A 60,948-nucleotide genomic window follows, 5' to 3' on the forward strand; every position below is an offset into this window, starting at 1 on the left:
TAGAGTCCTGGCTACTCTACTTCTGATGTAGCTCTCTGCTAATTCACCTAGAAAAAAAAAGCATGGAAGATGGTCCAAGTGCTCGGAACTCTACACTCACATGGGAGAACCAGAAGAAACTCCTGGCTTCTGACTTTGGATTGGTCCACCTCCATGTGTTTGGGCCATTTGAGAAGTAAACCGGCAGACGGAGGATCTCTCTCACTCCTTTTCTCTCTGTGCACCTATGCCTTTCAAATAAAAATTAAATAACCTTAAAAAAAAAAGGCAGAGTAGGAAGAAGAAGAGCAGAAAAACCAGGACAGGAGAGGGGAGGACAGTAGGCATGGAGATGAGGCTGAGAATCCGTTTCTGAACAAAACAAACACTGATAATAGGGAGGATCTCGAATCAGGCAGGACAAGCACTTGGACGTGTGATGGAGGTGGGACAGAGAAGGGAAAGGAGGAGATTTTGTTTGGGGGAGCCTACTATCTGATTTCATCTTGTGTTCCAAAATTTTGGAAGAAAGCTCTGGAATGATTGAATCAGTCAATTCAGATGCACAGCACACTTACATGCGCGGTGGTTGTACATGTGGGAAACTACAGAGCTTCTGTCTGGTGTCTCTGGGTACTGTGCTCTTGGGGCTGTCAGCTTGGTTCCAGCTTCTGCTAGTAAATCTCATAACCCTACCCACAATCCCCCATGGCTTATCTTCCTGATAACAGACTCTAACAATTCCATAGGTGGAAGGAAGAGGAGACACCTTCCACAAACAATATTCTGGAGCTCCACAAAGGGGCTAGCGTGTAGAACAGCGTGTAATTCAATGTCATTCATTCATCTCTTCATTCCACTATGCAGTTCTCAGATGGCAAATATTTGCCTACAGCCAAGCCTTGCTAGCTTTGTCCCAGCAGGACACTAGGAATCCAGCAATGAAAAGACTTCGGAGGAGAATCCTCTAGGTGTGGGAACTGGACATTGCCCACCAGTCTGCCCTCTGTCTTCTGGCTGCAGAGTCAGTTCTTTAGTTTCAGCAGTTGCACACATCTCTGTCTGAGGATCCTCTGGATAGAGGAGACACTAGAAGCCTGTCCTGCCTTTTACTAAGACAAGTGCTGACCACCGTCTGCTTAGATATAATATGAACCTCATGATGCCCCTGCCAGCTCACTTCCACTTTGTTATCTGGCCACAGTTGTCTCTGCCCTCCATCTTCAGTTCTTTCTCTTCCTCATTTGTAACTCATGGAGCTCTTATTTTGGTGGTTCTCACTCCTCTGGCTGATGTCACAGGGGACTTCACAATTGCCAGATCCACTGCATTCCTCTAATCCCTGGCCAGTGTCATCTGGGAAGGCATTTAACATTGTAGAGGCCTCCTGCCTTCTAACTCAACTCTCCTTTTGTTTCCACACCACCCTTCCTAGCGCTGCCTCTCCTTCTCACTGCTCCTTTTAGATCTTTCCTCCTTTGCCCATCTTTTCACTGCTGGTGTCCCCTTGGGCTAGAGCTTCAACAATGTGCTCAGGTTATATGTCCCCCCAACCTGGCCATTACATTTTAAAATCTTTTTATAATGGAAAATAAAAGTATATTTAATATGTATTATGGAATTTAAAATTTGCACCAATTAGAAAACTTTAAAAGATATATCTGTTTATTATTATTGGAAAGGCAGATATACAGCAAGAAGGAGAGACAGAGAAAAAGATCTGTCTGCTGTGGGATGCAAGAGAGATCATACCAGACAAATCCAAATGTATTAAAGAGTCTTTATTAACCAATTAGCTTGGTGATAACTGGTCCCATTAGAAATGAACAAATGACAAGTCCGTGTGGCAATCCAGTTTGAATTGAAACCTTGAGAGGAACAAATAGTCATTACCATGAAGTCCTTCTGTTGCACTGAAGATCTATGTTCCAGTTTCTCCAGCAATACATTATCCTACGAGACATGCAATGAACAACCTGGACACACAAAGCTGTAAACATTCACCTTTTCCTGGCATTTCTGTCTACATTCCACTAATGCTAGGTTACACCTCTCCTGGAACTCTTGAAAGTACACAAATTAGAAATGCAAAGCAGGCCTGGCAAGTCCTTGCCTTGAATGCACCAGGATTCCATGTGGGTGCCAGTTCTAATTCCAGTGGCCCTGCTTTCCATCCAGCTCTCTGCCTGTGGCCTGTGAAAACAGTGGAGGATGGACCAAAACCTTGGGACCCTGCACCCACGTGGGAGACCCCGAAGTTCCTGGCTTCTGGCTTCAGATTGGCTCAGTTCCGGCTGTTGTGGCCACAACAGATGGAAGATCTTCCTCTCTGTGCTGGGGTCCATGTGATGGGTGTGGAAGACAGGAAGGTGAAAAGAGTATTGTTCCATTGCAGGCAGGGCTGCAAGGAATTTCCCGCTGTATGGCAGGGCCCTGCGGATGACTCTACAACCACCTGAATGCAGCTCCACCTCCCTTTGCATGGACACCGGACAACCCTGCTGAGATTTCTATAATTTATTTAGGCATTGTCTGCCTCTGTGGAGTTAATGTTTACTACCAATGTGAGCTTGGAAGTTGATGTTGCTGATACTGTTTTAGCCAAAGGGCCTTTTATTATTGCTGTCTCTGCCCCCATTGACCATGTGCTAATCAACTGTGTAAGTCCCCAGGTGTAGTGGGAATCTATTCTTTCCCTCTTTCTTTGATCTTCAGGTCCTTCCTTCTGTGATGCATTTCCTCCCTCAACTGATTCAAGATTAAGTTGTAAAATGAGGATTGTGGTAGGAATGTGTTACTGATTGATATGGACCATCTACTGAGAATTCCAACCATGGCGCCAGAGTGGATAACATCCTGCTTTAAGGTGAAACAAATGACAGAATTATCCTTGGAAACACCCACTTGACCATGACGTAAAAAGTCTGAGCCAGAGTTTGACTGGTTCTGTATAAATAAAGCAGACAGCTTTATTTATAAACATCATTGTCCACGATGATCATGGAATCCTAGTGGTGTGTCTCTCTCTTTGTGCCTCATCCACGCACCCTTCTCGAGTTCCGAACTCAGCTGGAACTGGACTCCAGCATCTCTGTCTCTCCTCCTCTCTGTTTATGCCTTTCCAATAAAAATAAATAAATCTAAAAAAAAAAAATTTTAGCATTCACATCTTCACTGACTCATCCAAGCATTGAACAGAAGGTGAGGAATACAGACATACAGGGGCCATGTTCAGGGGCTACCTGTCCTTGGAGTCTGTCTGCCGGATGCCAGAGAGCATGCAGGTACTGAAGAAGCCAAGTCAGAGTGATAGCAACAGAAGCACATGACCAACAGACCAAGCCCCTCCCTTTTATGGGCCTTTATGGGAGCTAGGGAGGGGAATAGTTACACAGCAAACAACGTAGTACCGCCCCCTAAGGTTCCAAGTGATGATAAGTGAGGATCACAGGTTGGCAGTAAGGATTACGTGGGTGGGGAAGGCATGGCGTACAAGCTTATGACACTAAACTAGCTGCCTAAGACCATAACATGTAACATGTGTGTTGGTTCACTCCTCAGGTGGCTGCAACAGCTGGAGCTGAGCTGACCTAAAGCCAAGAGTAAAGAACTCCTTCTGACTCTCCTACATGAGTTCAGGGTCCCAAGGCTATGGGCCATGATTTACTGCTTTCCCAGGCCACAAGCAGGGAGCTTGATGGGAAGTGGAACATGAATTGGTGCCCATATGGGACATGAACCAATGTGTGCAAAGGTGAGGATTTAGCTGCTGAGCCATCATGCCAGGCCCAAACTAAAAGACTTTAAAGTGAACTTACATACATGATTTGGCCAAAACATCAACAGAGTTTCGTGTGATTTTTGCCAAAGCAAGAACCAGTACTTTATACTCAGAGCATCTTATTGTCCTGCTCAGTTTGGGACAGCAGAATGTAGTTTTTTAAAAATCTAGAAATTAAAAGAATAGTGTTTCTCTGTTCCAATCTTAATGGAGGTACATTTTTGGCAGCTACATTCCTAAGTTAAGGATCCTCCATCTAAGCACAGACATATCCCATATCCTATTGAACAGCTCCAATTGAATGCACTCTGTTTATTTTCTCTCTTACTAACATATCAGCTTTCAACCAGGTCCAGAGGTCTCTTTTCTATTGTAACTCATATAGAATGAACTCATAGAAAGAATCTAAAGAACAACTGAAACATGAATGAAAAAGCATCTGTCTATAGATTGATTATGCCTTACCCTACCCTCATACTGAACCTGATCTGGATTTCCCACCCCGTCTGCTGTCAGACTCTAGTGCCAATCATTTCGGGGAAAAAGTGGAAATGAAGAGGAAGAAGAGAAGGGTCAGCCCTGTGTTGGTGACACCAACCTTAGGTTCTTCTTGAGACTATGGAGACCTGAGAGCCTTGATCCTGTGGCAGCCACAGCTGGCATCCCTGACACACTCACTGAGAACAGGTGTGTCTGAAATGGATTGTTCTCCCATCTAGAGAATTGCTCTTGTTCTCCACATGAGATGTCTATTTTAAGTCGCATCCTTAAGGAATAGGCTTTCCTCTAAATTTTTTTAACAAGTGGCATTGAAAGTGCAGAGTAGGAGTCGTGGTTCTATTCCTTCTTGGAGATTTACTTTTTACATTTCTAATAGTGAAAACACAGATGCCTGAACTATGACATTGAATTAAATGTACATTACTTAATACCAGCCTTTTTTTTTCTTTTTAGAATGAAAACTTGCTTTTGAACATTACACCAGTGACACAGACCATTGTAAAAAATCAAATACATGGTTTAAAAGGATCCTATAAGAAGGAGGACAGAAATCAGCCAGATGCTGTCACCTTAGGACAACCAGTGTCCAGCTTTTGGGCTTTTAGCACACCTGGGCTGGAAACGCATCTCCATCACTTACTACCTATCCAACTTGGCAAATTACTTAACTTCTCTGATATCCATTTTATTCATCTATAAAGCCAAGATTACTAATTTATACCAAAAGACATCTACAAGACAGGGAAAACAGAACATGAGTATTAATATTTACTTAGTTGGTAGATGGTTTTCAGATTAAATGAGAATATTCACCTAAAATTCCTAGCATGGCACTTGCACATTCAATGAATAATAAGTAGTAGTGAATGCTATCTCAGGTACCCTGGTTTTTTTTACCCAGTGTTTTCTCCCTTAAATTTCACTGCCTTTAAATCTCTATGAACTTAAGACATTTATTGTGACCCTATTAGATGCTAGCGGTGGTATTGGTGAGGCTGATCCTGAAGTCATACATAGTTATTTGTTTAAAAAATCTTGTAAAACCTATGTGAAATTGTTTTTTATTTGTTCTTCCCATTAACAACATAAAATTGATTTCGATTTTGGGCCACTTTTTGGTGAAGGAATTAGACTCTTAACGGGCTTGTTTGAGCATTAAATAAGTCACTGTATAAAGGTACCCACTGCACAATCGGTACTTAATGATAATTATTATTATGTAAGCAACATACCCAAGCAGTTCTTCATCTGTGATTTGTAAGAGTGAAAGTGCCAAGGGATATTCATTTATGGCTTGCTTTAGATCATCTAAAGTAAATGCCTGATCTTCTAGGCATTATCTGAATAAAACACTTAGTTCCTGTACATAGTCATAAACTCTTTACTGGAACTTGCTAGCTGTGGTTTCCTTCTAGCCCTAATCAAAAATCCAACAAGCACCTCTCCAAACTTCCTTTAACCCCAATGCCCGTCCTGAAAACTTCCATGATTAATTTCTGTTTGTCTAGACTCTATATTTCCGCATTGTGTAGATAGCCATTGTATCCCATTTGTTATTTGGCTTCTGTTGAAAGTATTTCTCACGTAAGTGATACAGATCAGGGTTGCAGTTTTGTGCTACAAGGTATTGGAGTTCGCAGTCCTTGAACTTGTCCAGCTGTAGTTGTAAACTGTCTCAATAATGAGATAGCAGAATATAGTATTTTAAAAGGTGGCTGCTGCAGCAAAATTGCCAAGGTTGTCATGCTGGCTATGTCACTTGATGACTTTGGGTAAAGTTATTTAACCTCTCTGCCAAATTTTACTGAAGTGCAGAAAGGGGATAACAACATGCCTCACTTCAAGGCTTGCTATGGAGATTAGACGGGTTAATGTTTGCAAAACACTTGGAAGACAGCCTGGCACACAGATGGTGGCATATAAGTATTTGTTATATAACAACAGTTCCCATTTCTGGAGCACTTGGCTACCTATCTGGCACAAAACATTTTTCTTGCAACCTCTTCTTAATCATGCAAGGCAGATAAAGTTATTTACAGTAGTGTGCGAGAACTGGCTTATTCTATGAGAACCAAATGTTAAATTTTGAGAAGGTTGTCAGTGGTTACTAAAGTCAGAGCCATTAACAACAACAACAATAACAACAAAAAGCTATAGGGGCTAGGATTGCATTACAACCAGTTAAGTCCCTGCCTTCAGTGCCAGTATCCTATATGGATGCTGGTGAGTCCTGGCTGCTCCACTTCCAATATAGTTCCCTGCTAATGTGCCTGGGAAAGCAGTGGAAGAGGACGCAAATATTTGGGCCCTCTCACCCAGTAGTAAACCCAGCTGAAGCTCCTGGCTCCTGGCTTGGGCCTGGCTCAGCCCTGGCTGAAGTGACGATTTGGGGGTATGAACCTGCAGATGGATAACCTCTGTCTTTCCCACTCCCCTCTGCCTTTCAAATTAAAAAAAAAAAAATCTTAACTTTTCATTTATGTAAAATTATGGTCAAAGCATAATAAAATCAAGTTAATAAATATTCAAATCTCATCATTTCCTAAGTGTTTACTACACTTTACTATGACCTATGCTTTTGAAGTTAGTTGCTTTGTTGTACCTGTATGGTAGAAAAAGTGGTATGATATTGCGCCCCTGTAACTTTGCTTCTGGTGATACCAGTAACTGCAGCTTTGATACCTGTATGTGGAACATTGCTATGTGTACACACAGAATCCGCAGCGTGCCCTCTTGTGTACACAGCTGTACAAGTTCCTCTTTAGTCTGATGATTCTAACCCAGACTAGGAATGCCTTTGGTCTCTTCCCTTAACTTGATAAATCCCATTGCCGTTTGGCCGGTGGTCCATTTTTGCCCATTATGCCTTCTTCCCAGAACCTTCTTTCTTCTGTTCAAGGATAAGATTAAATCCATTCTTTCCAATTTCTGGCCTAGTTTCTAATTTCTGGGTTTGTAGAGGGTTGGCATTATATTTAAGGTCCTCTATATAATCAGTTTCCTTAAATTTTTGATTAATGTACAAATGCATGCAAGAAAACTACACACACCAGAAGTATACAGCTTAATCTTTTTTAAAAAAAGATTTATTTCTTTTTATTAGAAAGGCAGATATACAGAGAGGAGAGACAGAGAGGAAGATCTTCTGTGCACTGATTCACTCCCCAAGTGGCCGCAATGGCTGGAATTGAGCCAATCTGAAGTCAGGAACTAGGGAGCCAGGAACTTCTTCTGGGTCTCCCCATGTAGGTACAGGATCCCAAAGCTTTGGGCCATCCTCGACTGCTTTCCCAGGCCACAGGCAGGGAGCTGGATGGGAAGCTGGGCTGCCGGGATTAGAACTGGTGCCCATATGGGATCCTGGCGCATTCAAGGCAAGGACTTTAGCCACTAGGCTATTGTGCTGGGCCCTGCTTAATCATTTTTCAGAAGCTCAACAAAACTCATGCAACTTGCATAACATCAAGAACCAGAGCATAATTTTCATCTCTGAAACCGCACCATCCTTACACTTTCTATTTTCCTAAGAGTATATACTCACTAGTATTTAAAAGTCCGTCAGTTTTTCTTTCAATTTTCATTTATTTGAGGAAGAGGGGGCGAGAGCGACACCTGCTGTTAGGTACTTTGATGTGGCAAGATACAGGTATAACCTAGTATTAACCAAAGGCCAAATGCCACTCTGAATATTGGCATATCTAGGACTGTTTTGGACAGAACACTTCTACATAGGATTATTATCTCTTTCTTCCTTTTGGCATGAGAGTAGTATTAAGACGCAGGGCCTGTGGTTCCAGGAAAAGAACCCTCTCAAGGCAAGTTCAAACATCAAGAGATTATCCACAGGGGAGATACATGACCTCATGAGTCTTTTTTTTTTTTTTTAATGTTCACTCCTCATGTATTGTTTTACTAAAACCCACCACATTTCACATTGAACTCTCTAATCTAGGTATTAAGAATGATTGGGACTCTGCTCAGAAAGTTCTTCAAATGTTTCAGCAGTTATGAGACACCTTTGCAATCTGGCTAGAAATAGGCTCCAACATTATATGTCTGCACATTCAGAAATTCACACAATTGTAGGTTTCAGTTTGTTGACCTTTTTCGTTTTGGTGGGCTGAGCTTTCTTACTGCTCTGGTTGTAACTCTATTTCCAAATTTCTTCTAAAACAGCACGTTTAACCATCACACGAATTAACATTAGAATTAACTTCTGTGTTTGTCTGTATTCTCCAGCTCATAGGACACCTTCAGGAGCAGCACCACAGGGATGCAGAGGAGCGATGATGGGCATGGGGTGGAGCAGGCAGGCACTAGTATCTGTTGCACCATTGGAGCTGCACCCCGGGCACTGCTGGGGAACTTCCCTTCAATAACTTTTTAAAAAACAATTATTATATATAAATATTTGGTTTTTTTCCAAGAACTGCTTTTTTAATATCACAATATGTTTTCAGTTTCACAATATTTGTTTATTTATTTGAAAGGCAGAGAGCGATCCTCCATCTGGTGATTCACTCCTCAAATGGGCATAACAGCTGAAGCTGGGTCAGAAGCCAAGAGTAAGTGCAGGGGCCCAAGCACTTGAGCCAACCTCTGCTGCTTTCCCAGGTGCATTAGCAGGGAACTGGATCAGAAGTGGAGCAGCCAGAACTTGAACTGGTGCCCATAGGGGATTCTAGCAGTGTGATTATTGGCTTTATCCTGTACACCACAGTGCCAGCCCCACTTCATGAACCTTGTGTTCATGGACCTTATATTTCTGGTTGTTCCACTCTCTCTATTTAGTGAGTTTGTTTTTCTTATAGATTTACTATTTATTCAAAAGGCAGAGTTACAGAAAGAGAGAGGAAGAAAGGTACTTACCAAATGGCTGCAGTGGGTCAGGCTGGGCCAAGTTAAAGCCAGGAGCCAAGTTTCAGTTCAGGTCTTCTACATGGGTACAGGACTCCAAGCACTAGGGCCACCTTCTGGTGCTTTGCCAGGCACATTATCAGGGAGTGGGACAGGTGGGACTCCAACCAATACTCTCAAGGCATGCTGGCTGTGCAGACAGTGGCTTAACTTGATGTGTCACAGTACTGGCCCTTAGTGAGTTAATGTTAGCAAGATGATTTGTAATTAGAAAAAGCAAGACAAGAACGTTTTAAGCTAAGACAAGGGAGCTAAGAGACCTTGGATGCCTAGGATTTACATATCTCTGGAACAGGATGTAATGAGAAGAGCCTCTGTGTCTTACTGATTGCAGCTGTATCCCCATCACTCAGGAACAGCCACTGGCCTCCAGTGGATTTTTGTTGTCTTACAGATAAGGAAGCAGGCTTCTGAGGTTTCAATAACACAGCGGTTATATAACATGTAGAGGTTAAATAACACGGAAAACCAGGTTCAAATCTGGAATCTTCCAGAGCCTGCTTGCTTATTCGCTATGCCGTGGACATTGATTTGTACTAAACTTTTTGGTGATGAGAAATTCTAGTGCAGTTCTCCAACCTGAAAAAACAAAAATCCTTTTTTTTTTTTTTTTTTGCTAGCTTGAGAAAAATTCACCCTTCACACTCCCTCCTAAACATGGTGTGATGTGTAGCTCCTCTCAAGGGCCTCTTTTCCCCATATTTCAGCTCTGATGAAGAACAGCTCCTGCTTCTCTCAGAAACACCTCTTTCTCTTATCCGGACTGAATAATCCCTACCTCTTCAGTTCTTCCTGGTAACTGGCAGTAATGTACTTCAGGGGCTCCCCTCAACTTCATGGTCCAATCGTTGGACTGACTGGATAGGAAGGGCCCTAATACCGTCTTCATAATTATTGACTAAAACATCACAGGGCAAGGATAATTTCAACAGTCTCTAGACGGGAAGGGCTATTTGGCGTTATTTGGCGCCATCACTAACCGCCTCTCCACCCTGACGCCTGCCCCGTGACGGCGACTCCCATCATCTCCGCCCACTTCGGCCTACGCCGTCTCCGAGACTAGTTTGACCCTCGGGCGGCCGCCGTAGCGCGTCGCCCCGGTTGCCGTGGGAAACGACCCGGGACCTGGGAGGGGGCGAAGACGTTTCCCGCCGGCGGGAGCTGCGGCTGTGACTGAGCCTAGGGGGCACCCAGCGTCTGCGGGCTCCGTTGCCACAGCACCATGGCGGACCAGCTTTATCTGGAAAACATAGACGAGTTCGTCACGGACCAGAACAAAATCGTGAGGAAACGAGGACTTAGGGGGTGACGCGGGCGTGTGACCGGGCCTGGCCAGGGCGGTGGGGGCCTTGACCGTCCATGCTGTCTGTGAGGTCTCGTGGGGACTGACCGAGGGGAGACGAGGTCCCTGACCCCTCGAGCCCCAGGGCGAGCGGGCCCGGGGATCCGCGTTCGTCCGGTGGGCGTGTTTGAGGGGGAATCTGCCCCAGGGAGAGGCCGCGCGCGGCGGGTCGTGGGCAAAGCGTGTCTGCACCGGCTGTACCGAGCGTTTGGCGTTGAAAGCCCCCCAGGTCTACCTCTGGGGAACGTGCCCCTCACCGGGCCTGAGTGACAGTCTAGCCTCCAGCTTCCTCTTCCTGGAAATTTAAGTACTGTTGGGGGCGTGACCCGCCTGCGGGGAGATGGGTGTGAGACGCCGGCCCAGGGCTAGGCGTGGCTCCAGGAAAGCCCACCGGGAGCGGAGGCGCCCTGGACACACACTGTGGGCACCACCTCTCTTCTCCTGACCCTCCCCCGCCTCGCCCCGGGTCCATGGTCAGCCTTGCTCTAAGGAAGCACTTGCTGGTTCCACACTGGTGAAGGAGGGGCAGATTCCGATCCTTCCGCGGATGCGCCTCACACTGTCTTTGCCCGACACCTGCACAGGTCTTCTAATCACTGCGCCTTGAGACTGACAGGCACACGGGGTCAGGAAGCATGTAGGCGTGGTGTCCCTGGTTTCCCATCTAACCCACTACCAAATTCATCCATTTTGATAGTTTCCCGACCCCATGCACCGCCGGTGCCCCTCTATGCTTGTATCCTGAGAAATTTCTGGAGTGATTTTAGTGAGTTAGATGAACTTTCTTTTTTTTTTTTTTTTTTTATTGTTGCTTACATTGTATTATGTAGTACAGTTTTATAGGCGCTGGGGATTTCCCCCACCCCTCCCCTACCCCTCCCCCCATGGTGGATTCCTCCACCTTGTTGCATAACCATAGTTCAAGTTCAGTTGAGATTCATTGCTTGCAAACACATGCCTAGCATAAAGTTCAGCGTCTTATTGTCCAGATAAGTTCAGTGGCCTCTTGGGGAGACCTTCTATGGTCTGAAGATAGGTCTAACAGAGTAAAGATCTGGTCAGTTAAAAGCCCCAACAAGGCCTCAGTAGAGTTAGATGAACTTTCAGGCAGTTTTTTTGAGTGGTGATTCCCAAAAGACAGGATCTGAAGAAAAACCAAGGGGTGTGAGGGAAATGAGACTTTTCCTTTGTGTACATTCAGGGTGTCACCTTAGATTCTTTGGTATCAAAAAGTCTGTGAAAAAAAAAGAAAAATCTCTGGTTTTAAAGGTAGATATCTTTACCCTGCCAGCCCAAACAGTTCTTAGCAAAACTGTGGTGTTCTTGATTGTAGTTTAACATTGTAGGAACATTTAAGAATACTGAGCTACCCTCTGGAGTAATTTCATAAAGCATTCTTACAGTTGCTTCTTCTTGCAGGTGACGTACAAGTGGCTGAGCTATACACTGGGGGTTCATGTTAACCAGGCCAAACAGTAAGTCCAGTTTGTCATCAGTTTTAATCATTTAGAAACGATCTTTGTTTTCCTTCCTGTTTTGCTTTATTTTTAAGTCCTGAATAAATGGGAAAGAAGACTTAATTTACTACCCCTTTCTACTTTTTGTCTCCTTTTAGGAGATTGGTGGACTTGATGACAAATGTGTGGTGATAAGTTTACTGGATTGATTTGCATCCTTGGCCCCTTGTAAACATCAGCTTGTAATTTCAGATTCTTAGGTGGATTAGTTCTGTTTGTATCTTGAATTTATGTGTCTGTTGTCTCACATCTTCACCACATTTTCACTTGTGCGCCTTAGCCCCTTCTGCAGGTGTTACTGAACTGCTTCTGTAATGAGGTCAACAGGTGTCTGACAGGGGAAACTGAGTGAAACGGGAGAGGGAGTGTTTAGGGTGATGCAGAGTAGAGGGTTGCCTTTTTAAAATTTTGCTATGTCTCCTTGCCTAAGCTTGTGGTCTAACCTGAGGCTGAAAGAAAAGGTAAGCTTTTGAATTAACCTGAAAGTTTTGTTCCAGGGAAGGAATTAGTGAAATGGCTGAGGGTATCTGTATTGGATTAAACTCTCATTTTATTGTTCATAAGGATGGTCTGAAGTTCCTCTGTTTCTTGAGTCATAGAAATTCGGAGCTATGAGAACATTCCACAAGTCTTAGAAAGTCCCTGTTCCCTAAAATGGATTGGTTTGGCCTGGGTTGCGGGTTACTACTAAACATCGATGTGGTGTGGTGTTTAAGCTTTCTAAACTAGAAGCCTTTTTTTTATTGTTGCCTATTTTATTTTTAAAATTTATTTATTTTGTGATACAGTTTCAAAGGTTCAGGAATTTCCCTCCCCCCCCCGCCCGTAATTTTCCCCATGTTATTGCAGTGATATAATTCTTCAAAAACAGTCAATAATCCATCATTCTGCTGTTTAAGTATGTCAAGACATTATTGGTATAGACAATGGCAGAAATCCAGCATCTTATTGTCAATATATATATATATATGATTTATTTATTTTTATTGTAAAGTCAGATTAACAGAGAGAAGGTGAGACAGACATCTTCTATCTGCTGGTTCATTCCCCAAGTGGCCACAATGACCTGGAACTCAACTGATCTGAAGCCAGGAGCCAGAAGCTTCCTTCAGGTCTCTCACACAGGGGCAGGGTCCCAAGGCTTTGAGCCATTCTCTACTGCTTTCCCAGGCCACAAGCAGGGAGCTGGATGGGAAATGAAACAACTGGGACACAAACCAGCTCCCATATAGGCTCCTGGTACATGTAAGGCAAGGACTTTAGCCACGAGGCTAGCATGCCGGGCCCAAGATATATCTATATCTATATCTATATCTATATCTATATATTATTATTATTTATTTTATTTAGAAGGCAGAGTTACAGAGGAAAGAGGAGAGGGAGATTTTCTTTCCATTTATGGGTTTACTCCCCTGATGGCTATAATATCCAAGGCTGGGCTAGATGGAAGCCAGGATCTTTGACCACGTCTCTCACATGGATGTCATGGGTCCAGGCTCTTGGGTCATCCTCTGCTGCTGTCCCAGATACATTAGCAGGAAGTTGGACTAGAAGTGGAACAGCTGCTACTTGAAGAACCAGCACTCATATGCTATGCTGACAGTAGAGGCAGTAGCTTTACCTACTATGTCCTGGTCCCCAGAAACTTATCTAGGGATGGATTCAAAGTGGTTTTGACTGAAATTGCCTAAGACTAATCCTGACCCAATGTTAAGGTAACTGACAGTGGACACTTACAAAAGTTATTGTTTGTTAAATTATGGATTTTTAAGAGCTGAAGCAACTGTTACTATTAGCCTGTTGGGGTTTAGGGATAAATGATGACTAGAGTTCACTGAAGATGAAAAAAGCATGATTGCAGATTTATTGGGAGGTACCCTAATTACCTGTAACTTTTATGGCATTAGCACTGAATTCCTACATGTCAGTTCAACTACATCCTGTGCCACTCTATCTCATTTGTTACCTTAGCCTGCTTTTCTCCCAGCTTTTTTCATCCTTCAGGTTTCAAATCCAATTCCACATATTGTAACAAGCCTTCTTAAATGCACCATTCCAAGTGTCCCCACTTCTCCCTAATTTTGTCATAAAACTCTTAAATATTTTTCAAAGATTTATTTATTAGGTTTTCTTTTTTCTTTCTTTCTTCCTTTTTTTTTTTTTTTTTTTTTAAAGTCAGGATTAGAGGGCAATATATATAGAGAGAGATCTTGGCATTCACTGGCTCACTCCCCAGATGGCTATTATAGCTAGCTTTGGGCCAGGCTAAAGCCAAGAACCAGGAGCTTCATCCTCATCTTCTGCATGAGTGGTAAGGACCCAAGCATCTGTACCATCTTCTGCTACTTTCTCCAGGCCATTAGCAAGGAGCTGGAGCAGAAGTAGAGCAGCTAGGGCCTGAAACAGTGCTCATATAGGATGTGATCATCATCAGATGTGGTTCTACCTGCTACCTCACAATGTTGGCCCCTACTATTAATTTCTGGCTTCTTTTTCTTTTTTTAAGATTTATTTATTTGAAAGATGGAGAGGGGTTTTTATCCGCTGCTTCTCTCCTCAAATGACCAAGTTGTCTGGGGCTAGGGCTGTTCCAGCTGAGTCTAGACACTTCTAAGTTCGCTAAGGGGATGACAGGGGCTAAAATTATTTGGGCCATCTTTCTGCTGCCTTTTCCAGACCATTAGCAGGGAGCTAGATTGGTATTGGAACAGCTAGGACTTGAGCCAGTCCCCATATGGGATGCTAACATTGCAGACTTAATCTGTTAAACTGTAATGCTGGTCTCATTATTCTTTTTTTAGAAATAGATATATTGATATATAAGTCACATACTGTACAGTTTACCCTCTTGAAGTATACTCTTCAATGATGTAATGAGCTTTGTGTATGTAAGTTGTGTAACCATTACATCAATTTTACAACATTTTTATTATCCCAGAGATAAATTGTGTACCCTTTAGTAGTCATTATTTCTTTTCTTTTTCTTTTTTTTCAGCAGTCATTATTTCTCCAACCTCCATTTTCCTTCTCCAATACTAAACAACCAGTAATCTATGTACTTGCCTATTGTAGATACTCATAAATGGAGTCATAAATTCTTGAATGTCAGGTCTCTTTCACTTAGTATAATGTTTTCAAGGTTTGTGTATGTTATAGCTGTGAATCAGTATTTAATTCCTTTTGGGGGTGGTGTTGATATGACACAATGGGTTAAGTTGCTGCTGGCCATGGTGACATCCTGTATCAGAGTACCAGTTGGAGTCCCTTCTTTGTGCTTCCAGTCTACCTTCCTGCTGATGCACTTGGGAAGGCAGTGGAGGATGGCTCAAGAATTTGGGCTCCTTCCATCTATGTGGGAAGCCAGAGATTCTTTCTCCCTCTTTGTCTCTACTGCATTGCTTTTCAGACGAGATTGGGCGTGTTCACGGTGGTATGGCCGTAGACAATGCACTGCTTTTCAAATAAGTGAACAATAAATCTTTAAAAAAATTCAGTTTTCTAATTCATTTGAAAGACAGGGAGAAACACAGATCTTCCATTCACTTACTCACTCCCCAGATGCTCACAACAGATGGGGCCTGGCCAGTCTAAAGCCAGGAACCCAGAACTCAATCTGAGTTTTTCATATGAATACAGGGACCCAAGTACTTGAGCTGTCATCTGCTGCCTTCCATGGTGCACATTAGCGGGAAGCTAGAACCGAGTGTAGCTGGAATTTTAACCCAGGTACTCCAGTATGAGATGTGGATATCCCAAGTGATATCTCAGTTTTACTGTGCCCAAGTTGCCCACCCACCTTTTAATTGCCAAATAAATTTCTTCAACAAACTTGATGGCTTAAAACAACATTAGCTCACAACTCTGGAAGCTAAATGACCAAAATCAAGGTGTTGGCTCCCTTTGAAATCTGTACAAACAAATCCTTGCTATTTCCTACCTTCTGGTGTTTGTTGACAGTCTTTGGCATTTAAGAGTTTAACTTGGGTCTCATCATTGTTGTGTGACGTGCACCCTGTGTTTATTTTCATATAACCATCTTGAAAGAGCACTGGTTGGGTTAGGAGCCCACTTTGCTCTGATATGATCTCGACAGATTTCAAATGCAGCAACTGTTTCCAAATAAGGTCACATTTTAAGGTGTTAGAAGTGAAGACTTGATTGTATCTTTTTTGAGAGACATACTAAAGCCCATAAGGCATATGCTCAGTCTTGCTTATTCATTAATTGATGAGTATTTGGGTTGCTTCTGTATTATGACTATTACCAACCATGCTTATGTACAACTATATTTTCTGTCCTCTTGAGTATGTATACTTAAGTCTGGAATTGCTAGATAATTATTAACTGTTCAACTTTTGAGGAACTAACAAGCTTTTTTGCTATTTACAAAGATTGCTGCTAACAATTTACAAGGATTCTAGTTTGTTTCCCATCTGTCAATATTTTGTCATTTTAAATTAAAATTTTATTTTAATCATAATGACTATAAAGTGTTAGCATGCATTTTAAAAAACGATTTATTTATTTATTTGAAGGCAGAGTTACAGAGAAAGAGATCTTCCATCTGCTTGTAAGACTCCTCTGATAGCTACCATGACCAGAGTTGGTTCAGGCTGAGGACAAGAGCCAGGAGCTTAACTAGGTTTTCCATGTGGGTAGCAGGACCTCCAGACACTTGTACTATCTTCTGTTGCTTTCCTAGGCTGTTAGCAAGGTGCTGGATTGAAAGTGAAACAGCAGGGAAATCAGACCCAAACCCAAGCCATCTGGGATGCTGGAGTTGTGGGCTACTGTGTTATCCATTAGCACTTTGGTGTTTGGCACAAGGTTGATTTTTGTTTGTTTGTTTTTTAATTTAAGGGAGAGAAGGGAGAAAGAGTATTCCCATTTACTGATTTCTCTCCCCATTGCTTGCAGTAGACCCTTGCCAGATTTGTAGTTGGAAACCAGTAATTCAATCCAGCTTTATCATGTGGGGAGGTGGAACTCGAAGAGTTGGTCGTGGCTGCTGCCTCTGAGGATATGTGTTAGCAGGAAGCTAAAGACAGGAGCTTCAAATCCTGAACTCCATTGAGAGGTCTTAACTGCTAGGTGAAATACCTGCTCCTCATATGAAGCATTTTTTCATATGCTCATTGGTCATCTGTGTGTCTTTGGAGGAATATCCAAAATATCTGTCCTTTTTTCATTTGGTTGTGTTGACTTCTTAATATATATTCTGTGTGAGGGTCTTGATTAGAGATATGGTTTGCAAAAATCTCCTGTTCTGTAGGTTGGCTTTGTCCTTTCTTTATAACTGATGTCTTTTGAAGCACAAACAGCTGTATTATCAAAGTCCAGTTTATTTTTTTCTTCTATTTCTATTTGTATCTAATCTGAGTCCATAAGTATTTACTCCTGTGTAGGGTTTTTTGTTTTTGTTTTTGTTTTTGTTTTTTGTAGGAAATAATAATTAAGTTCTTGGCTCATTTGTTGTTAATTTTTAATAGTTGTTAATTTAACAATTTAATTATAAGGCTGAGTGGAAAGGAGGGAAGAAAAGAGAGATCAAGAGCAAGAATGCTCTGCCATGTACTAGTTTAATTAACTGCCTGCAAAGCCAAAGCTGAGCCCAGTGAAGCTGTGAGCTAGAACGAGCCGTCTCCCACATGGGTGGCAGGAACTGAAGTCTGAGCTTTCACCTGCTGCCTCTACATTGCACAGTAGCAGGAAGTAGAATTGGGAACAGGGCCAGGCTTTGGACCCAGGTGCTATGATATGGAGTACTGATGTTCTTAGCTAGGAAGCTGTCTGTCTAGTGTTTGCACCAGGGGTGAGTGTTTGTGGTTTTTTTGTTTTGTTTTAAGATTTATTTTTATTGGGAAGGCAGATTTACAGAGAGGAGAGACAGAGAAACATCTTCTGTTTCCTGGTTTGCTCCCCAGATGGCTACAATGGCTTGATCTGAGCTGATGCGAAGCCAGGAGCCAGGAGCTTCTTCTGTTTCTCCAATGCAGACACAGGGTCCCAAGGCTTTGGTCCATCCTCTTCTGCTTTCACATGCCACAAGCAGGGAACTGGAAGGGAAGTGGAGCAGCCAGGACATGAACCGGTGCCCATATGGGATCCCAGTGGTTGCATGGTAAAGATTTAGCCATTGAGCCATTGCACCGGTCCAAACAGTAAATCTTTAAAAAAAGATTTGCTTTTTATTTATTTGAATGACAGAGGGAGATTGATCAGTTGCCACAATGCCAGCTCCTCAGAGTACATCTTAACTATTATGTCAGTCACCTTCTCACTTCTCAAGCTAATTTTATTTTATTAATTATTCATGGCAGTAAGTGCTAGTCAAGTTTAATGAAGCAACTTCAGTTGGCGCATCTTGTGGAAATAGGATGGATGAAGGTCTGTCTTAGCTTTTTGGGATGGTATGTGGGTGTAGAGCTGGTCATGAGTATTCTTTTGCTGTCTGTCCATGGTGTTTGGAGGTGGTCTGGGACAGGACTGTCCTGTGTGGTCCAGAGGGCTTATCACATTGTCCAGCTGGATTGGTTGGGAGTCCTGACTCATAACCATCTGGAGCTGAATGGCTTATGCTTGCTGCTCTCCTCTTAGTTGGTTCTGCCATAAGTATCTTAGCACAGGTGAAATTGAATGAGAATACACCGGACCGGCCAGGTTCACACCTCAGAGAAGAACTGAGAGCCTCAAGATAGTTCTTAAATAAATTCTTAAAATGAGTACATAATGGCTGCAAGCAACCATTTCATTCTCATAGATTCTTATGGTCTCTAATTTGGACAGGACACATTGGGAATGACTTACAATTATTCTGTGATCTCTGACACCCCTGACTGGGAAATTTTTTTTTTATATATAAAGATTTATTTGAAAGGCGGATATACAGAGAGGAGAGACAGAGAGGAAGATCTTCCATCCGATGATTCACTCCCCAAGTGAGCGCAACGGCCGGTGCTATGCCGATCCTAAGCCGGGATCCAGGAACTTCTTTCAGGTCTCCCACGCGGGTGCAGGGTCCCAAGGCCTTGGGCCGCCCTTGACTGCTTTCCCAGGCCACAGGGAGGGAGCTAGATGGGAAGCGGGGCCGCCGGGATTAGAACCGGCGCCCATATGGGATCCTGGGCGTGCAAGGCGAGGACCTTAACCACTGCCGCGTTGGGCCCCCTGACTGGGAAATTTTAAGGACTGTAGCCCAGTCGTCTGAAAGCACCTCTATGGACATGTCTGGAAGTTGATGCTGTCTACTGGCTAAATTTTTTTGTTCCATTATTTGTATATTTTTAGCATTATTTAAGTTTATCATAGAAAGCATAAAACAGTATGCAGCTTCTATCCTTATTGATTTGAACAAAATAATTTCAACTGAAAATACTATGAAAGAATTAAATTGAGTTAGGAAAGACAGTATGGATATACATAGTACTTGTCCTGTAAAAAAAAATGATGCAATTTATCTGCAACAAAAATTAGAAAATTAAAATGAAAATATGGTTAATCATGTAAGAAGTATATAAATTGTAAAAATTTATGTATACATCATGTTTAAGAAATTTTATGTATTGTTGGTAAAATGTTTGATTAGAAAGATGTATTTTAGGGTTCAAAAGTATTCAGAAATTGTTTTTTTACGTTTGCTTTGAACTTCTTGTTAGTGAAAGAACTGGGATTGATTTGAGAATAGAGCATACAAGATTGACTGTGGTTACAGGCAAGGGTTTGAGTTTTGGATAAAGATGGTACATCTGAGCAGTAAATTCAAGAGTCTATGGCATAGTACCTGCCTAACATGTCTACTAACAGCATGGTCCTAACTGACATTAACATGACAACATGTTCCTTAATCTGTGTTACTTTATTTATCTAAAATAATGCGATAGAAGGAAACACTAAAGAATAAGGTAGAGAAATTACAAAAATACTGAACAGGTCACTTAAGAATAAGATTTATTTTATTGGGGCCCGATGTGGTGGCGCAGTGGTTAAGGTCCTCACCATGCACGCCCGGGATCCCATTTGGGCGCTGGTTCTATCCCAGCAGCCCCGCTTCCCTTCCAGCTCCCTGCCTGTGGCCCAGGAAAGCAGTCGAGGACAGCCCAAAGCTTTGGGACCCTGCACTCATGTGGGAGACCCGGAAGAGGCTCCTGGTTTCGGACCGGCATAGCACCGGCCGTTGCTTTCACTTGGGGAGTGAATCATTGGACGGAAGATCTTCCTCTCTGTCTCTCCTCTCTGTATATCTGCTTTTCCAATAAAAAAAAATAATAAAAATAAATCTTTCAAAAAAAAGATTTATTTTATTTTGTTTTAGATTTTTTTTTTTTATTGGAAAGCAGATATAGAGAGAAAAGGAGATATAGAGAAGATCTTCCATCCGTTAGTTTACTTTCCAAGTGGCCACGACGGCTGGGGCTGAGCCTGTCCAAAGCCAGGAGCCAGCAGCTTCTTCTGGGTTTCCCATGCGGGCGCAGGGCCATCCTCAACTGCTTTCCCAGGCCACAAGCAGGGAGCTGGATGGGAAGTGGAGCTGCTGGGATATGATCTGGCTCCCATATGGGATCCCAGCACATGCAAAGCGAGGACTTAGTTACTAGGCTATTGTGCCAGGCCTGATTTATTTTATTTTTGCTTGAACAGCAGTTACACAGAGAAGGAAACACAGAGGGAGAGATCTTCTGTCTGCTGGTTCACTCCCCAAATAGCCGTAATGACTGGAGCCGAGCTGATCCAAAGATAGGAGCCAGGATCTTCCTTTGGGTCTCCCATGTGGCTGCAGGGTCTAAAGGACTTTGGCTATCACCCGCAACCTTCCCAGGCACATTAGCAGGTTGCTGGATTGAAGTGGAGTAGTTGAAACGTGAACCAGCACCCATATGGGATGCCAGTGCTGTAGGTGGAGGCTTAGCCTGCTACCTCATGATGCAAGCCCCTGTCTAGGTCACATTTTACTTTCAAAAGAACTTACAACGTAGTGGGGATGGCACATAAGTAAGCTAAGCATTTAGTTGTAAGTGCTGTAGTAATAGGGATCGGGTAGGTTCTATTGGAGTTTGGAAGGTGGAGAGCCTACTATGGACAGTGGAGGTTGGAGGTGGGCGATATTAGGAAAGGCTTCACATAGGCGATGATAATGGAGCTTCCAACTTTATGAGGAATTAGGTGGTTGAGGCAGGCAAAAGGAGGGGCATACAAAGGAACCAGGGGTCCTGCAGAATGTTTCATGTGACTGAAAATGGAGGGAGTCAGGGAATGTGAGAAATGCTAGGCCTAGGAAAAGAAGGATCTCACCTGCCAAGCTGGAAATTTCAAGTTCATTCTTAACAGGTGGGATCTACTGAAAATTTTGGATAAGTAATAATACTCCAGGCAAGTATTATTGAACTAGCTACTTTTCAGCATCAATAATTACGTAAGGGCATCTTGAATTTAACATGCTCCCAAACCTCCCTCCTGATCTCTGCAAAACCCATCCCAATGAATGTTAGTTGCTTTCTTTGATATGCTTAGTCTAGTCATTCTTGGCTCCTTGATTGTTCATACTCCATAAGCAGACAATTGGCAGATCAGGTTGCTTTTCCCTTTAAAATACACCTAGGATTGATCCCCTAATAACAACCTCTATTGCTTTCTGCCCTAGTTGAGCCCTGTCATGTTAGCTTGGCTTACTGCTGTGGCTTCCTAACTGGTTTCTTTTCTTCCTTTCACCCCTTCCTTGGTGAGTGTATTCTGCACACACAAGTCAGAGAGCCCTCTAAAAAGTCTGAGCTTCCTCTAGCTTCCTACTTTGGCCAGAGTCTGCCATGTCTGGAGCCCTTTCTCCTTTGCTTTGGCACTGGCCTCACTTTCTGTAGCTTGGACCTCGTCGACATTCTGGCTTCAGAACTTTGGTTTGCTGCTTTCTCTGTTGGGAAGATTTTCTTCCACAGATAACCACATTGGTAGCATCTTCGCTTCCTGTAGGCCTCTGCTCATGAGGTCTTTCCTAATATAATCACTTTATATAAATTATAAAACTTATCATTCACTCTCCATTGTCTAATTTTTTTTTATAGACTTTTGCCATTCAAGGTTGTATAAGTACACTTATTCATTGGCTCTCTCTTAGAATGTAAGCCCCAACAGGATAGGAACTTGGCTTTTTTCACTGCTCTGTCCCTGAGGCATTGAACATAAGGTAGCCACCCAGAAAAGTTTTATGGACTCAGTGACTTGATTTATATTTTTAAAACTTCTTTCTGGCAACATCATGGATAATGGAAGGTGGGAGAGAGAAGGGGAACTGACACTTGGAATTAAAATAGTCCAGTCAAGAGATTTGAAGGGCATAGAACCAAGAATTACTTGGGAGGGAGAACTGATGAGACTTGGCAAATCACTGGATAAGGAGGAGTGAGGAATAATGACTCCCAGATTTCTGGCTTCGGTGGTTTGAGCAGATGATGGTGTTGTCAGAGTTAGAGGAAGCCATCGAGATGAATGAACTAGGCCAAGGTGAAGAAATAGTGACTAATCATGCCTAAGGTCCCAGGAAGCCACTCAGACCCAGGCAAACCAGGATGGTTGGTTACTGTTACACGTGGAGTAAAAAGATAGGTAAATACCATGCCAACTCAGTTAAGAGGAAGGAAGTAGAGAAGTTGGAGCAGGAAATAGGGAATAAAGACTGTTGGAGGGTTAGCAGGTTTCATGGAAGATAGGAGAGTTACTTCAAGAGGAAAGTGACCAGCCATATAGATTGTTTTCTCTTGAGTTTTTGGCATTTCTGCCCGTCTTTGGCTGGAATCTGACATCTTGTAGAGGCTCCGGAAATATTTCTTGGTATCTCTTTGTGGCTGAAGCAGAAAAGGTTGAGGGGAGCCAACTTCTGATGCTTGCTGGATCATGGGACTAAACATGAATTTAAGGATTTTATTAGAAACCACATTGTTCCTGTATTTAGTGCTTGGCTCTCTCAGGCTAATGAATAGTTTGAATACCCGGCAGTGGGAATAAGCTATTAACATTCCATAGTTATTTATTTTTAGAGATTTATTCATTTTTATTGGAAAGGCAGATTTACAGAGAGAAAGATCTTCCATCCGCTAGTCTACTCCCTAAATGGCCACAGTGGTTGAAACTGAGCCAATCTGAAGCCAGGAGCCAGGAGCTTCTTGTAGGTCTCCCATGTGGGTAAAGGTTCCCAAGGTTTTGGGGGTCATCTTCTGCTGCTTTTTCATGCCACAACCAGGGAGCTGGATGGGAAGTGGAGCAACTGGCACAGGAGCTGGTGTCCATATGGGATGCTGAGGCGTTCAGGCAGAGGGTTAGCCAGTTGAGCCATAATGCAGGCCCCAACATTCCATATTTCTCAGGGTTGGATCTGAAAAAATACAAGATTGGAATTTTAGAGTGGGCGTTTGTGTTATTTGCAAAGTAGTGCTTGATATTTTGGAGTAGTTAATTGATTTAGAAACTATTGAAAACCCTGAATCAACTTGCCTGGAAAGAACACATATGTTTGTTCATCCTTTGAGACTTGAAGGTTGTAGAAGATTAAGAGGAGCACTGATTTCACACAGCCTCATTTTATATCTCAGGATATTGGGAAGCTTGGAAAAATTAGCTAGCATATGTAGAACACATAGGCAATAACTAAATTTATTTATTAAGATTTATTTTTATTTGAAAGGAAGATTTACAGAGAGAAGGTAAGACAGGCAGATCTTGCATCCACTGGTTTCACTTCTCAAATGACCACAAAAACCAGAGCTGAGCTGATCTGAAGTTAGGAGCCAGGAGACACTTCTGGGTTTCCTATGTGGGTATAGGGTTCCAAGGCTTTGTTCCATCCTCCTCTGCTTTCCCATTCCATAAGGGAGCTGTATGGGAAGTGGAGCAGCCAGGGACATGAACCAACACCCATATGGGAACCCAGCACTTGGAGGCTGAAAGTTAGCCAATTGAGCCATTACAATTGAGCCTTGAATTTATTCTCCGCCCCCCCCCCATTTTTTCATTTTTATTATTTTATGATATAGTCCCATAGGTTCTGGGATTTCCCTTACCCCTCCTCAAGTCTCCTCACCCCCAACTGATTTCCCCTAAACTATATACAATAGTATAGTTCTTCGTCTGAATTTATTCTTTGTATCAGTTATACGTGGGGCAAGGGTCTTCAGAAAGTTCTTGGAGACTACATATTATGAAAACACTATGCACGATCTCAAGGCTTTTTTGCACCAAAATAAACTCACCTTTTAATTCTGTTTTTCCATGAGTTTTTGGAAGTTCATTGATTGCCATTGTTTTAATAAAGGTTTAGTCCTTTTTGGTCTATGATTAGATTTATCTCTTTGACTTACTGGGTCACTGCCAACTCTGTAGACGTGCTGAGATCTTCGTTTCTTATCTGATGCCTGTACCTTTCTAAACTGTCCTAAGACTAAACACATATTGTGTGGTTTAGAAAATTTGGTGGAGGGTCTCGCATGGTAGCCTAGAGGCTAAAGTCCTTGCCTTGCTTGCACCAAGATCACATGTGGACACTGGTACGTGTCCCAGCTGCTCCACTTCCCTTCCAGCTCCCTGCTTGTGACCTGGGAAAGCAGTCAAGGACGGCCCAAAGCTTTGGGACCCTATACCCACGTGGGAGACCTGGTTGGAACTCCTGGTTTTGGATTGGCTTAGCTGCGGCCATTGCTGCCACTTGGGGGATGAACCAGTGGATGGAAAATGTTTCTGTCTGTCTTACTCTATAAATCTGCCTTTTGAATAAAAATAAACTAAAAAAAATTGGTGGAATGTTAGATTTCATATATCTGACTTTCAAGGTGTGAATTAAGAATTGATGAGGTAAAAGCTCCTGCTAATGACTTTCTTATGCCTTCCTTTCTTTGGAACAGGATGCTGTATGATTATGTTGAAAGAAAACGAAAAGAAAATTCAGGAGCCCAACTGCATGTCACCTACTTGGTATCTGGCAGTCTCATCCAGAATGGACAGTCTGTAAGTTCTCAGAATCTTAAAGTAAGCTTGTATTGCTGGAGCAGTGAACCATGTATAATCTAACACAAGGGGAGGAAAAAACACAAGATTCATGATATGGCTGCTTTTAAAAGTTACAGGTGATGATTTTCTGTTGTCAGACTGAATGAAACTCTGAAAAGTCTAAGGAATAATATCTTGGCTCTGATGCATACTGAGTTGTTCTGACAGTTGTCCCAGGTAGTAAGATGGTAGGACATGCATCTCTTTTATACTTTGTAGCTTCTTCTTCCTCTTGAAGATATATTTGGGACAACGATGGTTAATTTTCAGCCTATTACAATTTAATTCACAAACCCAGGAATCAGAAACCACATTAAAAAAAACAACTGCCTTCATTTTAGTTTTGATAGGCTTGCGTCTAAGTGGCTGAGAGGCAGTGGGTGTTGGCAGGGAGTTGAGTGAATGCAGAGGCATGGTATAGTTTGAACAACTTCACTGTCTTGCATGCTCTTGTCATTACTCTAGTATCAGATCTTCTATCAGCACATGTCACTGCTATGTTTTCAGCATCCTAACCACAGAGCTGTCTCTGGTCTGCTGAATTTGTCTTAGCTACTTCCACATCCCTCTTGTGCCCAAGAATCATGCTATTATTCTCCTGTGTTAGTGGGTACCAGAAGCTCTGCTGAGACATTGTGTTCCTTTTCTTGTACCAGATGAAACCCTGCAAGCTTTAAAAAATTGAGCTTCTGGCTTGCTCCCTGAAGGAAGGCATGCTTCCTTCCCGTGTTCTCATTTCCTCAAACCTCATATTTTTTTGGCTTCTGTCACAAGTAGTCTCATGGGACTTGGCCAAAGGCTCAGGACCTTTCTTCAGAGATCCACTAAAATTTACAAACATTTGCCCTTTTGATATTTTTTCTTTTCCTCTCAATAGAATAGGTTTACAACATTGATTTGCTAAAATACTCACTGGATTTGTTTTAGTAAGAGAGTCCCAAACGTGAAATTTAATACTGGAAAAATCCATGTAGTCATTTTCAAGGAGAAACAACACTGATAGTGGGATCAGATCCTTGTGTTTCCTTGCCAGAGTATTCTTTTCTTGTTGACAAGCCATTTGGTAAGCCAAATGATAAGGTATAATCAGCATTGTTGAACACTGAGATATATTGTGAGGAAGGAGGTACATTTGTCATCATTGCACAAACATCAGAGTGTGCTTACACAAGCCTGAATGGCTTGGCCTGTTACATACTTGGGATATGTGAAATAGCCTCTTGTTCCTGGGCCACAACCCTGTACGATGTGTTGTTGCAGACAGGTATAATATAATGGTAGCTATTTGTGTATCTAAACATATAAAAAGTACAGTAAAAATATAGTGTAAAAGATTTTTAAAAAGATTCACTTGTAGAGAGTACATATATGAAAGGAACTGGCAGGAATGGAAATTGGCTCTGGATGGATTAGTGAGCTGATTTGAGTGAGTGTGAAGGTCTGGGACACTTCTTTGGGTCTGAGATTTCACTGTGTTAACAGGGAATATTTTGCTTCAGTGAGAAGTTAACCTTGATGTACAGTGAACTTTTTACTTCACAAACTTTAAAATGTTTTAAGCTTTTTGGCTGTGGTAATGATAATTAGCTTAAAACACAACGCAGCTATACTTTTTTTTTTCTAATTTTTAAACTTTTTTGTTAAAATTCAGACATACAATTTTTTTACGTAACAGTTTTTTTTTAGAAGATTTATTTATTTTCATTTAAAAGGCAAAATTGTAGCAGCGATAAGAGGAGCAGAAAGAGAGAGAGGAATTTACTATCTGCTGGTTCACTCCCTAAGTGATCACAATGGCTGGTCTGAAGACAGGAATCAGCAGTTTCTTCAGGGTCTCCCACGTGAGTGCAGGGGCCCAAGGACTTAGGTCATCTGCACTGCTTTCCCATGCCATCTGCAAGGAACTGGATCAGAAGTGGAGCAGTTGGGACTCAAACTGATACCCAAGTGGGATGCCAGTACTGCAGGTGGAGGCTGAAGTCACTATGCCACAGTGCAGGCCCTGACAAATGTACAGCTTAGCCTAGGCCTACGTAGTGACAGGATCATCAGTATTACTGTCTCTTCCACTTATGCGTTCTGTCCCACTGGAAAGTCTGCAGGGAAAGGCGCATACGTGGAGCTGTCACCGCCTTGTGTGAACAGTGCTTTCTGGATGCTTCCTGATGGACCTGCCTGAGGCTGTTCCTCTTGTGTAGCAGTCACTCATTTCAGAAATGTGTCCTTGTTGCTTGCTTGATTTGTTTCTCTTTCTTTCTTCTTTCTTGCTTTCTTGCTTTTTCATCAAAAATTTGCTGTTAGGTAGATAATGTACCCTAAACATTCCTCTCTGTAATGAATACCTTCTGGTATCAGGGTCCATGTTTTTTAACTTTTCAAGGAGCTTGTTGAGATCTACATAAGCTTCTATTAAGCCTTTCACTGTGAATTTTTGGAAGGTTCTTTTCTACAGCTTCCGTTTCTCTTGCTCCTTCAGCTGTGTGCTCACTAGTCGATAGGAAGTCTTTAAGAGAGAAAGAAGCAGCTTCCATGCCCTGGTTCAGCCCCAGAATGCCCTCTGTGGCCAGGATTCTGCAGCTGGGAATTCAGGCTATGCCTCCTACCATCACCTCTGCCTCCTGGGATCCACATCGTCAAGAAGCTGGAATCAGGAGCCAGATCCAGAGAACTAATGCAGACGCACTGTGGTGGGCAGGTAGCCTGGCCAGTGAGTTCACTGCTAGGCCAAATACCTGGGTATCCCAAGCAGTGGTTTTACTCACTGTACCATTCTGCCCCAGCAGGTCCTTATTAATGATTATTTGAGTTACTTGTGATCTTTGACTATAACAAATAGTGTTGCAGTGAACAGCACAGTATGAGTGTGTTTTGTCTGTTGCCGTTGTGTGTTTTAGGCTTGCATATCCACAATTTGGATTGCTGGGTCATAGAGTCATTTGCATTTTCTGTGAATTGTCTTCTCATTCTTTTTCCTCATTTTTCTTTGTTTAGTTTTAGAAACTGTTTATTAACCCACCATGGTACAAATTGCATACTTTTCCCACTCTTTCTTTATGCTTTGCTTGAGATTTTTTTTTTGTCACCCAAGATTGTTCTGTGTTACTTTTATGATTTATTTCAGTTATTTCTGGCTTTCGAATTATGCTTAAGAACTGTTCCCCCATTTTCCGACATAGAAAACCTCTCATGTTTTCTTCTAATCCTCGTATGTTTTTACTTTTTACGCTGAAATGTCTGATCCATTCAGTATTTATTCTGATAGACTACTAGTTTTTCCTGGTCCTGTGTGGTTATGCATTGTTCTAAAGTCATGTACTCAAAAGTCCTGTTCTCTGATTTGAAATGTATTCCATCGTGCTATTGGTATTTATGCTTTTACTTTCCTTTATCTCATTGAGTAGTTTTAAAGTAAGAAGATATAAATATTCTGACTTTATCAAATTGTAATATCTTTCTGGATACTTTGGTGTTTTATTTACTCACATTGAAGAACAAAAACTAAAATTCCCGTACTTGAAACACTAATGAAGTGTTATTTCCTTACAGTGCCACAAGGTTGCAGTAGTGAGAGAAGACAAATTGGAAGGTTAGTATATTCATAATTTGGCAGATTTTTTTCTTCTAGTTACCATAAACTTTCTCTAACAGATGTATATTATATGTGTGTGTGTATATACATATATAATATCTATCCATCTAACTATCTATCTACTTAACAGAAGAGCCCTGTGTTCCTTATTAGTAATTTCTGAAAAATGTTAAAATATGGTACCATATCTGCCTAGCTTCCTGTTCTTGAGGCCAATAACTGCTATCAATAATAAAGCTGTTGTATCACAGGATTTCAAGATTTATGACAAACATCCAAAAAATATTGTCACTATCATATAGGACGTCTCATCAGTAAAAATACTTTAAATACAGTGGTACATTCCATAACAGTTTCTCTTTTTTAAGATATATTTTTAATGAGAGGACAGATTTACAGAACTAAGCTGTTCTGAAGTCAGGAGCCAGGAGCTTCTTCCAGGTCTCCTACCGGGTGCAAGTAGGCTTTGTGCCATGCTGTTTTGCTTTCCCAGGCCATAAACTGGCAGCTGGATGTAAAGTGGAGCAACCAGGACACAAACCGGTGCCCAGATGGGATGCTGACACTTGCAGGCAGAATGTTAGCCAATTGAGGCATCACATAGTCTCCAGTCTTTTATTCTTTAGGAAGAAAATGAAAGAATGCTTTTCTAAAAACGGAAAGATTCCTAAATTAAATAATTTTTTTAAAAAGGATAAGAAGGTTGGTTTGTTTGTTTATCTGAAAGGCACAATTGCAGATACAAATGGAGAGAGAAATCTCCTGTCTGCTGGTTTATTCCTCAAATATCTGCAGAGGAACAGTATGGGGCTGGGCCAGGCTGAAGCCAGGAGTCAAGAACCTCATCCAGGTTTCCCACAAGGTGGCGGTGGCCCAAACACTTGGACTATCTTCTGTTACTTTCCCAGATACATTAGCAGGGAGCTGGAAGGAGTTGGTTTGGAAGCTCAAACCAGCCTCATGGGATGCTGGCATTACAGGCAACAGCTTAATCTGTGTCCCAATGCTATCACTAAATTACTTTCAAATTAAATTTGTCCAACTGTTTTAAGGCTGTTAGTGCTAACATTTTATTGTATAAAAACCCAATTTAAATGAATATTTAACAGATCTTCATGATCCTGAACATAAGTTTTAAAATAAAATTTTACTATTGTCTTTTTTGTAAAGACTACTGCCAAAGAGGGGGGATTTTCTCACCAAATTAATTGGAGTTTTTGGATGGTGGCAGTATCCCTTTTCTCTTTGGGTCCCCAGTGGTAGATAAAGTAAAATTTCATTATTGTATAGATACACGTCAGTTATGTAGCATGTGGCACACACTCTGTACTAGACACTGGTACATGGGAAAAAAATGGGTCAATCCTTTCCTTTGTGGAGCCTAACATTTGTTTTTGTGATTTTCTGTTGTTTTTTTTTTCTCTGCAGACAAATATAATTAGTAGTATTTTTGTTATGTAGTTGCTTTTTCAGAACTGAGGTTGAAATATGTAAGTGAAGCCTTCTTAAGTAGAGATGATTTATTCCTCTTTAGTTACATGCTTGAATGTAGGCTTCTTTACTGACCATTAAAAAGAATATTTTAGTCATCAATCATTAATCAATGTTTGCTGAGTGTCCACTGCATGAGTGATACCCTCACAGTTGCTCTGCTTAGAAATGACTCAACCACCACCTACAGTGTCATAATGTCCCTGGTGCAGACAGAAGGGTTGATGTTATGCTGTATATGTGCCTCTTTGGTCATCTAAGAGTTTTTGAACCAGTGCAGATGGCAAATGGTTTAATGCAGAAGGGTTTCTTGTTAAAGTTCCCACATGCTATGAAGTTTGTGTATTAACAGACTGCTTTTCCTGTTGACTTGTAGCAGTGAAGTCCAAGCTAGCCGTGACTGCCAGCATCCATGTGTACAGCATCCAGAAAGCCATGCTAAAGGACAGTGGGCCTCTGTTCAATACTGACTATGACATCCTTAAAAGCAACTTGCAGAACTGCAGCAAGTAAGCTCCTTAATGTTCCTTGTGGGCTTCTTTAGGAATTGATTTTGTAAGATGTTTACACAGTGGCTGCCTCTTAAGAGTGAATGCCAAGTCTAGTAAAACCCCATTTATCTTGCTGTAAGACACATGCCTGGTTTTATTAGTACATCATAAGGTGAAAAATAGCAGCCACAACCCACACTGAAAACCCCAGTGGACTCCCCATAAATCTATTTCTTCTGTCACTGCCACCAAAAATGTTTGTTGTGCCCCTCGCCCCCTTGGTACTCTCATACCCTAGTTTCTGCTTGTGTAAATCCTACCCATCCTTCAAGAACAGGTTCAGATGTCCTTCAAAAAACTATGCCTAATTTGATCTCACTCTTCCATCTAACCAAAAACAACTTCTTGCACTTTCATAGCCAGGAACAGATTCTCTAAATCTTTTCTATCCTTCACAGCACAGGGAGGTGATGTATGCTCACTTTGGAAATTGGTGGTCATGGTCTTGAGTTGTGCTTTCTTAATTAATAGCCCGGTGGCTCTGGGCAAGTTACTTAAACTCTTTGAGCTCTTATTTGTCTTTAAATTGGATGTAATAATGGCGACTTTATGAGGTTGTATTGAAGGCTCAAGCCAGTTCTCCAAACATTTATTGTGAGCTCTCACTACTTTAACAGGTAGTAAGCAAGGTAATTTGAATTCGTTTAGCAAATACAGGACAAGTATATCTGTGATGTACCCCAGATTATAGGGTGAGTATGACCCAGTACCTACTCATGGAACTGATGATCTGTGGGGAGATAGGTAGTTAGCATAGTGTGGCAATGCCATAATAGGAGTGACAGGAAAACGGGATAGGGAGCATTTATATCCCACTTTTGGATGGATGAAATCAGTAGCCAGAGATGTCTTCTTGAAAATTATGACATCAAAGTTGAGGATTGGAGGCCTGTTGGAAATAGCCAAGCAGAGGAGAAATGAAAGAGTAAGACCAGAGCTGAGAGAGAAAACATGATGTTTGCTGGAACCTGATAGTTTTCTTTAACTGGGATTGGAGAAAACAGTGAGCTAAAAGACTGAAGACGCCAGGTAGGAATTAGATTATTCTTTGACTGCTGTAATAAGTAGTTTTATATGTCACTCTGGATGTACTGCAGAGCCATTGAAGTGGGTTTTTTTTAAAAGATTTATTTTTATTTGAAAGTTAGATTTATGCAGAGATATGGAGAGAGGAAAGACAGAGAGATCTTCCATCTTTTGATTCTCTCCCTAAATGGCTATCATGGTCAGAGCTGGACTAATTCGAAGCAAGGAGCCTGGAGCTTCTTCCAGGTCTCCCATGTGGATGCTGGGGCCTGAGGACTTGAGCCACCCATCACTGCTTTCTCAGGCAGATTAGCAGGATCATAAGTAAAATAGCTACAACTTGAACTGGAACCCATATAGGATGCCAACATTTGCAGGCAGAAGCTTAACTTACTGTGCACAGTGCCATAACTGCCACTGGATTTTTAAGCAGATGGAGTAAAATTGTCAGAATTACATTTTTGAAAGATCACTCTGGCTGCCATGTTAATGGTATATCAAATAGAAATATTCTGATGGCAAGGTCATCAGCGAGAAGTGTTTCCATGATCCATGATGGAGAGGATAACTCTGGTAAAAAAAACAAAACAAACAAACAAAAAAACCTGTTGGGGATGGAGAGATACAACAATCACAGTCATAACTATCAAAATGTAGATAATGTGGTAATGACTGGGACAAGGTGGGAGTGGGGTAGCTGTTCATGGTGCTAAAGATGATATGTTTCTAGCTTAAGCAGTGGACACTGAGGGAATGTAAAAGGAGGAACAATCTCTAGGAAGAGGGAACATGGTTAATTAGGTTTGGGACATGTTTAAGGAGCCTGTTAGTAATCTGGTGGGGATATCTATTGCAACAGATAAGTGACTCTAGAACTAAGGAAAAATTTGAGCCAAGGATAGATTTTGAAATCAGAGAAAATAGGCAAGTTAACTAGGTCAAAGAAATGGTTAAAATTTGGGGACTGATGCTATGGGATATCAAGTTAAACATTACCTGCAGCACCAACATCTCATGGGCACTGGTTTGAATACTAGTTGCTTCATTCTTTTTTTTAAGATTTATTTATTTATATTGGAAAGACAAATCTACAGAGAGAAGGAAAGACAGAAAGATTCTTCATCTACTGATTCACTCTGCAAATGACTACACTGGCTATCTAAGCTGATCCAAAGCCAGGAGCCTTCTCCAGGTCTCCTACATAGGCTCAAGGTCCCAAGGCATTGGACCATTCTTTGTTGCTTTCCAGGATATCAGCAGAAGCTGAATTGGAAGTGGACAGCTGGAACATGAACTGGTACCCTTATGAGATGCTGGTGCTTGAGGGTGGAACATTAGTCAGTTGAGCCAAAGTGTTGACCCCAGGATGCTCCATTTCTGATCCAGGTGCTGATGCACCTGGGCAAGCAGTGGAAGATGACTCAAGTTCTTGGGCCCCTGCATCCACGTGGAAGAAACTCCTTGTTCCTGACTTTGGCCTGGCCCAGGTATAGGCTCAGGCCTAGCTCCAGCCATGACAGCCATTTGGGGAGTAAACCAGTGCATGGAGTATTCTTTAACTCTGGTTTTCCTCCTTTCTCTAACTCTAAAAATAAATCCTTTTAAAAAAATGTTACAAAAAATATAGAATAAAAGAAAGGAACATGCTAGCTCTACTTGAAGGTTACTAGCTGTGTGGCCTTGGGCAAATTATTTAACTTCTCTGTTTTGTTTCCTTATCAGTAAGGAAATGAAGTTAAGGAGTATTATTAGCTCAGTATAGAGTTAATAATGTTAACTTCATAGGGTTGTAGAATATTAATATATGTTGTAAAGCTCTTAGGACAGTGTTTGTCATGTAACATAAGAGCTATTTAATGATAGCTTTTTAAAAAATTAAAAAGAATTTATTTGAAAGGCAGAGAGATGGAGCAAGGTCTTTTATCTGCTGATTTATTTACCAAATGCCTGCAGCAGTGAGGCTGGGCTAGGTCAAAGCCAGGATGACAGAATTCCCTTGCCATTTCCTATGTGGTGGCAGAGACCCAGGTGCTTAAGCCATAATCTGCTTCTTCCAGACCCATTAACATCAGGCTGGATTGGAAATGAAATAGCTCAAACCAGGCGCTCTGGTATAGCATGTGGGTATCCCAAGTAGGGAGTTAACCTGTTAGGCCAAATGGCTTGTCCCATAACAGCTGTTTTCAAAGGGCTATGTAGAAAAAGAAGAGCCCAAAGAGCTGCCAACAATAAAAGGAAAACCGAGGTATACAGGATCCCCACACATGAGGGGAGAGTTTCAGCAGGGGGAGGGATTGGTTTACAGTGTGAAATGCTGCTGAGTAACCAAATAAGACAAGAGCTGGAAAGTCCCCACTGACGTAGTGATGGCCTTGATAAGAGCGTTTTCAGTAGAATGACCAAGTTCTAGTCAGCTGAGTCAGTGGGAGAGTAAGGAAGTGAGACAGCTAATACTGCTGACTCTTCAAGAAATTTGATGAGCAAATGAAGGGGAATAGAGGATGGTAGCTAAGGAGGAACTGACACTGAAAAAACGGTGCATGCAGCTTTAACGATGAGGATGGTTTGAGCTTTATGTTTTTAGAAAAGAGGCATGGAGAAGAGAGAGTTGAAAATGTTGGGGATGATGGGATAACTGATTGAGTTGGGTTCTTGAAAGTGAAGTAGATGGAGAATTACCAGACGTAAATCCCAGGAGAATAGGAGTCATGTCTGTTTTGTTAATGATGTGTAAGCAAGATGGTGCCTAGTATGTGGTGGGCATTGGATATGTAATTGTTGAGTGAACTAATGGTGGTTACTAGTTCCTTTCCCCTTAGCTCAGAACTTGACATAAGTGTTTATTAAGCAAGTAACAACAATAGGGTAATGTACATGTCCAGTGTCTTTTAGGATTTCAAGAGAACATTAACACCTTGACAGGATTTCAAAATAATCTGTTTAAATGTGGTCATGACATGTAAGGATCTCAAAATCAATTCTTCCTGTTGTTTATAGCAAGTAAGCAAACAAGAATAAAAGTGACTCAAAAGCTCAGAATGAAATTTCCACAGGGCCCATAAAATAAACATGGCAAGTAGAAACATGGTAAGAGGAAGCACTTCCATGAAACTTTACCTAAATACTTAATGTCCTTGGTAGAAATGCGAAGAATTTATCTCCAATAAAGAAGTTTGTGTTTGGTCCTGAGAATTACAGGCCAACTGAGATCTGACTCATGACTTTGTGTGTTTTAAGAAGTGCTGTGACAGGAAGAAAATTGAAATTTTAGGATTGAGCAGAGATTCTTCTCTCTTCGGACATGCTCCCAGGCTAACTGGATCGCTTCCTCATTGCCAACTCTGGTCCTGACCCCAAGGTGTGGAATGCAAACCAAAAGGAGAAAGAGTTGTTTCGGGGCCAACTTTAGATGTTGACAGTGAAATAAAACATTGCCCTTTTCCTTGTACCTGGAAGCACCACAAGGCCAAAGAGGAAGAATAATGGGTCAAAGTAAATGAGTTCCGTGTGTTCTCATTCTGATGTACCAGAGGTGTGTGTTAACACAGGGTTTTCTGATGTGGACCGTAACAAATCAGTGGAAGGTTTCTGAAGCTGTAGATGGGAGCTTTGAGGCTGTTCAGTGTAAACTTATCCATGACATAAAATGAAATTATCTGATTGCTTTCTTGGGCCTGTTATTCTGTCAGTCAAGTTGTTGTAATTGATGTCACTGCAAAGTTTCTGGTACAAAAAAGAAAAAGGACAGGCGAGTAGCCTCACATTCTGTCACTTAAATAGTCTTTCTTTTGATATGTCTTTCCTGTCACTTGCTATGTGCAAGCAGGTCTTGTGCTGAGTGCCTAAAATGAAAACAAACAAATCCTGCAAGGAGTTGTTACCTACCTTCGCTGAATAAAACACCAGGGAAAAGGAAATGTTTTTGTTTTCTAGGAAAGGTTGGGGAACTTTGCCTTCAGTAGGATCCTTAAAAACATTTTTAAAAAATTGTCTGAGGGGCCCAATGTGGTGGTGCAAGTGGTTAAGGTCCTCGCCTTGCATGCCCAGGATCCCATATGGGCGCCGGTTTTATCCCAGCAGCCCCGCTTCCCTTCCAGCTCCCTGCCTGTGGCCCGGGAAAGCAGTTGATGGCCCAAAGCCTTGGGACCCTGCACCCGTGTGGGAGACCCGGAAGAGGTTCCTGGCTTCGGATCGGCATAGCATCGGCTGTTGCGCTCACTTGGGGAGTGAATCATCGGACGGAAGATCTTCCTCTCTGTCTCTCCTCTCTGTATATCCGCCTTTTCAATTAAAAAAAAAAATTGTCTGAGAAGGAGAGTCCCATCCACCATTTATTGCACTCCATGGATGATCACAGTGGTTGGGACTGGGCTGAGGCCAAAGCTGAGATCCTGGAACTCAGGCCAGGTCTTCCACATGAGTGGCAGGAACCCAGCCAGTTGAATTGTCACCACTGCGTCCCAGGATCTGGATTGGTGGGAGATTAGATTTGGGAGCCAGATATAAAACACAAATAATCCACTCTAGGACGTGAGCATCTTAACCATTAGGCTAGATGCCTGTCCATTGTAACTCTTTAAGAAGGCTGAATGTGCTATCCCTTCATTTTGTACAACATTACATTAAGGATTGTATGAAACAGGCATATCTGTAATGATAAGATGAATTACTAAAAGAGATGAATGTTACTTTTAATATACTATGCAAACTATTCTGCCAGACTTTTTCACTTGGGCTTGAGCATACTTGTCTGGAACTGTTAGTATTGTTAGAAATTGGTAGCAAATTACTGGGGAAGGACTGTAGATTATAGAAGGCAGTGGCTCTGTTCCCAGCTTCTTACATGTTTTAAAGCAGGCCTATCAGGAGATGTGTCGGGAGAATTACCTGGCCAGGAAATTTATCAGGGAAGTTTGTTAATATTTATAGTTCTTAGATTTGATTCAGTCAATACTAATTGCATGGCCTGCTCTGTAAAACAAAGATCTTCAAAATAAGAAATAATCACATGATCTCCCAAGGATGATAAAATTATTAAATCTTCCATTATTATTTCGTGAATTTTTACTCTTTTTTTTAAAGATTTATTTTATTTTATTGGAAAGTCAGATATACAGAGAGGAGCAGAGACAGAGAGGAAGATCTTCTGTTCAAGATTCACTCCCCATGTGAGTGCAACGGCCGGTGCTATGCTGGTCCAAACCAGGAGCCTGGAACTTCTTCCGGGTATCCCACATGGGTGCAGAGTCCCAAGGCTTTGGGCAGTCCTCAACTGCCTCCCCAGGCCACAAGCAGGGAGCTGGATGGGAAGTGGAGCTGCCGGGATTAGAACCGGTGCCCATATGTGATCCCGGCGCGTTCAAGGTGAGGACTTTAGCTGCTAGGCCACGCTGCCGGGCCTGAATTTTACTCTTTTGAAATAGGATTTTTTTTTCCAAAAAAATGTAAAATATTCAGATTGGTGTGGTAGAAGGCACCTGATTGCAATCCTAGCTCTATTACTAACTAGGGTTTCTTTATTTCAATGAGTAGACTTTTTTTTTTTTAGATTTATTTATTTATTTAAAAATTGCAGTTACAGAGACAGAAAGAAAGCAAGATCCTCTAGTCTCTGGTTCAGCCCCCAGGTGGCTGCAATAGCACTCAGGACTGAGTTCGACTACAGCCAAGAGCTTCATCCAGGTTTCCCACGTGGGTAGTAGCGACCCAAGCTCTTGGACCATCTTCTGCTACTTTACACTGGCCATCATCAGGGGAGCTGAATTAGAAGTGGAACAGTCAGGACATGAACTGGTATCCCTATGGTCTGTATTTCTTGCCGTGACCCTACCCACTATACTATAATGCTGGCCCTATCAATGAGAGTTTTCTACTAAACATATTCTAGATATCCTAGTTCCAAAATTCCCCAGTTTTTATAGAATTAGAGTTACAAAGTATACCTATTGCATGAAGAAACAAAGGTTTGAAAGTAAGGGACCAGTGATTGGCATAATGGTTAAGATGTGTCTGACTCCCCATCACAGAGTGACTTGAGTTTGAGTCTTAGTTCCACTTCCCATTTCAATTTTCTGCTAATGGGCAGGAGATAAAGTTTGACACTAACATAAAGTAACATTTCTGCCCTCAGGTTTAGTGCCATACAATGTGCAGCTGCTGTCCCCAGACCTCCTGCAGAATCCTCATCTTCCAAAAAGTTAGAACAATCAAATCTTCAGGTATCAAGTGAACCACAAGTGAATAATGAACCAACTGCCAATGGTCAGGGCCCACCTGCCTCCAAACCGGTTACCCAGCAACCCAAAGGAATTATGGGAATGTTTGCTGCTAAAGCTGCTATTAAAGCCCAAGATGCCAACAAGGAAACCAAAACAGAGGCTAAAGACATAACAAATGTAAGTACTCTTTGAAGATACGCCTTTGATATAGCTCAGCATGAGTATCTAAAAAAGTATTAATAGTTCCAGTGAGGTAAGTTTGTATGTTTCTAATATTCAGACTTTTCTACTTTACTTTGAACTCTTCTCATCTGAAATAGTCCTTTTCATTTTTACTAATATCTCTTGGGTGTGGGTGCAAGTTCCCAAGGCTTTGGGCCATTCTTTTCTGCTTTCCCAGGCCACGAGCAGGGAAGTGGATGGGAAATAGAGCAAACAGAACATGAACCAGTGCCCATGTGGGATCGCAGTGCATGCATGATGAGGATTTTAGCCTCTGAGCCATCACGCAGGATCCTAAAAAATTGCAGTTATTGTCATTACTGTTCCATCATTTTCATTTCCAGGTTTTTGCTCTGGGAAAGTAGAAAAGGGAGAGGGAAACAATAACACTTTTTAAGTTTGTATGATGTGTCAATGATTTGATCTTTGTTTAAATACTCTTATTGATTATATGAGGGACATACCATCATTTTCATTTTGTGGTGATGAAATTGAAGCCTAAATTTGTTAAACGATTTGTGTTGAGGTCATAATGCTAGTAAGTTGTAGAACCAGGATTTAAATCCATTTCTTAATGTTTAAAGGTATTATATCTTGGGATTTCCAGCATGGCAGTGATTGTTCCAGATTGCTCCTTCAAGAGTAGGCTAGGGCCCGGCGCGTTGGCGCAAGTGGTTAAGGTCCTCGCCATGCACGCCCGGGATCCTATATGGGCGCCGGTTCTAATCCCAGCAGCCCCGCTTCCCTTCCAGCTCCCTGCCTGTGGCCCGGGAAAGCAGTCGAGGACGGCCCAAAGCTTTGGGACCCTGCACCCGCGTGGGAGACCCGGAAGAGGCTCCTGGCTTCGGACCGGCATAGCATAGGCCATTGCTTTCACTAATCATGTTTGTTTTCTTCTTTATGCTTTTAGGCATCTTCCACAGGCAACAAGGCACCCGGGAAAGGCAATGTGCTGAGTAACTTTTTTGGAAAAGCTGCAATGAGTAAGCATGTTTTTCTTTTTCCTTGGCTCATAAGTAAATGTTAACAAAATAGCATCATTGAGTGTAAGTTGTCTAGTTTTCCCATCTGGGAGATTGTACAGTGTACTGACTGATATATTGATGAAAGTAACCCAACTGAAGCAGTAGATTTTACGGGTTTCCTGAGCTCAGTTGAGATTTTTTGGAGGTAGTTTACCATTCCTGCTGTTATTTCCCACCTTGAAAAGAGAATGAAGTATTTGCTTTATATGCCTCTTGAAGATGTGTGGTTAAAATGAAAGCGGGACTGGTTGGTTAAGCAGTGTCGTGCTGAGGTTGATACCGGATGCTCAAGTCATTTTGCTTGCTGTGAGACCTTTATGACGCTTGTCTCTGCAAGGGGCAGCAAGCACAAATATTTTGCCTTTGTTCCTTTATTTTTTGCAAATTAATTTACAGTACTGAATGAAACCTCAGGGTGAATTAAAAGAGCCTGAGTAGTAATAGCCATTTAAAAAAAAATTTTTTTTGAGAAAATAAAAATTTCCACTTACTTAAAATTTTAAAAAAAGACGAACAACTATTGGCTTTTTAAATTGACATACTCTTATTACATAAAGTATAGTTATAGGGTTCAGTGATCAACTCAGAATAACTTAGTTTCATTCCTTAAATATGTCTTTCTGTTAGGAACCTTTTGCCTTGTCTCTTCTAGTTCTTTAAAACAGATAATAACTTAATGGAAATTATAAGTAAATTATTTTAGAATTGTCAAAATATATGAATATTTTACTAATTATGAAGCAGAATCTAAGTACAAAAGTGTATACTTGTTTATTTAAGAAATACTAGTTAAGTACCTACTACATGTTTGGCACTTCTGTATTACAGTGATAAAATAGAGAAAGAAGAGACAAATCCCATCCTTAACAGCCTTTATATTCTGCTAAGAGAAACAAACAAATGGATGTGGAAAAAAATAAAATAGTTATTGATTATAATTGCCAGCAGAGAGCAAAAGGACATTATGAGAGTCTTAAATAGGAGAGAAATCTGGAGAAAACAAAAGAATTAAACATTCACCTAATAAAAAGAATCACGAAGTTAATTTACTTAACAGATATTTTCTCAAGGCATGACAATAAAAATTAAGAAAGCTGATTGTGGGTGTTTGAACCATTTAAAATGTAACGCTGAACAGTAACAAGTGTTAGCAGGGATATAGAAAAGTTGAGTCCTCACATGTTGTGCTTAAGAAATGTAAAATGGTGAGTATACTTAAAAATGGTTCGACAGGGTAGTTATCACCTCAGATATGTCATTTCTCACATTGAGTATTAAAAAGAGATGCTTATAATCAGGTCATGAAAGTGTCTTCATCATTTAGGTAATAAGATAATGTCATTAAATTTTCCTGCACAATTTCCCAGAAATCTTGTATTGAATTATTTCTTTATGAGCTACATGGCAAGTTGTAACTGCATATATATGTAAGTTGGAGTTCCCAAAATACTGTTTGACCAAGAGAAAGAAGAACCTCTAAATCTATTGTTTCTTCAGTGGTACTTTTAATTCAGATCAGTTTTCTGAAATTGATAGATTCTGTGCAGTAACCCCTCTTCCTTGGCACAAGATAGGAGATACTTGAAGGTTATTCCTCTTAATGATATACTTGTAAAACATTTGCTAGTAAAACAATGTAATTTATATAATAAAAAGTATAATTTGAATAAATTATAAAAATATTGGGATTGACTGTTTATCTCTGGCACACTTAGAGATACATGCTTACTCTTGTACAATTTAAGATATTTTGGTGGAAAGATTAGAACCACTGGCACTTCAGAACAACAGTATTGGAAATGCAATAGAGTATGCAGCTGTTGGGTTGGTGAATTCCACCACCCCGATCACGCCCTGATCACTCATTTAAGTCTTTTTTTTTTAAGTGAGGTTGCATTTATAGACTTTGATCCATCATCTATGCTAAACTGAATGTGACAGCTGAGATTAAGGTAGCAGTTTTTATCTGTGGTTAGATGAGTGAGGCTGTTATATAACATGTAACCAAAGCTACTTATTGAGGAGCTTCCTGCTGTTTACAGCTGACAGTGTTTAGTGTCTTTGCTTGTAAAAAGAGCCCAGAGTGCAGTTTTGTGAAGGCCGGTTTATATGCTAACATAGTTTCTCAAATGGCTATTCCCATTTGCAGTTTCTTAGTTCTGTGTCTTACACAGTGCTTTTTGTATTTTTTGACTTACATATTGACAAAGGGATAGGTTGGCTTTTGGAGTGTTGGGGTAAAGTTGAACTTTCAAGTGTTAAACTAACTTAGGTTCATGTCTTGGCCTTTCACTTTTCTTTGTTATTACCTTGGATAAGTCAGTCTCACATATTGCTCTCTTAATCCTTACAGTAATACAAATATTATCCCTGTGATTACAGATAAAACTGACTTTGAGATAAAATAACTTGCCCAGAGTGAAGCAGATTTTGACTTAAATTTTTCTGACTCCAGAATAGTCTCCCAATTTTGTTTCTAAGGAAGGAATAAGATTAAAAGCATTGAAGCTTAAAAAGGTAGACTCTAGGGCCCAGCGCGGTGGCGCAGTGGTTAAGGTCCTCGCCTTGCATGCCCAGGATCCCATATGGGCACCGGTTCTATCCCAGCAGCCCCGCTTTCCTTCCAGCTCCCTGCCTGTGGCCCAGGAAAGCAGTCGAGGACGGCCCAAAGCTTTGGGACCCTGCACCCGCGTGGGAGACCCGGAGGAGGCTCCTGGCTTCGGACCGGCATAGCATCGGCCGTTGCTTTTACTTGGGGAGTGAATCATTGGACGGAAGATCTTCCTCTCTGTCTCTCCTCTCTGTATATCCGCCTTTCCAATAAAAAATAATAAAAATAAATCTTTTTTAAAAAAAGGTAGACTCTAGTAGGAAGAAAATTCCTTGCTACGCATTCTGTTATCACCAGTTACGAGCTGTATACTTTGGGGAAACATCTTTTAATCCATCTGACTCTTAAGTTTTCCTCATCTGAAAAGTGAGGATGATACCTCATAAAACTATGTGTATTTTTTCTAAGCTTTAGCTTTTACTATCATTTAGCTCAGGGGCTGCCGTAACCAGAGATTGGTATGAGGAAAGATGAAAACAGTTATAGCTAGAGTAGCAGTTGAAGAGGAGAAACATTTTCTGAGTAGACCCTGAGCTCTCTCAGGACAGGCCCTGTTTCTTATCCTTTTTGCCCTTGCTCTCAGTATATTACCTGGCACTTAGTAGACTGTCAAAGAATGATGGATTAATATTGCATGTTGGGGTTATATATCATCTGCTATACTTTATTTGTAGATAAAGTGAATTTGGATTCAGAACAAACAGTGAAAGAAGAAAAAACAGCAGAGCAATCTCCTGTGTGTGTCCCTGAACCGAAGCTGGCAGCTCCTGTAGGCCTGAAGAATCCCAGCAGAAAAGCAGAGCTTGTTAAGATGCAGCAGAAGGAAAAAAAAAGGTAGGAAAATATCGTTGCTTGTTTGGAAAGAGAGACTGCTTGAGGCAAGAAGGTCTGTTGGGCAGATTGGCAACAGGCAGTTTTTAGCTGAGTCCTAAATCCTTCTTGATACCTTAGGAATACAGCCGTACAACCAAAGAAGAGGGAAGCTTTGTGACTTATCTAGTGAAGTGGGTTGGTGTGGTCAGCTGTTTTGGATGATGATTTAGGGCCCAGAGTCTTTATTTTCCTGTTTTAAAATTTTTGACCCCTTTGAAGGAAATTGATCAGTTTTTCTCCCCTTTTTTTTTTCCATTTTCCATTTGTGGCCATGGCATAGGTATTACTGATTGTGTGTCTGTTTTTCACTTCAAATTGTCAAGTAAGGGTTACTGATTGCAGTCAAATTTAAGAGGAAAAGTTCTTTGTTTTCTTTTTATATCAATGAGTTTATTTTTCAAGTGGTAAAATGTAATTAGAAAAGAAAATAAAATGCATACAAGCTGTTAAGCTGTTAAAAATGGATCCAGGAATTTGAGACACTACCTCATAGCTGGTAGGAATTAGCTTGTTGAAAGAAAATCTAAAGGACGCTGTCAGCATTGATAGGCCCAGAAAGACCTGCCTTTTGTAGCAAAGTTTGAGCTACTCTGAGAGGAAAGTTTCAGCAAAAACAGTAGAATTTCAAATGGTTAAAGTACTGCCCAGTGAGCCTTTTAGGAGCATATGATATAGGTGGATTGAAGTATGCCTAGTCATAGGTTTAACACTCGCTGTTGATATTGGCAAGAATAAGAATGCGTTCAGTATTTCACTACCAGGTATTGTGTTAAGTGTATGTTTTTAGAAATGTTGAACTTACCTTGTATTTTGGGTTTATGCTCCACTTCATCATTGTCCTTTTAGTATATTGTGGGAGTAGATTTGTTGGTAAAACATTACAGATTTTTTTGCCTACTTTCACCTTTTTTGAAGGTGAAAAGTCAATTACTTTCTGGTAATGTCTCTGACAATTTTTAGTAACAAAATTATATAAATCTCATAAAGTTAATTGGAAGAAGCTTTTTTTTTTTAAGATTTATTTTTATTATTTTTTCATTGGAAAGGCGGATATACAGAGAGGAGAGACAGAGAGGAAGATCTTCCTTCCGATGATTCACTCCCCAAGTGAGCGCAACGGGCCGATACTATGCCAGTCCGAAGCCAGGAGCCTCTTCCGGGTCTCCCACGCGGGTGCAGGTTCCCAAAGCTTTGGGCCGTCCTTGACTGCTTTCCCAGGCCACAGGCAGGGAGCTGGAAGGGAAGCGGGGCTGCTGGGATTAGAACTGGCGCCCATATGGGATCCCGGGCGTGCAAGGCGAGGACCTTTAGCCACTTGCGCCACCGCGCCGGGCCCAAAGCTTTTTTTTTTTACAGGAATTTTGTTTCTTTAAAGGAATATTTAGAAATTTTTAAAGAAATAAGAGAATTTTTTTATTACTATTACATATTATTATTATTTTTTTTTTTTAAAGATTTATTTTTATTGGAAAGGTGGATATACAGAGAGGAAGATCTGCCTTCACTTGGGAAGATTCACTCCCCAAGTGAGCGCAACGACTGATGCTATGTTGATCCGAAGCCAAGAGCCTCTTCTGGGTCTCCCATGCGGGTGCAGGGTCCCAAAGCTTTGGGCCATCCTTGACTGCCTTCCCAGGCCACAGGCAGGGAGCCGGATGGGAAGTGGAGCTGCTGGGATTAGAACCAGCGCCCATATGGGATCCCGGGAGTGCAAGGCGAGGACCTTAACCATTGAGCCACCGTGCCGGGCCCTACATATTATTATTAAATAATAAAAAATAAAGGGATATTTCTTTTAAAAATAAATCTAGGCTTGGATACATATGTATAGTTTTTAAAAATTTGTCTTTATTTAAAAGATTTACAGGGAGAGAAGAGACAGATCTTCCATTCACTAGTTCACTCTTCAAGTGGCCACAATGGCTAGATCTGGGCTGGTCCGATCTGAGCCAGGAGCTTGGAACTTCCTCTGGGTCTCCTGTCTCGGGGCATGGGCCCAAGCCCCCAGGTCATCTTCCACTGCCTTCCCAGGCACACTATTGTGGAGCTGGATCGAAAATGGAGCAGTCCCTTAGCATACCTCTACTTCAGGGACCGTGGGATGACATTGGGTGGACGTCCCCCATTCCTGGGTTATGATACAGTCTGGCTGCTGGGAACAGCCCTCTTCTTTTCTCTCCACTTTCCTCCATTCCCTGACCCTCCCTCCCTAATTGGTAGTCCACAGGAGCATGCAACCCTTTCAACTATATAAATATCATTAAAAATAAAATGAATTTATTATTTTTTAAAAAGTAGAAAAGATGCCTTTTATTCCTCATGTAAATCTCTGTGCTAATGGAAAATTTTTTACAGTGGACATATAATATATTATAATTAAAATCAATATTAATAAAAATGTTACCATTGTTGGGGAGGGGGTGAGAAAGTAGAACAACCAGTGCCCATATGGGAATGCTGTAGCATCAGCCATATTGCTTCATTCCAGTTGACAAATGAGGTTTGTAAAAGGCTTGCTTTCTTAGGTTTTTCACAGAAATAACAACTTTTGACTTTGTTAAACCTCTGTTTTCTATTTAATTCATCTGCTCTTTATTATTTTCTTTTACTTCTTTGCATTTAATTGTTTCTTTTTAGCTCTAGATAAAAAGAAAAGCTGATGCTGAAATTTTGATAACATGTATTCTTATTTGATGGACAAAGACTATGTTTTGAATGTGTTTGTGTTTTTGACACACAGTAGGTCATATTTGTTGATTGAATGACTTGTATGATGGAGCATCCATCTATCCAGAGAAAGGATACAAAGCCTGGGCTTTGTATCATGTCATCATAGTCACCTTAAAGTCTTGTTTTTTTCTGCCATTTCTCGTATTGTGTTTTCTCTTTCATGTATTTGTCCCCTGGAATGAGCATTTAGCCTAGTGGAGAAAGTGCGTGTTGAGATTCCTGTGTGCTAAAGCTGTGCCTGCTCTAGCTGCTAACTCCAGCTTGCTGCTAACATAGATCATAGGAGGCAGTGGTTCCTGCCATGCACCTGGAAGATTAGATTAGAGTTCCCAAGTCCTTCCTAGTCCTGGCTCAGTCCTGGCCATTGTGAGAGAACCAGCAGAGGAGATCTCTCTGCCTCTCAAATAAATAAATCAAAATTTAAAAAGGAAAATATTTGTCTCCCCTTTCTACCTGATGAACTTCTCTACAACTTAAGTTTTTGAGGTTCTCAAAAAGAGTTGTGTTTCAAAACACATTTGTGCAGTAAACCTGATCACATTGTATTGTAGTTAATGGTGTTTGCCAGTGTTTTGTGAGAACACGCATTTCTTTCTTGGTCTTTGTATTTTAGTGTTTACCAAACAGCTTTATATATAGTTCATAGCTGTATTATGGTTTGTTGAATGACTGAGGACCAATATGAGAAATAAGATAAATTAAGAAACATTAACTTGTTTATGGCTTCACCTCGTCAATGGAGATCTAGAGGAATATTTTTCTCTGGCCACTGTATGAGCAGGTCACCCTATGTGACCTTGTTATGATTGGGGTATCCTTTTACTGGTCTGTTTTACTGTTCTTTTCTTCTTTTTTAAAGATTTATTTTGTTTTTCGGAAGGCAAATTACAGAGAGGAGAGGTGTTCTGTGCATTGATTCATGCCCCAAATGGATGCAGTGGCCAGGGCTGAGCCACACGAAAGCCAGAAGCTTTTTCTGGGTCTCCCACATAGGTGCAGAGGCCCCAAACACTTTGGACATCTTCTGCCGCTTTCCCAGGCACATTAGTAGAAAGCTGAATTGGAAGTGGAGTCAAGACAGGACACAACATGACACCCAAATTGGCTTTACTTGCTGTGCCACAACACTTGCCCCTTGACTATTCTTTTCTACCTTCTGCAATTAAGACTGTGAATTATAAAACTAGGCTGTATGAGCCCTGCTTCCATTTTTGTTGTATGTAACAGACTTCATTTATTCCTCAGGGGGAAGCGAGTAGAGTTATCTGACGATGAGACGAAGGAAACTGAGAATATGAAGAAGAAGAGGAGAAGAATCAAGCTTCCTGATTCTGATAGCAGTGAAGATGAAGGTGGGTATTGCTATTCATTTTTGACTATAATCATGATCTTTATATTTTTCCTGTGTGCTTGTTAATTTGGCAAATTATCAGATCATGGTTCTGATAAAACAGATTTCAAACAGGTATAAGTGCAATATGTTTCAACCTTAAAATTATTGTGACTCAGATTTGACTTCACTCTGGGAGAAAAGCCATCTGTTGTCCATGTGAGGCCCATGTTCCCTGTGGCAGCCCCTCTCCCCTGCCCTGCTGCTGCTGTAGGCCTGTTCCCCACTCCTCACATGGGACACTAACAACAAGGAGCTAGCCCTGCCCACTCCCATCTTCCTGCTCCTCCCCAGCCCCCAAGATTCTGGTTTCATCTTTCCTCTGTTCACAGACTACCTCTGGACAGTTGTTTTTTGTTCGATGTTTTGTTCTTAGACATCCATCACCACCACTGCTGTTAGTACCCAACACTCTTCCTCATTGCCTCCCTCTGTTCTGCCCACATCCCCTGCACTGGGACCATTTTCTCTCTCTCTCTTTTTTTTTTTTTTTTTTGAGGGTAGTGATATTCCTTTAAATACCTTCTTGCGATTCTTCTAACAATTGTGATATTCTAGGCATCAAAGGTGGTGGTGTTTATCATATTAGTAAAACCAGCATAAAACTGTAACAATTGGTTGAAAAACAGTTGTTGAAAGGGAGTGATGTTGGGGCCAGCACTGTGGTATAACAAATAGAACCACTGCGTATGGGGTAGGCATCTCACATGGATACCAGTTTGAGTCCCAGCTACTCCACTTCAATCCAGCTCCCTGCTAATGTATCTGGGAAAACAATGGAAGGCGGCCCAAATGTTTGGGACACTGTCTCCCACATAGGAGACCTGGAAAAGGCTTCTGGCTTCAGATTGGCCCATCTCGAGCTCTTGCTATCATTGCAGAGTGAATCAGCAGATGAAACAACCTTTCCCCCACTCTTGGTCCTTCCCTCTCCAACTCTGCCTCTCAAGTAATTAAATCTAAAGAAAGAAAGAGAAAATGATACTCTAGGCCCTTACAGTTGTAGTTGTAGACTCTGGGAAATGTAAGAGAAGCAAATGAGATAAAAACTAGAGTCTCACCAAGAAAACCAATATGCTTTTTAAAAGAATAAATGTTCTTAAAGAGCCAAGATAACTTCACAAATCATGGAAAGGGAAAGTATGTACAAATAGAAGGATGCTAAAGAGAAAGACACCTGGACTGAATTGGCATGCTGGGTAACTACTAGAGAAGTCAGCTTGGAGAACCCATGGTAGAAGGCTTGACCTGCTGAAATCAATTCTGCATGAGCTATTAACCTCATTAGGCATAAAACAATTTAGTTAGTAGGGGGTAATCTAGTCCAAAGGAATTCACTGTCACACAAAAGGAACACAGGCAAATGCAAATAAACTAACACTCAAAGAAGTTAAACAATGATGGAGTCTCAGTCAAGTCCTTATCTTGGCTGGATTCTGATGTGAGGCCAGCTGTACCTGCTTGTCTCATTCTGGTTGTTCCCCGCTGCTGTGTGCTGGCACATATCCAGATCTCCTATTTGGGCAAGTACTTTGAAGAGCACTATGAGTGTCAGCTTGCTATGTTAGTAAGGTCTAAACAAGTTCCAAAAACACATCTGATGGTATTTGAAGAGGAACAGAAGAGTGCCCTCTAGCAAAGTCCAGTCAGGTGCTCCTTAGATAACCTCCACCAAAAGATCAACAATAATATTTATGCTTATTTGAAACTAAATTATTTTTCCAAATTTATGTTTATTTAAACTGCATGATATATGTTCAAATTGAATGTTTAAGGTAGCATTCAGAGAATATTTTTAAAATGTTCACTCATCTATATCTGCATTAGCTATATTCATAGTATTAGAGCTCTGGTAAGTGTAGCTGCAAGTAGATTATTATAAGATACTTTATTCTCTTAGCCTGTTTGACTTTACCTGTTATGAACATACTTTACAAAGTTTCTGGAAAGTGGAATTTGAAGTTTATTTTGGTGATTAAAAACTGCAATCTATACATGATAGATCTTCAAGCAGTTTATGAAAAATGCATATTATTTAAAAACTGTGCATGGATTTCAGAAATTTTGGCACCAAAATAAGTTTATGTCTTAATTTTACTTTATATAAACCTTGTGAGTTGCCCTTTTATGTTGTTTTTTTTTTAAATATTTTTTATTTATTTTTATTTAAAAGGCAGATTTACAAAGAAAGAGAAACAGAAGGAACTTCCATTTGCTGATTCAGTTCCCTAAATAGCTGCAGTGGCCAGAGCTGAGCCAGTCCGAAACCAGGAGCCAGGGACCTCTTCCAGATCTCCCTTCAGATTGGCTCAGCTCCAGTCATTGCAGCCACTTGGGCAGTGAACCAGCAGATAAGAGACCTTTATCTCTGTCTCTCCTCTCTGTTAATGTGATCTACCTTTCCAATAAAATAAAATAAATCCTTTAAAAAAAAAGATAAGGATTTCTTTATTATATAATAAAGGTAGATTTACAGAAAGAAAAGTTCCATCTGCTGATTCACTCCTCTGTCAGCTTCAGTGGCTTCAACTGAGCTGATCTGAAGCCAGGAGCTTCTTCTGGGTCTCCATGTGGTGTAGGGTCTGAAGGCTTTGTATCATCCTCTACTGCTTTCCCAGGCCACAAGTAGGGAGCTAGATGGGAAGTGAAGCATTTGGGACAAGAACTGGTGCCCACATAGGATCCCGGCACATGCAATGTGAGGATTTAGCCATTGAGCCATTATGCCGGGCCCAAAATAAATAAATCTTTTTTTTTTAATTGAGTTAATTCAGAAAAGGAATATGCAATGCTGTCAAAGAACAAAACTAAGAAAAGCTATCCTGACTGTTTTACTTCCTCTCCAGTTCCCTGCTAATGGCTCGGGAAAGGCAGTGAGAGATGGCCCCACTGCCACCCAAGTGCTTGGGCCCCTGACACCCAAATGGGAATCCTGGAAAAAGCTCCTGGCTTTGACATTCCCATCCCTGATCATTGTGGCCACCTGGGATATGATCCAGTGGGATCTCTCCAAATTTCCCTCTTATTGTGACTCTTTCAAATGGGGGAGGGAAGTCAACAGAGAGAACTGAAACTAGTAACTGAACTCCCCCAAAAGGGCGTTACCGTAACAAGTGAAAAAAGGCATATATGCAGATGACAGTAACACAAAAGAAATGAGCAAAAGTTGATACTAAGAAATAATACTAAGAAGTTGAAGTACTCTGTGATGAAAGTGCCACCTTTGAGTTTTCTGTGGGTTTATGTCCTACTATTCATGGTTAGCTGTTAAGGGTTGCAGTCTATGATATACTGCAAGAGATACAGTAGTGCCATTCAGGGCGTGGCTTTTTATGGCAACTTGGAATGAGTAGGGGTAGGACACTTAACACAGCGGCAGTTGCTATATTTTCATTTCATGTCATTTATCAGAATGCTTGATCAAAGCTACTGAAAGGAAAAGTCTCAAAGGGAACATTTCTAGGAACAGAGGAAATATAGACAATTCCATGCAGGTACATGGGAAAATAGGAAGTAAATTTAGTAATGTAATGCTAATTAGAACCATCTTCCCTGTTTCCAGTCAGAAAGAGAACTTGAAAACATTCTGGAAAAGTCTCAAACTGTCAGTCATTGCATTTCAAAAAGATAAAATTAGATATTCTAGTATTAATGCAGTAGTCAGAGTTAAGGAATTACTGTGGTTGGTTGTGCAGACATTATATACTTCTAAAATATCCTCTGTAATTCTGATGTGTAATCTACCTGAGTTGATTAGAAATTTGAGTGGAGTTACTAAGTTTGGAAAGGAGTGTGAAGAAGTAGAAGAGAGGTACAGGCTGAATACATGATACAGAGTATAGCCTTTTGGGTTTTTTCCCTCTGGGAAAGATAATTTGGCATCTGGCTAAATATGAACTTTTTTGCCATTTTATAAAATTTCTTCTTTCCTCAAAGCCAGTGGAGCTGCAGTTTAACCCTTTGCACAGTCTGGGTTTCTGTGTTGCTTCTGGTACACTGATTATGTTAGTTCAATATCTGTGTTCTTTCTCTTTTTTCTTTTTTTAAAGAATTATTTACTTATTTAAAAGAATTGGAGAGGCAGGGAGATTGAGCCTCCAGGCCTGCTAACAGGGAGCTGGATCAGAAGTGGGACATCTGGGGCTTGAACCAGCGCCCATACAGGATGCTGGCATCCAGTATACTGTGCCACAACACTGGTGTCTAATGTGCTCTCAGGCTGAAAGGTGGCAGAGGAGCAGCAGCAAGTACTTTGGAATCATATCAAAGTTCTAGTTTTACTTCCATCATCCACTTTATGATTTTGGGCCAATTACTAGGGTATTTTTTTTTAACTTATTATTTTTATTTGAAAAGCACAGTTACAGAATGAGGAGAGTCAGAAGGATCTTCCATCTGCTGGTTCACTCCCCAAATGGCCACAGATGCCAGAGCTCAGCTTATCCAAAACCAAGAGCCAGATGCCCAGCCCCAAGCACTTGGGCCGTCTTCTACTTCTTCCCAGGCACTTCAGCGGGGAGATTGATTGGAAGAGAGGCAGCAAGGACTCCAGTAAGGACCTGTGTGAGATACTGCTACTGGAAGTGAACGCTTAACTCCCTATGCCATGGCGCCAGCTCCCAAATACTAGTTTAATTCCTTATTTCCTCATCTCTGAAGTGGGAATTGTTACCACAAAGTACATAGGCTTTTTATAAACATCAAGTAAGAGGTTCTATCAGAAGTGCCAAAATAACACTTGGCACACAGCTTTTCTTATTTCTCAGTCTAGCCTTGTTTGCGGTATATTTAACAGTAGTAGGTATACTTGCAAGGATTCTCTCAAAAAAAATCTCTTCATCTTTGTAACTCTACTCAAGGGACTCTTTCTCTTTCACTCTGGTAACATCATAAGCACCTCTACTTGCTCTGCTATTACAAACACTGTGTAATGTAAATAAAGCAAAACAACACAAAATGCCAGATCCAGAAAGAAATAACATGAATGTCTGATTTTCTAGGAAGAAATAAAAAATTTAACTAATAGATTTAAGTGTTTGCTAACTTTTTCAGTCCTTGCAAGTGGCTTGTGCAGAATGTTTAGGTAAGGATATGTCTTAAAAATATTGAGTTGTAAGAAATAGCTATAAATGCCTCCCAGGAATTTTAATTACCCATCTCTGCCAGGGAACTCTGACCAACAAGTGGTTGCATTGCTAGATTCCTGAAATTACTTTACCACGGTTTATGTTCTGCCCCCAAAAGGTTGCTTTCCTGAGATGAGTGATGTCTCAGTACTTGACTCTCTTTCCTCTAAAAAGCTTCAGATTTGCTACAGATACATTTAAAGTACACCAATATTACCACACATCCCTTATTCAGTGTCACTGAAAATGCTTTGAGTAAGATGTTATGGTTGGTTAGCAAAAAAAAAAATATTAAGGCAGACGTGTAGATTCTAGTGTATGAATGTGGACAAGATTTTGTTTCTTTGAACATTGATTGTATAAAGCAAATAACAGTAATTTTGTGGGCTTATTATGAGATAAAATGCTATTTTATAAAGCTCAGAAAAATGTAGTGGCTTCCTCTGTCCTTTTCCTCCTTGAAATATTATGTTCATTTTAAGGCTTAAATAAATTAGATATATGCAGTTTTAACCATCAGATAAAACTGAGTTTATCGTAGGTGGTAATCTGTATCATCTGACTCATCTAACTGTTCTCTTGTCAGCTTTGTCCAGTTGCTTTCCATCTTCCAGGGCTTGTTGAAATTTTCTTTTTCCAGGTTTTATTTATTTGAAAGGCATCTATTGGTTCATTCTCCAAATGCCCACAACAACCATGGCTACAACTAAGACAGGAGCCAGGAACTCCATCCAGTTCTCCCATGTTGGTAGACAAGAACCCAAGTGTTTGGTCCATTATCTTAGCCAGAGGCTGGATTGGCATTAGAGCAAACTTGATCCCAGGCATGCCATTATGGGCTATAGGTGGACCAGGCAGTGGCTTAACCCCAGTTCAGATTTCTTATTCATTAAATGTTCTTTTTCATTAAGGACTCTTGATTGCTCTCCTATTCTCTTTCCTTGTTACTGGAATTCCTTCATTATCATGTTTCTCTTGGGGATGTGTGGATTGATCACTCTTTTCAATGCCAGAGAAGTTGTGATGTCTGCTATTTATTGCTGAGAGTCTAGAGAAAGGTATCTAGATAAGTACAGTGGGAGGGACCTTAGAGGGTACTGTTTAGGATTCAGTGTTTCCCTGGTTAAGTCAAGTGGTTGCAGAACTGGAAATAGAATCAGAGCACCTGGATGTGTTACTATGAATCCTCCAAGTTCCTTCAGCTTCCTCACCCTGAACTCTCTGCCTCTGTGACACACCTACCATTGCAATCCAATCTTCCTGGCATTTGTTCCTTGTGAACAACAGCCGCTCAATTCTGAGGTTTGAGTTTTCTTGCTTTAGCTCCCATCATGTTCTAGCCTCCCAAAGCTGTGTTAATAGCTGGACCACTCTCCTTTATTCTTTTTTCTTCTTTTCTTTTCCTTTCTTTTCTTTTGTTTTCTTTTCTTTACTTTTCCTTTCTTTCTTTCTTTCTCTCTCTCTCTCTCCCCCTCTCCCTCCCTCCCTCCCTTCTTTCCTTCCTTCCTTCCTTCCTGTCTTTCTTGTCTTTCTTTGTTTTTTTTTCTTTGTCTCTTGTTTCCCAGAGTTTATAAAGTCTTGGGGCCCGTTTCGTACTTGAAGTGTATAATTTATTGCTTTGTTCTGGCTTTTGTTCTACTTCACCTCTTGAGGTCATTTGACCTTGAACTCTTCACTGCCATAATTTTTAACACTGACCTAATCAGTTGGGAGAATTTCAGATGCAAGGCTTGTGCTAAGAATTCAAACACAGCCAGGATGTTCAGGGAGCAGGTGAGGCTACGCAGTCTCCCGACCAGCAGTTTCTTTGTGGTGATGAAGCAATAGGTCAGCTGAGGATATTTTCACTTCCCTTCTCTTGGGCCTAATTCTAAGACCACTACTGCTGTGGAACTGCTGAGGACTGATGAGATCATTCTGTTGACACTCTCAGGTGATACCTTTTCCATAGCTATATGGGTTCCTTCTTCCCTGAAAATCTCTATAGCCACACAAACGTCATCAGGGGGCATTCACATCAGTAGAAATAATGCCATGTAAAATGTTAAGGGGCTATAACTGTGATCATTTCAAAGATGATTTCAAAGACTTGTTCCACTAAAACACAAATGGTGATTGTGAGTTGTCGAATCACAGTCATAGCAGTTCTGGCATGGGACATTTAATATAATCTGAGGATTAATTCCATGTTGTAGATTTTGAAAGAAAATAAGTGATGGTCAATAATAAGGCAACAGTGGTTGTTGGGTTAGAAAAGGCTGTGAGGAGCTCAACACATTGGCTCAATGGCTAAGCCCTCAACTTGCACATGCCAGCACCCCATATGGGTGCCAATTTGTGTCCCAGCTGCTCTACTTCCCATCCAGCTCCCTGCTTGTGGCTTGGGAAAGCAGTCAAGGAGACCCAAAGCCTTAGTATCCTGCACCCACGTGGGAGACCCAGAAGTCCTGGCTGCTGGCTTCAGATCGGCTCAGTTGCAGTCATTGCAGCCCCTGGGGGAGTGAACCAGTGGATGGAAGATCTGTTTCATTCCCTGCCTTTTCAATAAAAATAAATAAATCTTTTGGAAAAAAAAAAAGTAGTAGAAGAAAAAGGCTATGGAATTAGACTGACATGGGTTTAAAACCACCTGTCTCAGTCACAAATCTGTTTAACCTTGGCAACTCAAGGAACCCCTCCGAGCTTTTGCCTAGACATAATGTGTGAGTAATAGCTGCCTCTTTTGGTTGTGATGAGGCTAAATCGAAACAGATGACAAGTTAACTGTGCAGTCCTTGGTTGGCAGGAATTACTGCTTGTAAAATGCTATGTCTGGACATGGAAGGCTAGAGATGCCAACACAAAAGGCTTGTACTAGCTATTACGTGTAGTTCTCTTAGTTAAGCTTATCTCATTATTTCAGTCTGCCTAGACTCTCCTGGGGCATATGAAGCTGAACCGTCACCCCCACCTCCACCTGTGTCTCCACCTCCTGAGCCAGTGCCAAAGACTGAACCTGAGCCTCCTTCCATCAAGGTAAAACCCCTGGAACACTGCAGTTTCTGGTGCCCTTTTTCACCCCACTGTGCTGAGTCAGTTCAGTTGCTGTATACTGCACAAATGTCAGTTGATGACTCTCGTCTCATTTGACTCTCCTCTATGCTGTACAGAATGGCTTTTCCCTGTCTTCCCACCTGAAGGGTGATTTTGTTGTAGGGTGTAGTTTCAGGAAGTTTTGCAGAGGTGGATCCAGACAACTGGTTTTGTTTGTTGAGTGTAACCTTTTGCATTAGGGCTGCTTTGCTGTAAGGATTTTGTTGGAATTGTGCAAAAAGAGGTCATGCCTGCATCACAGCAAAGTATGAAAACTAGAGGGAAACCAAGAAATCACGTACAGTTGTGACCCTTCAGAAAGCTTTTTGGTAAAGTGCTTGCTGGCAGGAGCTGGCCACACAGTTTTGAGCGACCTCTAGCTGCACCTTGTCTGCTTTGTTGGCACATGTTTTCCTTAGTACATTGTGTGTAAGACCATCATTTAAATCTTGCAGTCATTTCCTCATTAGCCAAAGAGAAATGGAATGAAAGGAAATTGGTATTAGATACCTGTTTAAGACTAAATTAAGTGAGTGTAGTATAGAAAGTTCAGTGTTGGCATAACAAGTAACGTAACAAGCAGCAACAAACCCCTGATTTGGTTCAGGAGTGCTCTCATAATGTCTGCCTGCATCTGCTTGAAAGCCCAAAAGACTGCTCATCTTTTTAACCATGTTGCTTGCACTATCCAACAGGTGCTGATGGGCTTTTTTCATTATTGAATGAATGAACACTGTTCTTTCCTCAGTATGCCACTTCCCTTCTCATAAGTAATGAGCCAGCAAACCTACATCTACAGTGAGCATAACTTATCTGTGTGGCAGGGTTGGTTCCCCTGAAAGTCACACATGAAGTTCCTCTTTCAGCTATTTTATCAAAGTATTAGCAGGTGATTTTTACAGAAGAAAAAACTTTTGCTATTTTCTCTATAGCTTCACTGGTTTACATTATCCTTCTTTGGTCTTTCTTTTAGAACTCAAGAGGAGAAAACAGAAGAAAACGAAGGCGTGTTCTGAAATCGAAGACCTTTGTGGATGTAGAAGGCTGCATGGGTAAGACAGAGCTTTGTCTCTGAAACCAGAGAGTTGTTACCTGAAGGAGCCACCATAATCCCCTATGGAACAGGAAGTCTCAGACTCAAATGTGCATATGAATCATCCACAAGCAATGCTAATGCTGCTTGTGTATGGGCCTTACTTTGAATAGTGTCTGGAGGGCTACGACAAAATCAGGACACGTGGGCTCTTGTTTGGGCCATACGTCATAAAAAGTCACTATAATCTTGGCCAAAAGTCAAGTCACCTTCAGTCGGGTGGGATGCCCATTTTACCTAAATGTAGAGATAAGATTGAGGTGAGACGATATGACTGAAAACCCCTTGAATGTAGAAACAAAAGTGTAAATTGAGGATGCTGTCATCATAGATGTTGGAACAGTCATTGTATTAATGCAAACAGTGTAAAGAAACCCTGCTGATGTATTAGACTCTGAAGAAAGTATCCAGGGTGTTTGGTATTTGTTCCTACTTTTAATTCAGAGGGGGATGACTCACCCAGATTGCTTCTTCAGATTTCCTGTTTATAAGCCATGTTAGGTAAAAGCATGTGCCCGTAATGAAGGCCAAGAGGGCAGTCAGAATCCAGGCTTTGAGGCATTGGCAATGGCTAATTCCTCAACCAGGTTTTAGTTTCTTCTACCCCTGCCACAAGCAAACCAGACTTAGGTGGGGTAACTTTTGGGAGTAAGTTCCTGAGGCCTGGTTAAATGCTTAGATTCCCTAATACTGTATTTTTTGTGTTTGGAAAGTGTTGTGAGTTTAGGCTGTCAAACCTCTTTGTCAGTGGGGTGATCCATAACCTTTGTTTCTTGTTGGTGGCACCTGCCGTAGCTTGGTTCTCCTAGTGAAGGTTTTCCCCTCCTTTCTTGATCTTCCAGTTCGTATTTTGAGCTTAAAAATTTGACTCTGAAGAATCAGCTTTTGCTAGACAGTGTGATAGTTAAATCTAGCAGAGACAGTATGTTTGTTTGGTACCCATTCCCCTTACACTGCACTTCTCTTTCTGAAAGAGCCTCTGCCATTTTTGGTGTAATATGTAATCAAGTTCCTTGTATGTGGAGATCCTGCCTTCTCAAGGCCAAATTTCTTGAGAATCTGTGAATCGTGAACTTTGCTTTGTTTTGTTTTTATTTTCCATCTCCTAATAATTCATTTTGATACCTCTTAGTCTAGTCACTGATGGTTGCATGTGTATTTATTGCTGAATATATTTTTTATTTGATTTTGAATTTAAGAGGACAAAAGGGACCAGTTTTTTCCTCTTCCATCTTTCTCATCCCTCTCCTCCCCAAAGTCAAATATATCTTTGAGACAGTTCATTGGGGATTTGTGGCTGATTACTTATTGCTTAGTTCAGAACATGTTACTTAAGCTTTGGCCAGGTGTGGGAAATGGACTTTTTTGCACTTGTGTCTCCAGACAGGACTGTTAACAACCTTGGACACAACAATGAAAATGAAAACTATTCACATAGCACTTTTTTTTTTTTGTAAGATTTTTTAGTCCAAGCTCAGCCTAATGAATCTTGGCTTTGGTTACCAACAAAAGAGTTCTGCTTTCCTCTCAGACAGTTCCAAATGTGCCAGCACAGGGGCTTGCACTGTCCTATGCTGAGTCAGATTTGTTCTCTGGATTTAAAAAGCTGATCTTTCCATTCTTCCGAGTTTGCCACAGCAACTTGGGAATTGTGCCCCTGAGATAAGTTTGTGGTGGACTTCTGGACAAAAGATAGAATTCTAAAAGCAAAGCAGTTGAATGGAAAAAAAAAAAACAGATGCTACCCAGGCAAATCAGGGTTTTTTTCAGTGATAACCCATAAAGTTAGAGATTCTACATCCTTTAAGTTGAAATCTTTGTCCTACTGTAACTTGAAGTAGCTTTGGTGTTGAATGTAAAAATATTCCTTTTAGCTCTTCAGGTACATCGAATAGACTGCTTAAGAAATTTTGTTTGTACTGCCATAACTTGTTTCTGATTCCTCCCAAGCAATGTAATGCACAAAATTGGCAATAAGACAGCCATTGGTTTCATTATTAAGTAATGAAATAATGAACTAATTTGTGCCAAAGTGTAACATGGACATTTGAATACAGAATATAGATTATGAATGAATAGTTTTCCATCAACAACTACTATTAAGTCACTTCTGTATCTACAATGGATTCATCAGGTTTTCTTTTAAGGTATGGAATAAATAACAACTCATAATTTTGTTCTACTAGTCCAGCAACATGTTGCTTTGGAAGAGGCGTGTGTGATGCTATCATAATCACTGAATTAAGAATTAAGCAGTGGCAGTTCCTTAAATGTCTTACAACAGTGAATCTATGTATTACTTGAAAATTTTGCTGAAATTGAAATTCTGGTTCAGTAGGCCAGTCTCAGGAGACTAACAGTTCAGGTGTGTGGACTAAAGCTGAAGTAGTAAAGTCTTCTCATATGATTGAAAGCGAATTGGTAGTTTTTGTCCCTTAAGTGACAGAAGTCACCAAAGTAAATTCTGGATTGTAAAAAGTAAAGACAAATTCTAAGAACACTAATGAAAGAAGGGATTGTTACTTGTACAGCCCCAATGAGATTTGATGTTCAAACAGTAATAGCCAATTGACTTCTTGCATGGTTTGTTGTGAATGGAGAATAACATTGAGGAGCACTTGCCAGAGATTGCTAACCACATCTGCATATTCCACTGTTAGCTCCATTATAACAGAAAGAAAGAATATTGTTCTTTTATGAGAAAAAATATCTGTCATTCTGTGATTTGAACACTCTGTGACCCAAGAAAGATGCTTTTCTTTATTGTTTCTTCATCCCTTCCTGCTGCCAGAAAGTCTGAAAGAATTTAGATAGCATTGGTTATGTATACACAGCTCCCGCAGAAAGGTGGTATTATGCTGTGTGTTATGTGGTTGGCATATGTATTGCACTAGTATTGAAAGAGTTTCAGTTCTATGATAAAATGATTGGAAGCCACTGGATCTCAATCATTGGAATAGTTCTTTTCTAGATTTCCTTTTTGAGAGAGTTTGTGAAGTTTTAATGATTTTTGCCTTTGGCTGATAGGGAATCAGAGAACTGATAACATTTCTCATTTTTCCTTGTCTTTAAATTATCAAGTATGTCATCTGATGGAATTTGCTTGGAACACTTACCTTCTTGATGTTGACTATTGCTAAATCTCAGATTAATTAGCACTCAAACGGAACTCAGCAGTTGAATTTTGTTGTTTGAATGTTCAGGGTGGGTCACATCAGGATTGAGCTACCCAGGAGGGCTTAGGGTGGTGAGCCTGGCTAGACCCAAGATGTAAGACCAGGAAAACCAGCAGTGGAAAAATAGGCATTATGGGTCAGGGACATGAGACTCAAGAGGTCAGAGTATGGAGTTAGAAGTAGGTGTTGAGATGACAGTTCAGCCCTACAGCTCAGGAAGTCAACTAATATACACCATGACCCAAAATAAGAATTTGGGTTATTAAATAATCAGGGCTCATTTAAAGGCATAGAACATAGCAGTTGGGCAAGCAAGGTTGAATGTGGATTCTGATCCTGAAATGAGGCTCTATGAGTTCAGTGCACACCTATCTCAGAGCTTGAATGATTCGAGTGAGCAAGATGTTGTATTCTCTGATAGAGTAAATGACTCAACCCACACGTGTCCCATTCTTTCCTCATCATGCCAGTGACCGAGAAGATCTACGAGAGTGAGTCCTGCACAGATAGTGAAGAGGAGCTGAAGGTGAAGACAGCCTCTCTACACAGACCCCCTGCCGTGGCTTTGAAAAAGGAACCCAAAGAGGAACGAAAGGGCCCCAAGAAAGGGACTGCTTCTCTGGGCAAAGCCAACAGACAAGTGTCCATCACTGGCTTCTTCCAGAGGAAATAAACTGCCATTTCTGGGAGGCCAGAGATTTGGAGTGGTCAAGGGAAGAGACCAAGAAGTACTGACTTTCACTTACTGTGTAAGTTCAGCCAGCTCCTCGCCTCACTTATATCAAGACTATATTTCCATCCTGTGAGGTGTATACTATTTCTGGTTTTTAACCAAAAGGAAATCACCTACAAGCAGGATGCAGAAGATTTAAAAAGCTGTTACTTTCAATGACATGAGCACAACTTTGATCTGCAAGATGAAAAATTCACTTCACAACTGAATTGGAGCAGGTTTCAGAATCACCACTGAAGCGCGTTGGTGATGAGTCTGCTGTCCCTCTCATCCTGTGCCCTGACCTGGCCATGGCTCGGAATGTGTGCTTCCTTATTCCTTGTGTTCTGTGAACTTGAGTGCTTTTATCCTCAGTTCTGCTGGATGTGTCTACCATTCCCTGCTCCCCTTCCCATGACAACACTTCTGGCTCTTATCCCCATGAAGCTGTTTATCTTTTTGTTCTTGAACTAAAGACAAACAGAAATCTCCCTGTGATTGTCTTTTTGCATGAGACAGCACACTCATGCCTGGCTGCACACCAACACAAGGCTTGTGTGCCACCTGATTGGTGAAAGCTTTCTGAAACTTGACTTATAGTCAGAGGTTAGGAAGAGCAAGTGGCAGTTTGTTGATGGATTGGACTCCACCAGAAGCGAAGAACTTAGGGGAGCTGACCTGTTGCCGGCCCAGGCCATGCCCCAACCCTGCTCTATGTGGCTTGTTGCTCCCCACACCCTCTCACTGCCCACACCTAGAGAGGGAGACCCTTCACTGAGTTCACAGAGAAAACCCTTCCTCCAGAGAGCAAACAAGGTGCTGTGCTCAATGTCTCCCTCTCCGGGAAATGAAATGTTGAGAAAGGGCAGCTTCCCATAAAATCAGTGAGGAACATAGGACACATGTTTGTACACAAATGTCACCCCTCTGTATTTTCATCTACTGAAAACTGTTTGCAAGTACAGGCTCCCCAAGAAGAG

General features: G+C 41.2%; 1 protein-coding gene across 2 annotated transcripts; it reads left to right on the plus strand.

The window, feature by feature from the left end:
* The first annotated feature begins 10,253 nt into the window (after positions 1–10,253).
* Positions 10,254–60,451, plus strand: POLD3 (DNA polymerase delta 3, accessory subunit). 2 transcript variants are annotated; one of them, XM_040963992.1, is made up of 13 exons: positions 10,254–10,460; positions 11,940–11,995; positions 24,919–25,021; positions 28,610–28,649; positions 30,520–30,652; positions 37,851–38,115; positions 39,071–39,143; positions 42,471–42,630; positions 45,410–45,412; positions 46,645–46,751; positions 54,818–54,930; positions 55,961–56,039; positions 59,727–60,451. In XM_040963992.1, exons 1-13 carry the CDS (start codon positions 10,401–10,403, stop codon positions 59,927–59,929), a joined length of 1,395 nt encoding a protein of 464 aa, XP_040819926.1. In that variant the 5' UTR covers positions 10,254–10,400; the 3' UTR covers positions 59,930–60,451. The 2 variants fall into 2 exon arrangements, with proteins under 2 accessions (XP_040819926.1, XP_040819924.1); XM_040963990.1 differs by lacking the exon at positions 45,410–45,412 and having other exon boundaries at positions 10,255–10,460.
* The last annotated feature ends 497 nt before the right edge of the window (positions 60,452–60,948 follow it).

This window comes from Ochotona curzoniae, unplaced genomic scaffold (assembly GCF_017591425.1).
Source record: "Ochotona curzoniae isolate NIBS_2020 unplaced genomic scaffold, NIBS_Ocur_1.0 scaffold_3223, whole genome shotgun sequence".
Taxonomy (NCBI): Eukaryota; Metazoa; Chordata; class Mammalia; order Lagomorpha; family Ochotonidae; genus Ochotona; species Ochotona curzoniae.

Coding starts and splice junctions, on each gene's coding strand:
- POLD3 (XM_040963992.1), top strand. CDS start 10,401: ATGGCGGACCAGCTTTATCTGGAAAACATAGACGAGTTCGTCACGGAC. Junction 28,650..30,519: donor GAGAGAAGACAAATTGGAAG/GTTAGTATATTC, acceptor GTTGACTTGTAG/CAGTGAAGTCCAAGCTAGCC. Junction 30,653..37,850: donor AACTTGCAGAACTGCAGCAA/GTAAGCTCCTTA, acceptor TTCTGCCCTCAG/GTTTAGTGCCATACAATGTG.